The 72089-nt window shown below is 44.1% G+C and overlaps 1 protein-coding gene across 1 annotated transcript; it reads right to left on the bottom strand.

Annotated features, from left to right (window-relative positions):
- Positions 1 to 38373: 38373 nt before the first annotated feature.
- On the bottom strand, positions 38374 to 52281 carry LOC143768243 (uncharacterized). Its single transcript, XM_077256936.1, has 3 exons — positions 52264 to 52281; positions 49082 to 49172; positions 38374 to 40422 (listed from the first exon to the last, which is right to left on the bottom strand). The coding sequence occupies exons 1-3, from the start codon at positions 52279 to 52281 to the stop codon at positions 39104 to 39106; spliced, it is 1428 nt and encodes a 475-aa protein (XP_077113051.1). The 3' UTR covers positions 38374 to 39103.
- Positions 52282 to 72089: the final 19808 nt, after the last annotated feature.

The raw sequence follows: 72089 nt of genomic DNA, 5'->3' as shown, positions 1-72089 counted from the left end.
ACATCACTGGTCTATCCGGGGTGTCCGTCCCTTATGAGGTACGGTTCGAGCACTGGGCTTCCAACGGAACTACACCTCTATATGATTCCACCCAAAAATCATCCCACCTCCGGGGACAAACCTCAGATCCTCTTTGCAGCAACAAACACAGGAAAACCACACCAAACGGTCAGTCTGGACAGTATAACTGCCAACTTACCGTGGTTGTTGTGGGGGATGATCGGTCCCAATTTTCCAGTGCCTGTGTCCGGTCCGAGGATCCTTTGTCTTGTTGTCCTCCGGGGGGGGGCAGAGGCGTTCCTGCTTGGAGCCCCACGTTGGGCGCCAACTGTTGAGGGAGGATCTAAAGTGATCCTTCACGGTTAACTCAGTGATTTCCAAATTAATATACAAGGTGTTGCCGGCAACTGAAAATGACCAGACGGAGACGTGTGTCTCTGTATGGGGGATCGAGCTGATCTCTGGCCCCCGTTTATTTTGTATATGAGTTTTCATTGTCACAGAAATTATACTTCAACCAATCAGCATAAGAACACGCTCACAGTTCTTAACCTATAAGAATGCAGGAAAAACTTAACCCATAAGGATACAGGAAAAATGGAAACTACAGATATGGCTTTTTGGCATAGTATGTGTTTTTCTAACAGATGCCTCAGTCTTGTATAGTGATACACCCCCGAATCTCTTATCTGGCTCGAGACAGAAGACTCAAGGTCTTTATACCAATTATGAACAATAGCCTAGTTGCATACCAGGCTTGTGAACAACAAGATAAAGTTACTTCATGGCAGCTGTAACCTTTTACCTAATTAAATAACTGAATTTATCTTTAAGCAACAAGAAAATGGAGTCAAAAACACAAAATGGAGAATCTAGCACAAAATGGAGAACCTTTCATAATTTGTTCCTTCACAATGTATGCTTGACAAAGACCCTCTGAGGTTGAAACGTTGCACTTATGGCACAATAAAATGTTTATGGTCTTCACCTGGATTGGATGCTGTCCTTCACTTTGAACTTTGGTATGTACTCCTCCATTTGGATCCTGTGGAGTTAGGACGGGCAACCACTTTCTGCAGTAGTGCTGTCAGCCGCCATTCTGTCATTTATATTTTCTCCAGGTACAGGCAAGGGTCTATGACCAATCAGCAGTGGCGTAACTACAAAGTTATGGGCCCCGGTGCGAACTTCCAAATGGGGCCCCCTCCACCCACGCCCGCACAGTGGTAAATCCAGCACAGCCCGCACAGTGGTATATCCAGCACAGCCCGCACAGGGGTATATACAGCACAACCCGCACAGGGATATATACAGCACAGCCCGCACAGGGATATATACAGCACAGCCTGCACAGGGATATATACAGCTCAGCCCGCACAGTGGTATATCCAGCACAGCCCGCACAGTGGTATATACAGCACAGCCCGCACAGGGGTATATACAGCACAGCCCGCACAGGGGTATATACAGCACAGCCCGCACAGGGATATATACAGCAGTAGTAGAGCGTCGGGTGGTTTCATCACACTCAATTTGACAGGTGGACCCGCCCCCTATCAAAGTGTATCAAAGTGTGTAACCCCACCCCTCCCTGGCAGCCAGCTGTCCCTCCTTGTCTGGCTCTCCCCTTTTGATATAGTTTAATATTATTATCACAGTGAATATTATCCCAGTAATTGTTTTATATTAGATGTTTATATGCTGTATTAAGATTACTCTTATTTGATAATCCGATGATAGGGAGAATGACCCTGTGTTTCTGCAGTATTATTGGATAGTGGTATTCTCATTTATATGTGTTTTATAATGGGCACATTATGTATGTGGCCATATTACAACACCCGCAAGTATGAAGCGTTGTGTTTTATACGTTTATAAAAAGCAAAGACACGGTATTGTAAAAATGTAAAAGATTTTATTGTAAAATAAACACATCTCAAAGACATTTCTTCAATGCTGTAAAATTCTTGCAGAGTATAAAAGCAATCACATTAAATAGTACAGGGATCATACAGCAACACACTTCGTACAAAATAAATAGTATCACTTGAATATACATCATTACACTTCTTACAAAATAATATAGTGTTACAAGTCATGTACGTCATTTATCCACTATAAGATGTGTTTAATTATCATAATATAGTGTTACAAGTTATGTACATCATTTATCCACTATAAGATGTGTTTCATTATCAGTGAACACATTCTATAGTGAATATTGCAGAATGTTATGTGAACGACAGGCAGGAGCTGGTTCCTACATAATCACACAAACAGATGTGGTCGTGATGCTGGGATATGTCTGCAAAGCCTGTTCACACACACACAACATGCATTCACAAACATCATCATACACATGGCTCATCAATCAACGCAGCAAAACTGTCTGCATTTGCTTCCCATGGATATTTGGGGGATCCCAGCAGCTGTTTCTCCCTTCTGGTATCCCAGATAGCTGTGCAAACACAGAATGGTTTAAAATCTTTATTGTGAGAAGCAAACCACAACAGAGCTAATTGCTAGCAGCTGTCACCCTGAATATCTTCTAACTAGATATCTGTCCTGGATAGTTGTTTAGATCATCGAAAGCAAGTGCATTTTTTATTAAATTGATAACCGCGATTAGAACGAGTTAAATTTGAAAATGTTGATGCAATAAAATCTGTTACGGTTCTATCGTTTCTTTGTACATCAGAACTGAAACGCTGTAAAAGCGTCTTGAATGGTAATCCGAGCGCTAAATGATGCAAAACATATACGCAGTAATGTCCGCATGTATGGCTATACAGATCTTGGATTTGGGCGTCTTGATAACAATACGCGTCACAATTCTTGTTCAGGAATGTCACAAAATCGCGTGGGAAGATAATATATTCAGGGCTAAAGCCGTAACTATCAAAAAATCTGCACGTCTTATCATCGCAGAGTACGATTAATACCCAGTGGCGTCCAGCTTGATTCGCCGGGTCTGTATTCACGATATATGCCGCTGGTCTCTGAGTCACCCTTTCTTCCAGAAGCAAATCACACGGAAACACACCGGCGAATATGCGGGCTGTATAATTATCGGCCTTCAGTATCGTTGTAAGCTGCAGACTGTCCATCGTTACTTAATTAAAATCGTACAAGATCTATCTCCTATTATTAATTTCCAGAATGGTCTGATTGACTGCAAAAACAATCATATTTATCGTGTGGGGTGTCGCTAGCGCAAAGCGGACTTCAGCACGTAGGTTACCTGTTTTAATAAGCGAGAAATGTCCTCCAGGCTCTTGATCAGGCAATAAATCAAAAGCAAATAGAGTGAATCCATCCATAAATTCTTCACGATGTATCGCCATGGCACAATCAGCCTTTTGCTTGCCGGATGCATGGGCAAGCGCCATATACTCTCTGATGGCTAAACCATCATTAAAATTAGGATTATAAGGTCTCGCGGGTATCTGCTGACCGTCCAGATATAAAGCGGCGTGATTGATATGGTAGTGTCCGAATTGTAGGGGATTTTTTGCGTACGCCCCGCTGAACGACTCATTATCTACAAATCCCAATATAACAGTCTTTGGTATTTGGCCTAGGAAGAGGTTCTCGTGGTTCGTTATCCGTGTCCCTGCGGCGATGCTGTACACTTTCAGGCATGTTCGGTCAATAGTGTACTTGGCGGTTGCGGATAGGAGGGCCTGGCTGTGACCGATTCGGACAGCCGGAGACACCTGCACTCTTTTTACGTAGAGAGCCGCTTGCGAGATTTGCACCTTCAGCGGCTCGGCTTCTGCGGACATGAGGCAGAAAGCATCCTTATTTCTTGTTAACTTAACCTTAAGGTCAAGCCCCTTCAATATTAACTTTGGTTGATTAAATATATCCCCAAAGATGGGTCCCAAGAGGTCGATGGGCTTTGAGCGAGAAGCTGCATTGGCTCTTTTGATAAACCCCGCAGTTGCGCCATCCAAGCTCCGGTCATTATGATGGCCCACAGTGTCTTTATAGAACAAACCGGCTGTAAATTGTGATGCCAGCGTCTGCGAGCTGTAATTTAAAAGGGTCTCTATGTACGCTCTATAGCTGTAGAGACTGTCCGATTGTGAGATAAGTCGGTTAAAAAGGGTGGCTAGAGGATAATTTATGAGGGCCACCCGGGCACCATCGCCAATAGCCGTATTATCTTGCTTCACAATGCGACAGCTTACGTACAACAACGTATTGTTCAGATCATAATAATAATCGCCGCTCCCAGATATGAAAAATTCCAACGGGCCATTGTCTGACAGAGCCGCAACCGGTTGTACTTCTACAAATAGAGATTTCTCTATACTTGTTTGTGTCGGGGGTACGTCAAAAATATCCAGTTCAGATTTTGCGCACTCTACAGAAGCGTCAAGCAGGAAAGCCATGATAACTGATTAGAAGATGTCGTCCGCAGAGCGTCTTACTCGTTTCTGACGGTGACGTCTCTTGGCGGTAGTTTTATTCATGAGCATCGGCGGTAAAGGTGGGCAAGCGCACCTCTTTCTTTTTTGCGCTTTTTTAGCGACATAAATTATCCCAGATCCGTCTTGCTGCGGTTGTGTATTTATCCGTTTCATAAGGGCCGTTGAGGCGGTCGTGACGGCGTCCGTCGCGATGTTCCGGACCGCCGTCTTTATGTGGGGTTTTACTAATTCTAAGCCTTTTCTGAAAAGCGGCACGGCGCGCCGAAATAATCCTTTAAATATCCCGGCCAGGCCGAAGCTATACATGTACTCGCTCCCGCAGAATCCCTCTAGCTCATGCCCCGACTGGGCAGTACAGTAGCGGGCATAAACAGCGGGATCTCCATACACCCTTTGAGACACCATTTTATCGTGTCAATACTGTCGCGGTCTGAAATGTAATCACACTATACACTTTCCGTATCTGAATTTAACAGGCGTAGCCTGGTCCGACATGACTGTAATGTTTATGGAGTCAAAGTGTTGTTTGCACAGCGGTATGTAATCTGGACGCGTGTAGCTCACCGTGACAATATCATTATCATCGCCGCTAACTTCTACGGTCCGTAACAGTTGAACGTAACTGTCGCCTACAAGCTGATGCTGAATTATATCAGTGTATACAAAAAGCGAATAAAAACCAGCCTTTGAATCGGGGTAAAAGCGTCGATTCCACGGCATTAAAGCAACGGGGGAGTCATCGACAGTCTGTAGGCCGAAAATAAATTTTAGCTTAGTACCCAGAGAATAGCAAAATCTGTACTTGATGTGTGAATTCAACAGATATATCCACTAAATAGTAACAAGAAAAACAGCAGAAGTGGACTAAAACGTAACTTTTACTAATATTAAATAGATAAAAGTAAAAACAATGTCACCCAAAGTGTTATAAAATGGGGTAGGGTCTCACCGTGAGACCTAGCAAAAAAACCCAATTAGGATTCAAAACAACTCCGCCTACAGTAGTACTTGCGGAGTGGACGATGACCAAAGTATGGTTCAAGCCACAACTACCAGAATCATATTCACATGAGTGGCAGGGCCATACTCCATACACATGATTGCATGCAAGAAAATTATCACTATATTTGAAAAATAGAACCTACAGCAGAGGTATTACTAGTGATTAACACAATAGAACGGTAAAGGAACAATCTCACCGGTTTCAAGACGACTGGGCAGGAGCACCGGAAAACCTCTGATCAGGGAGTAATCCGGATCTTGATGAAAAGGGACGACAATACCCTGTCATTCCCTATGGGGCTGCCAGTAAACTATCCCCAGAGCTACCGCCCTTACAAGGGCAGTCCACAGCTACTCCTGCAATAACATGCCCTGCACTCTCCCTGTAGTCAGGGACTGACTACAGGGAGAGTGCAGGGCATGTTATTGCAGGGGTAGCTGTGGACTGCCCTTGTAAGGGCGGGAGCTCTGGGGATAGTTTACTGGCAGCCCCATAGGGAATGACAGGGTATTGTCGTCCCTTTTCATCAAGATCCGGATTACTCCCTGATCAGAGGTTTTCCGGTGCTCCTGCCCAGTCGTCTTGAAACCGGTGAGATTGTTCCTTTACCATTCTATTGTGTTAATCACTAGTAATACCTCTGCTGTAGGTTCTATTTTTCAAATATAGTAATAATTTTCTTGCATGCAATCATGTGTATGGAGTATGGCCCTGCCACTCATGTGAATATGATTCTGGTAGTTGTGGCTTGAACCATACTTTGGTCATCGTCCACTCCGCAAGTACTACTGTAGGCGGAGTTGTTTTGAATCCTAATTGGGGTTTTTTTGCTAGGTCTCACGGTGAGACCCTACCCCATTTTATAACACTTTGGGTGACATTGTTTTTACTTTTATCTATTTAATATTAGTAAAAGTTACGTTTTAGTCCACTTCTGCTGTTTTTCTTCTTAGTACCCAGAGCAAACTGTATAGGGGCCGGGTCGGGTAGGATCACCTCTCCTCGTACCTCATCGTACCGTATTCTGTAGGCTGGCATGGATAAATTCAATGCCTCTATTCGGGTATTGACCGCGGCAACCAGCTTATGAATGTTCGAGTAATACCCTGATTTTATGTGATAATGTTCTATCGCTTCGCCGTGTTTCGCGGCGTAGAAGTTCCCTTCAAAAACCTCAAATGTGTTCCACGTATGGGGGTACTGTATTTCCGTTAATGCCACTTCATAAGCGTCTGAAAGATGAACGGCCCTCGCTAACTTGGTATTGTAATTCGATATGGTGTTATCGGGGTAGATTTTAATTGAGGAATTACTGGGCAGTGTCACGAAAAACGAGCGCGCTTCCATAGCTACATATCTGTCAACTCCGAAGCCGGGATCCAACTATTGAATTTTTCGGGGTACCCCAGCCATTTGACGAGGCAGTGACTCACACCCCCGACACGTTTTTTTTCTCAAAATCTTTTCCACTCTGTAGACGCGATTCTCATCCGCAGGTATTTTTTGCAGTTCTTCCTTATAAAATGACCCCTCTACAGGGTCGCCGGCTAAATCACTAATTTTATAAAGAGGTTTATGAAATTTATTGGAGACGCCGTTAATTAAAAAAATCTCTTCGCTGTACAATTTCTCATACCCCTTACAGAAGGTACCTTTATAGGTCGATATTCTGACATGATCTCCGACCTTTAAAGTCGGTTTAATCGGTTTATTAGTAATAGTAGAACTGTAAATATTGCGCCAGATTTGCAGCACGTTTTCCGAACTCACTTCAGCCGGGCTACAACTTATGGTAGAATGATAAGTATGATTGTAGCTATGCACCAAATCCGGTAAAACATCAATATACCTAAAGGTATTATGCTTCGTAAGATAGCGCCACATACGGGTTTTTAATGTGCGATTAAAGCGCTCTACCATAGCTGCTTTCACATCGTTGTTGGTAAAAAAAGTGGTGAATATTATGCATATTACATAGCTGCTTGACTGACGAATTTATAAATTCTTTGCCGCGATCCGTCTGCAATTTCTTCGGTATGCGCTTATCATTTTGAAATATTAATTCGAACGATCTGGCCACACTAGCGCCAGTTTTGTTTGATAAAGCTACACACCACGCGTATCTCGATAGAGTATCAATCACCGTCAGGATGTATTTGACATTATCATTTTCCCTTGAATAGTCGATTAAACTTACGAGATCCGTCTGCCATTGCGCATCAATGTTCGAGACATACATTTTATCTGTCAAAAATCGTTTTCTAATAGGCTTATGCAGCGTGTATGCGTCTTGTCTATTCAGCCACTCAGTCACGTCAGATTTCTTTATTCCGCGGTCTCTCGTCACTCTAAATAATTTGTCAATTCCGCCGAATGATCCGGACTCCCTAGCTGTAAAATATTGTTTTTCTAATATGTGATCCCAGGTATTAGAACCCATGATTGAATAAAATGATTGTGTCTCGAAAATCAGCAGCCTCCTTTTTTCAGAAATTCAGTTGTATAAAATTCCCTGTTTTAATCCGACTATGTCATGCAATAATTGCTTGCATGTGTGTGCTCTGGGCGTTAACAGAAGGCTTGTGACGGGGCGTAACTGGGTGTGTTTCTGGGTGTTAACACTTGGCTTGCTTTCTGACACACAGAATAAATACAGCTGTCTGTAGTCCTGTACAGCCACCAGAAATCAGACGCAGTCTAATCTCTGAGCTATTCGGAAATGTAAGTATATAAGACAGTTGTCTTATTATTCGCAAATGCTTAATTATATTTAACTATGCATCTCTAAAACATAATTAAGGTTGTTATTTGTTTAATAATTTGTGTATTACAGTAGTTAATAGCTGTTAATACATCCTAACTAGCGTATTCAGCGCGTACTTATCACCTATGTTTGGATAGTATAGGCATATTTATTATTTAAGCATATATTTATTATGACATGATTTGTGTAATACAGTAGTTAATAGCTGTTAATACATCCTAACTAGCGTATTCAGCGCGTACTTATTACCTATGTTTGCTTAGTATAAACATATTTATGCCGCACACGCAAATTTAGTTGCGCTGTATAATATAGTTTAACTGTATAAACAGTATTTGTGGTGTGAAATTTAATATAGATAGCACAACAATTTACACAGATAATTTATTTTAGATGGATTCCCAAAATTTTTCGGCTTTTTCCGGTCTACTTGAGGATATGATATTAGGTATGTTTCAAGCTTTATATAAATGCATCTGTTAGTGTACCATTCTAAGTAAGTGTTGTTATGTATATTATATTTATTTATTTATTTTTATTCATTTTTTTTATTCTTGTTTAAGATGAACTTGTCAGGAACTTCCCGGATGATATTTTTAACATCTGCAGCGTGCCTGCTCTGGAGTGCGATACAACCGGAGCTGAGTATAGTATCGCTGATGAGGCTGATGCATGGGATTTTGCCCAGGACATCATAGGTGCATTGTGTGTCTGTGTACGTGTGTGTGTGTGTGTGTATATATCTTTTAAGTATTTAGACGTGTAATCATATATTAATTCTTTACAGATGGCGACATGAATCTCTTTTAAGTATTTAGACGTGTAATCATATATTCTTTACAGATGCCGACATGAATCTCTTTTAAGTATTTAGACGTGTAAATATATATTCATTCTTTACAGATGTCGACCAGATTCCAGAACCAGCTACCTCGGAACACAATCAGATGATCGTTGAAGACCTGTTGTACCAGACCCCCACACCAAGAAACAGCCCTGTTTCTAGAGCCCCTAATAAACCGCGAGGACCTGCGAGCAAGAAAGGAAAGAGTAGCAATCGTATGAAAACGTGTTTTTGCACAACCGCTCTGAGAAAATCCCCCTCATCACTACTAAGGCCTATATCTTTATTTATAGCTTGTAAACTGAAGCCTAGAAGGATTTTCACAAAAGAGAATATACACCTGCTAATGGAGAACCCCACAGAAGCTCCAGAAGCCGCCACGGCAGTCATCCGCCCCATATCGCTAGCCTGTAAGTGTATATTTTGATATACGTGCACACTCTCTGTACAGTCAATGATGCACGTGCTTCTCCAATGAGATCCTGATCCCACACATATCTGGCACATATCTGACGCATATCTGACACATGTATAATCTTCCCCAGCAGCTATGCGCAGCGACACGCGGCGGTCGCGCACATATCTGACACATGTATAATCTTTCCTGCAGCTAAAAGCAAAGTCATGAGAAAAACACCTCCAGCACCTCTACAGCTGCTACAGCTCTCCGAGAATGGTGCAGTACCACTGTGGCCGGCAATACAGTCGTCTAATGGACCTGTTAGAACAGCCCCGGTATCGTCGACCTGTGTGGTGCATGGCCGGGGAAACCCTGTGTCTGCGGTCCAGTGTGAAATACCCCATTCAAGTGCTGGACAGCCATCGATCAGCCGTGTGAATGACCCCTCGCTACTATATCCAGAAGTGTAAACATACTGACCATAGAGTCCTTAAACTCAGTCACGAAGTGTATTTAATCTTAAAAACCAATCTTTATTACGCATAGACAATACAAAGCATTAAAATAGTGCCTCAGAATCAGAATACATATACATTCAAGGTAAGCGACGGGAACTACAGATACATTTTATCAAATAAATATAGACGATACGCCTCTGTGCAACTCAATGTAAGCACACCGGCCGTGCAAGTGACCCCCTTATACTGTCAATATTAGAATCTACACCAATTGGGCAAACAGCCCGATACATATTACCTTAGTGGATTCACTGTTCCCCTGCCTCGTGGCACGCTATCCCTTGACAACCCCGACGCGCGTTTCACTTCCGATTCCTCCTGGGGGCCCCCAGGAGGAAGCGGAAGTGAAACGCGCGTCGGGGTTGTCAAGGGATAGCGTGCCACGAGGCAGGGGAACAGTGAATCCACTAAGGTAATATGTATCGGGCTGTTTGCCCAATTGGTGTAGATTCTAATATTGACAGTATAAGGGGGTCACTTGCACGGCCGGTGTGCTTACATTGAGTTGCACAGAGGCGTATCGTCTATATTTATTTGATAAAATGTATCTGTAGTTCCCGTCGCTTACCTTGAATGTATATGTATTCTGATTCTGAGGCACTATTTTAATGCTTTGTATTGTCTATGCGTAATAAAGATTGGTTTTTAAGATTAAATACACTTCGTGACTGAGTTTAAGGACTCTATGGTCAGTATGTTTATAGTTTATTTGGAGTGTGACCCATCCTTTATCTGAGGAAATGGGTTGGTGCTTTATGCTAATTGTATATCCAGAAGTGGTAGAGGCACCCCGAAAACATAAGCGAAAAACATAGCATATTACAGAGCCAGCAAGCACATCCGGCGTCGTGGGTGTCACAGCTCCACTGTCTGGTGAAGCGCTTGATTGCGCGATTGATCAACTCGCTGATGGTAAGCAATCAGCCGTAGAACCGATCATTATACGTATGTCACACACTATGCAGCCGCCAGCGGCATATCTAACTGTACCTGCTAACTCCTCTGGCGCTGCCCCCACAGGCGCCTCTAATTTGGCTGGCACATCTCATGCTTGTGTATCTAACTCTGTTAATGCTAAGAAACGGTTAAAGAGGGCCTTACCAGCGAGTGTTAAGTTGTGTAAAAAGCCGAGGATTCAAGCATCATCTACAAATCTGTCGCATGAAACCATCGGTTGGGGGGTTGCTGAAATGACTGTGATTCAGGAGCTGTTCACGCGCTACTTACGCTACAAACTCTGGGGCCCCAACATGTTTTTTTGTGATACTTTTGAAAAATTATTATCAACACAAACCCCAACACACGCTAATAAGGCCGAACTATATGCACTCCGGAATCTGCAGCTGGATGGCGAGACAACAGCTGCCGCTAGCCCATTATGACTGAATATGGTCAGCCACGGTATGCATAAACCACCTAAATCAACACCACCCAGCTATAATAGGACTAGAGTCATAAAGAGGGCTCTAAAATTGTTGGTCAGCGCCAGATGCTCGCTATGCGCTAGGAGGCATCGTGGCGGCATGTGTCCTGCAATACCGCTACAGACGCCACAGTTGCAGCCACATGCGTCAGACCCACATTCACATAGCCGAGACAACTCTGCAGATGCCCTGCATACATCCACACAAAATTCACAAGCCTCAGACGTTGACACAACCGCTGATGGTGCTGTGTTGTACAATGATCATACAGTATTTTTACAACGCATCTATCATCATCATAGGCCTCTCCGCAATTTCAACGGGCATATACATACAAATCATTTTAGATTTGTAAAACAAAAAAGGCGCTTGAAATCTATAGCGAGCAGTCAGATCATTAAACAAAAGAGACAATGGCTGTATGATTTTAACAATTACACGACAAATCTGTGTTTGGCTGCTAGTGTGTGCGCCCTGATGGACGACATGGGTCTCGCTGATGGCGATTTACTGAGCCGCTCTAAAAACATACACACAGCACTGGGCATCCCTGATGGTCAGTTAGTGAGCTTTAGCGACATTCCTGCATTTGAAAAATATTTGGGGGTCACCATTAAAGTACTGTACTATAGTCAGGGTGACTGGCGCTACTTTCAGAGCGACAATACAGCTAATGGTAAAACCGTATTCATATTGTTCCATGATCACCACTACTACGGTATCAAAAATATGAAGGGCTTTATCGGTGCTGATTACTTTTGCGAACGCTGCAATTCTGTGTTTCATCACAAGAGCAGTCATACCTGTCAGTATTTTTGTAATTCGTGTCAGAGAGATGCTTGTGTAGAAACCGCTGGCGAGCAACAGCCCAGGTGCCCTATTTGCAGGACTTATTGCCGATCGAGCGAGTGCTTAGATTATCACGCACAATTGGGTGTAGCCGACTTAACATTCTGCAGGCTTAAAACATTTTGTGATAAATGCAACCGTTTTGTTTTCAGAAATAGCGAGACTGAGCATAAATGTAAAGGTTTGCGCTGCCCTGTATGTCGCGGCTGTATAAATAAATTTGGTGCTCATCTTTGTTACATGCGGCGGTATGTAGCACAGGATGAGACGGATTGTTATATCTTTTATGATTTTGAATGTATGCAGGAGACAGGCTTACACATTCCGAATTACATTTATGCTACTACGCTGTATGGTCACCCCTCCTGGGAGTTTGAGGGTGATACCTGTACACATGACTTTGTACAGTTCTTTACAAGCGGTAAATTTTCAGATCACACATTTATTGCCCACAATGGTGGTAGATACGACTCATACTTTATTGTTAAGGAACTGATTTCTGAAAAACTACAGGTAAAGTTGATAACCCGAGGCGGCTGCCTCTTGTGTGTGACGCTACCCAATCTGTCTATAAGGTTCATAGACTCTCTAAATTTTATCCCCATGAAACTCAGTAAATTACCACAGGCCATGGGTTTTTCAGGAGGCAAAGGACATTTTCCACACTTTTTTAATACCAGAGAAAACCAAAACTATGTAGGCCCCATACCTGATGTAAAATATTATGGGGTGGAGTACATGTCACCTGATGAGAAGGTAGAGTTCCTGGAGTGGTATGCGACACAGGTAAATACAACTTTTGACTTCAAGGCTGAGCTAAAATTTTATTGCAAACAAGATGTTGAAATTCTGAGACACACCTGCGAGATCTATAGAGAGCGTATTATGCAGATGACACATAAAAATGTCAAAAAATACTGTAAGCGTCAAAGGCAAATGATTGTAGTGAGCAGATGTGTTGATCCTTTTCAGCTCATCACTCTGGCCTCAGTGTGTATGGCAATGTACAGGTTTAAATTTCTTCCAAAAAAGGCCATCGGCATTTTGCCTGGTGATAATTATCACAAGGCAAAAAAGCGCTACTCGTCACCGGCTATACAATGGCTCATGTATGTAGCCCACTCCGAGAACATCGACATCCGCCACGCATTGAGAGGTGGTGAAAAACGAGTTGGGAAATATTTTCTAGATGGTTATGCCTATGTTAGCGGCCAACACATAGCATTTGAATTTCAAGGGTGTTTTTTCCACAGGTGTCCCGTGTGCTATAATGAAAATGACAAGAATAAGGTCACAAACACGTCCTACGGTCAGTTATATTACACTTTTTTAGCTAAAAAGCGCTACTTACAGGCCTGCGGCTACACAATAAGAGTGATGTGGGAGCATGAGTGGAATGAAATGGTTGAAAATGATTCTAACCTTCAATCATTTCTCCACCAGATGGAATTCCCCGTTCCTTTAGACCCCCGTGATGCGCTTTATGGCGGGCGAACTAACGCCATTAAGCTCTATCACCAGCTGGCAGAAGGGGAGACTTTACATTACTACGATTTCACCAGTCTGTACCCCTTTGTAAACAAAACTAAAACATACCCTGTAGGTCATCCAGACATCATCTATGACAATTTTGGATTCATTAAAAAATACTTTGGCATTGCTAAAGTCAAGGTCTACCCACCGAGAGATTTATTTTTTCCAGTTCTGCCGGTAAAACTCAACAAAAAATTAATGTTTCCCCTATGCTACACATGCGCTGTAAATTCCCAGGCAGATATTTGTGCGCATAGTGATGAAGAGCGTGCATTGTCAGGCATCTGGTGCACTATAGAGCTCGAGATGGCGATAGAAAAAGGGTATCGGATCGCGCACATCTATGAAATATGGCATTTTCCTAAAACCACTGATGATCTGTTTGCACCCTACATTAAATTACATCTGAGGGAGAAGCAGGAAGCCTCTGGTTACCCTAGCTGGTGCACTGATGAGTTCAAGAAAAGGCAGTACATTGACTCCTTTCTTGAAAAAGAAGGTGTGCAATTACGACCTGAAAATATAGCTGTCAACCCTGCTAAGAGACAGATCTCCAAGCTTTTCTTAAATTCTTTATGGGGGAAGTTTGCTCAGAGATCTAATCTATCATGTACCAGCATTGTTAGGGATCCAGATGAGCTTTTTAAGTATTTGTTCCTGCCTTACTATGACATCTCGATGTTGCATTTCCTTGATGATGACACCGCAACAATTAACTGGAAATACGCAAAAGGTCACCACACTGTCAACAAAAACACAAACATTTTTATAGCGTGTTTTACAACAGCGTATGCCCGGCTAGGGCTCTATTCGCTGCTGGACCGGCTGCAGGAGAGGTGCCTTTATCACGACACAGATTATGTTATTTTTGTACAGAGAGATGGTGAGTGGCAACCGCCTTTAGGCGATTACCTGGGGGAGCTGACCAGTGAAATACCCGATGGTACACACATCACAGAATTTATATCCGCGGGCCCCAAAACTTACGGATACAAACTCAACACCGGTAAAACTGTCTTAAAAGTTAAGGGGATAACACTAAATGTTGGTAACTCTCAATCTATTAATTTCAACAGTCTAAAAGATCTAGTTCTGGACAACCCGAGCAATTCTGACACAGATACACAGAAACGTATTGTCGTACAACAGCCGTCCATTGTAAGAAATAAAAAGTACTGGGAGATTGAAACGAGGCCGTTACGCAAAACACAAAAGTGCGTTTATACTAAGCGGCAACTAATTGACGGTTTCACAACCCTGCCTTTTGGGTATTAGCAGAGTATTGTGCTGATGGATACACACTTGCAACACCCATTCTCATGCATTCTAGCAGGCCCGTCTAATTCTGGAAAGAGCTATTTTGTAAAACAACTGCTGTATAATATTGAAACTAATTTTTCTCAGAAACCTGATAATATTGTTTGGTTTTATTCGTGTTGGCAAAAACTATATGATGAAATCTCTCTCTCTTTTTCCCACGCCAGATTTGTGGAGGGTCTGCCGAATACATTCGTAGATGACGAATTATTCCCACCGGAGAAGGTGAATTTGGCTATTGTTGATGATCTCATGGAGAGTGCTAGTGAAAATTGTGAGATAGAAAAAACCTTTACCAAGTATGTGCACCACAGAAATCTCAGCATTTTCTACCTGGTACAAAACATATTTTGCCAGGGTAAGAAAAGCCGTACGATAAATTTAAACACAAAATACATGGTGCTTTTTAATGATCCCCGAGATAAATTACAAATTTTAACTCTAGCTCGCCAGATGTATCCCAGAAAAACACGTTTTTTCCTAGAAGCTTTTGAGGATGCCACGCGGGAACCTTATGGGTATTTGCTTGTAGATTTGAGAGCTAATACCCCTGAGGAACTTCGCTTAAGGACCGGCTTGTTTCCACCAGCGTTGCCTGCTGTTTATGTTCAAAAGAAAAACACTTCTAAAAAGTGAATTTTACCCAGGTATCAGACATTCTACGCTGTGTGCGTTGTGCTGTAAAGATGTCTGAGAGACTCCGGCGTAACTGGGCTCTCTTAAAAACTCTGGTGAAGGCAACCCCGGCTGTGTATTTTGCGCAATGCAAGCAATGATTTAATTACAGCCAGGGGTGGGATTCAAATTTTTAACAACAGGTCCTCTAAGTCGCGGCGGCCGGAATTTTGGCCACGCCCATTTTCAATAACCCCGCCCATACTAATAAGCCACGCCCAGTGGCACGATTCATATTTTTTTAAGCAGTTTGTCTCCCTTAATGACAAGAATACGTTGTGACATACGGTATTAAAGTCATTCAAAGAAACAAACGACTAAAGCAAATGTACTGCACAGGACAATTGTCCGTGTACAAGCTCTATAGAGCGCCTGTTCTCGAGATCATGGGGGTCCCAGCGGTCAGACTCCAGCGACTACAAAGCTCTCGGGAATGGGGATTACTTGGCATAATCCATTTAAATGGGTTTTCCAATATAAACCAATATTAACCCTCCCAAAGATCAATGTCGCCTCTCCAAGAACAGGACAGGAGGAGTGGTACTGTACAGTGTATATATACAGGACAGAAGTGGTACTGTGCAGTGTATATATACAGGACAGGAGGAGTGGTGCTGTGCAGTGTATATATACAGGACAGGAGGAATGGTACTGTGCAGGGTATATATACAGGAGGAGTGGTACTGTGCAGTGTACATATACAGGAGGAGTGGTACTGTGCAGTGTATATATACAGGACAGGAGAAGCAGTACTGTGCAGTGTATATATACAGGACAGGAGGAGTGGTACTGTGCAGTGTATATATACAGGAGGAGTGGTACTGTGCAGTGTACATATACAGGAGGAGTGGTACTGTGCAGTGTATATATACAGGACAGGAGAAGCAGTACTGTGCAGTGTATATATACAGGACAGGAGGAATGGTACTGTGCAGTGTATATATACAGGAGGAGTGGTACTGTGCAGTGTACATATACAGGAGGAGTGGTACTGTGCAGTGTATATATACACAGGAACGGAGGAGCGGTACTGTGTAGTGTATATACACAGGACAGGAGGAGTGGTACTGTGCAGTGTATATATACAGAACAGGAGGAGTGGTACTGTGCAGTGTATATATACAGGACAGGAGAAGCAGTACTGTGCAGTGTATATATACAGGACAGGAGGAGTGGTACTGTGCAGTGTATATATACAGGACAGGAGGAGCGGTACTGTGCAGTGTATATATACAGGACAGGAGGAGTGGTACTGTGCAGTGTATATATACAGGACAGGAGGAGTGGTACTGTGCAGTGTATATATACAGGACAGGAGGAGGAGTATTGTACAGTGTACATATACAGGAGGAGTGGTACTGTGCAGTGTATATATACAGGACAGGAGGAGTGGTACTGTGCAGTGTATATATACAGGACAGGAGAAGCAGTACTGTGCAGTGTATATATACAGGACAGGAGGAGTGGTACTGTGCAGTGTATATATACAGGACAGGAGGAGTGGTACTGTGCAGTGTATATATACAGGACAGGAGGAGGAGTATTGTACAGTGTACATATACAGGAGGAGTGGTACTGTGCAGTGTATATATACAGGACAGGAGGAGTGGTACTGTGTAGTGTATATATATACAGGACAGGAGGAGTGGTACTTTGCAGTGTATATATACAGATACTTAGATTTACAGATTTACACCACGCAGGCAATATATATATATATCATAACTGAGCAGCACCAAATCTTTAAGGGGTTGTCCGCTACTAGGACAACCCCTAAATGTTTGGCCCTGATAAAATTATAAAGCCTACACTTGCCTCCCGTGCCAGTGTCCAGGATCAAGCAGCTCATCCTGGACTTCCTCTTCATGTTCAGTTTGTCTGAAGGCAGAGACAGTGACACCAGCGCTGATTGGCGCCGGGCATCACGTGTCACAACACATCACAGCCACTGTGGGAACGGCGCTGGCAAAGGAGGTGAGTATAGGCTTTAGTTTAAGAAGAGGTTGTCCTAGTGGGAGACAATCCCTTAAAGCAGTGGACGCTTTATTGGCCCATGTGGCAACATTTCAGTTCCATATCAGAGAAATGCTCTGTTATTGATCCGAAACATTGCCATTTGGGCCAATAAAGAGTCCGCACTTTTTTCACGATTAATCAGAGTGGTGTGTGTCTGTGTATGTATGGGTATAATATACACACACACACATAGACACACACTCATACACTCACACACACATTACATAGGTGAAACTGCGACTATGGTATGTACGTTATATAGGTTATACCACTAATATACTGCGACCGCTGTGTATAGCCCATATAGGGCAGCTACAGAGAGTGTGTGTGTGTATATATATGCATACACACACACACACTGCGGCTGGCCTATATGGGCTATACACAGCGGTCGCAGTATATTACAGTGGTATAACCTATATAACGTACATACCGTAGTCGCAGTTTCACCTATATAATGTATATAGACTGCTGTACATACATTATATAGGTGATACTGCTACTGCGGTATATAATGGCAGTATCACTTATATACTGTATATACAACAGTCAATATACATTAGACAGGTCAAACTGCAAATGCTGCATATACAATATATAGGTGATACTATGATTGCAGTGTATAGTTCCAGTATATATATACAGCAGTATCACTTATATAACGTATATACACATCAGCTGCAGTATCACCTATATAATGGATCAGATGCCGGCCGGGGATTGGTGAGGAGAGCGCTGTTCTCTTACACTGGTTCTGGCCAGGGTCAGACACAGTGAGGCTCGGGCGTCTGTGCATGCAGTGGCGGCCTTTTCAATCTTCTGCACAGGTCCAGGTGCGTGTGCTTTCCTGTTTTCCCTCACTGACAAAGGCCGCAACTACATACGCAAGCATGAATGAGGGCTGCCATGGCCTTGGTCAGCGTGGGCACCGAGAGTGCGCACAAAGGCCTGTGCAGAGGATTTGAGGGGCGGGCGACCCATTTTGTAGCTCAGAGTGCTCCAGGCCCTTGATAGTTGTATACTATGGGCACAGATACACAACATTATATACACTGGATGGATCCATCCTGCACCTGGCCCTGGACATACATGCACTGTGTATATACAGGGCCATGTATACAGCATGTGATGTCCAGTCACCAGGTTCAGGCGTGATCACTCCAGTGCTGGATTCTGCAGACAGTCTCTGCTCACTATCAGTATAGGGAGATTTATTGCAGGAGACTGAACTTTCCTGGAGCCGATGACCTGGCATTGACAGGGTGACCCTGAAAGTTCAGACTCCTGCAATAAATCTGTGAGCATCAGCAGAGCGCCCGCTAATACTATAGAGGGACCGGCCCTGGACTTATCGGGAGGTGAGCAGCAGCGTCCATCTCCTCACCGCACACAGAGCTGAAGCTCCCCCTGATGTCTGAGTCATCCACTAGATCCTCTCCTGCAGGGAGATGCAGCCATGTTCCCTCTTCAGGAGGCCGCACACAGGGAGCAGGAGGGGGCGTGTCAGCTCCACTGTGAGTGTGATGATGCAGCTGGCCGGACATAGAGAACAGCGCCGGCCAGCAGCAGCCCGAATCGCTGCTAAGTGACCGGCCCGGGGGGCACATGCCCCTTTGCCACCCCGCGCCTGGCGCCGCGCTACCCCGCATTATTAAAAAAAAAAAAAAAAAACACACCTTGCTCAGGCGCCGCCCACCCGCATCCTCCCGCGGCCATGATTACCGGAACGCTGGCAGATAGAAATTTTAGTAAACGGCTGCCCCGTACCGGGTCGTACCGGCAGAATCCCACCCCTGATTACAGCCATTGGCGAGATTGCTTTAAACATTTTAAAAGGCAGGATTCTGCTGAAAGAGCGTCAAAAAGGCATATTAAAGAAGTGGCGTAAAGCTATAAGAACCCTGAGCGCCAGATCTCAGCCCATAAAGAAAAAGAAGCGGCTACTAAAGCAGGCCGGCAGGTTTATCGGCCCTCTTTTAGCTTTTGCAATCCCTATAATAACAAGCCTGCTCACAGGAAGATAATGGAGCATACAGAGAAAATGTATCTAGTCCCCAAACAGGAGCTAGACAAACTAAGACCCGGCGCTACAGCTAACATACGCGACAGTGTTATTCGCCGCCTTGATGGTGAAATTAGCGACATTTTACAACGTCGTGACATTCCCGATGATGTGAAAATTAAAATGTATAGCACCGTGCTACAGCGCTACTTGGTGCATACGCGGCACAGCTCAAAAGAAGTAACGGCTTTAAATCTCGTTAGCACTCCTGATCCTGGTCAGCAACAATTGTCAAATATCGACTCTGATAAAAATCAAGAGATCGCTGAAATTGTCAGCCATATAAACCAAAGATCTAAAAAGAATGCTGAATTTTTACTAAACAGGTTACTACAGAATAAAAATGTTACAGCCTGGAATAATAAAGCTGAATTTATTTTCAAAGGATCCGTAATACCGGGGTCTATCTAACGGTACCGTCACACAGTGGCATTTTTATCGCTACGACGGCACGATTCGTGACGTTCTAGCGATATCGTTACGATCTCGCAGTGTCTGACACGCTACTGCGATCAGACACCCTGCTGAGAATCGTACGTCGTAGCACATCGTTTGAAACTTTCTTTCGTCGCTGGATCTCCCGCTGTCATCGCTGGATCGTTGTGTGTGACAGCGATCCAGCGATGCGTTCGCTGGTAACCAGGGTAAACATCGGGTTACTAAGCGCAGGGCCGCGCTTAGTAACCCGATGTTTACCCTGGTTACCAGCGTAAAAGTAAAAAAAAACAAACCGTACATACTCACCATCTGATGTCCGTCAGGTCCCTTGCCGTCTGCTTCCCGCTCTGACTGTCTGCCGGCCGGAAAGTGAGAGCAGATCACAGCAGTGACATCACTGCTGCGCTCTGCTCTCACTGTACGGCTGCACTCAGAGCAGGAAGCAGACGGCAAGGGACATGACGGACATCAGATGGTCAGTATGTACTGTTTTTTTTTTTTTACCTTTACGCTGGTAACCACGGTAAACATCGGGTTACTAAGCGCGGCCCTGCGCTTAGTAACCCGATGTTTACCCTGGTTACCAGCGAACCTCGGCATCGTTGGTCGCTGGAGAGCGGTCTGTGTGACAGCTCCCCAGCGACCACACAACGACTTACCAACGATCACGGCCAGGTCGTATCGCAGGTCGTGATCGTTGGTAAATCGTATAGTGAGACGGTACCTTACTGGATTTGGTACGTAGTACTACGCAGAGTCATGCTCTGCCCGGCAGAAATTTACCGCCGGGTTGGGATTCATTTATGCAGGCTATGGCCGAGCTAAATATACCGTCTACAGTTGTTGGTAACCCCACTACTAGGAAGCTTTTAGATGAATTAAACATTTTCAGCAGCGAGACACACGCTGTATCTACGCCGCAGAAGCTAGCTCCGACGCCGCGTACAATCCAATCTTTACATTCCCCGTCATTAGGTACCACATGTGGAACTCTGCTACCTAAAAAATGGTCTCTACTGATGCTACAAACCATGTGGCTCACGATGTAAAGAATGTACTGGATAAATGACGTACATGACTTGTAACACTATATTATTTTGTAAGAAGTGTAATGATGTATATTCATGTGATACTATTTATTTTGTACGAAGTGTGTTGCTGTATGATCCCTGTACTATTTAATGTGATTGCTTTTATACTCTGCAAGAATTTTACAGCATTGAAGAAATGTCTTTGAGATGTGTTTATTTTACAATAAAATCTTTTACATTTTTACAATACCGTGTCTTTGCTTTTTATAAACGTATAAAACACCACGCTTCATACTTGCGGGTGTTGTAATATGGCCACATACATAATGTGCCCATTATAAAACACATATAAATGAGAATACCACTATCCAATAATACTGCAGAAACACAGGGTCATTCTCCCTATCATCGGATTATCAAATAAGAGTAATCTTAATACAGCATATAAACATCTAATATAAAACAATTACTGGAATAATATTCACTGTGATAATAATATTAAACTAAGATCAAAAGGGGAGAGCCAGACAAGGAGGGACAGCTGGCTGCCAGGGAGGGGTGGGGTTACACACTTTGATACACTTTGATAGGGGCGGGTCCACCTGTCAAATTGAGTTTGACGAAACCACCCGACGCTCTACTACTTACAGCACAGCCCGCACAGGGATATATACAGCACAGCCCGCACAGGGATATATATATACAGCACAGCCCGCACAGGGATATATAGAGCACAGCCCACACAGGGATATATAGAGCACAGCCCGCACAGGGGTATATACAGCACAGCCCGCACAGTGGTATATCCAGCACAGCCCACATCTCATCTCCCCCCCGATAATGGCCCCACAGTCCAGTTAAAAAGAAAAAAAAACTCTCCTCACCTTTCCTTTTGCCCGCGCTGCTTCCGGCGGCTGCAGTCTGCCCAGGACACAGCAGGTGCGCGATGATATGACGTCATCGCGCACCGGCAGTGTACTGTCAGAGGCAGAGCCGGGAATGATGGGAGAGGGAGCGTCAGGTGACGCTCTCTCCTCCATCATTGGATTGAACTGTACCGGTGTCATAGACGCCGGTATAGTTAAATGCGGCGGCGGCAGGGGGGGGAACAGTGCAGCGGCCCACTACTGGCACCGGCTCTTCTGGCATTTGCTAGAAGTGCCCGATGGCCAGTCCAGCCCTGCTCTGACCTGCCGTCCCCGGGCCCCTGACCTGCGGGGCCCGGTCACAATGGCGACCGCGGTAGTTACGCCCCTGCCAATCAGCGAGACTGAGGCAGTTCCAGCCCGGGAACCCTATGCTAGTGCTTTCACATGTAAAGTGCCATGGAATAAATGGCGCTATAAAAATGTATAATAATAAAATAATAATAGTCTTATCTGCATGGTGGAGAGCAAGATCCTAGCTAAGTGGAAAAGCCCATATGAGGTGGTGGAAAAACTGGGTGAAGTTAATTACAAGGTACACAACTGGGCCGAAGGAAGCCGCACCAAGTCGTCTTATGTGAACTTGCTAAAACTTTGGCGAGACCGAGAATTGCTGGACGCCCCTTGCCTGGGAGCCAGTCCCTAAGCCACAGTGGACAATGTCACTGTTGCGGAGACTCTTACTCCTGCCCAGAGGCAACGGTGTCGGGAGCTGTTGCAGCAGAACCATGTCCTGTTCTCGGAGCTGTCAAGGCATACTCAGGTGGTAGAGCATGACATGTTAACAGAACCGCAAGTCAGGGTGAACCTCAAGCCCTATAGAATTCCGGAAGCACGTCAGGAGGTGATTTCAAATGAGGTGAAGAGGATGCTAGATCTCGGGGAGATAGAGGTCTCGAACAGTGGATGATCGAGTCCAGTCTTCCTCGTGCCAAAGCCTGATGGTGAGTGGCGGTTCTGCAACGACTACAGCAAGCTGAATGAAGTCTAAAGATTTGATGCATACCCGATGTCTTATGTGGACGAGCTCATTGAGAGACTTGGTCCCACAAGGTACATTACAACCCTAGACCTGACGAAGGGCTATTGGTAAATCCCCATGTCCCATAGTGTCAAGGAGAAGATGGCCTTCTCGATGCCTGATGGGGGTTTTCAATACACCAAAATGTCCTTCAGACTTCAGTGGGCCACGGTAACCTTCCAGAGGGCGATGGATCGGATACTGACTCTGCATAAGAAGTATGCCGCAGCGTACCTTGATGACATTGTGGTCTTTAGGCCTGACTGGGCTAGTCATCTGCCAAAGGTACAGACAGTTATGGATGCTTTAAGAAATGCGGGGTTCACCATAATTCCGAAAAAATATGCCAAGTACCTAGGCTATGTCATTAGGAGGGGTGAAATTAAGCTACAAATAAACAAGATCGAGGCGATTCAAGAGTGGCTGCAACCACTTTCCGAGAAGCAAGTGAGGGCGTTTCTTGGAATTGTGGAGTACTATCGGCTATTCATTCTGAGTTTCGCTATAATAGCCGCGTCATTGATAGATATTCTTAAAGGCACCTGTTATTTTTTCTAACACTTTCTTACTTTTTAAAGGATAGAAATGAAAACAATATTGAATTGTGTGGATAAAACAAATCTTGTTTAAAGTTCATTAAAAAAATTGATTAGAAAAATGAAAAGTAAGTTCATAGCACACAAAAATATGTATTAGATTATAGAAGAGAAAACAAGCATTCATTGGTTCTTACATATGGTCTTAGGTATGATGTGGTCCAGGTTAGAGATTCTCAAGGTATGAGACCTCTGTCTGAACAGTAGACAGGTCGTCTTCTGTACTATTTTGACCCATAGACTTACATTGATGGCTCTTTTTCCTGTCTCATAACCACATATGGCGATTTGCCGCTATATTCGTATTCTCTACCATATTAGAACAACACTAGTAACTTATGGAATATGATTTTTAGTTATTTGCACATTACCTCATTTTGAACTACTTAAGCCTACAGTATAGCCTATGACCTTTTGAGAACCATTTACTATCTCCAAATAGCTACATATTGACAGTTCTGACTAAAGCCCTATAGTCCTGACAAACAGAGAACAGCTGTATCTACCAAAGTCCTCAGAATAACTCAGTCACCCACTAACCAGAGTTAGACTTAACTGCATGTGTTAAGTAATCTATATTTTTCATTCGTAAGAAGATGGCAGGCCCCGGACCGGACCGCGACGCCCATCGGACCGGACCACAGCGGGACCGCCCCTGGGAGAGTATAATCTAACCTCTTTTTCTTATTTTTCAGATTAAATTGGGGGCTTATCTACAGCATTACAGAATGCATTACAGAATGCTGATTATATGTTGATGTAATATTTATACTTCCTTCCTTTTTTGAGAGTTTTCACATTTTCCCCAATACAATATAAACCTATTGTCAGACTTTCAGCATGTACACAAGATGAAAAGAATGCAGAAACAACTTTTTCTGACATAACTTGGAAACAAATCTTGTCAGCGCTTACTGGTGTCACCAAGTCATGGATCGTGTGTACATTCTCCACTCTGGCATGTGATGAGGTATGATTATGGAAACATGAATAATTAATTACTTTATCCTGTCCAGGTAGACACATTACCTTAGAAACAACATTTAAGCCTGAGGAAATATCTAATTGTTCAGTGTTTGTGCCATCAAATGCAAAATCTGTGTCCTGTAATTGATAATATAGCAATTGTGTATGACTAACAGGAATTCCCAGATCAGTTATAGGAACCAGGGTTTCTTCTCTTCCCGACAACCATTGGTCTATTCCCATTTCCATGTTAATGAGATGTGATTGACACTGGGGATATCTAGAAGATATTTTCCAGTTAGACATGTTAAAAGTCCATATCATAGTCATAAACACTCCATCTTGTAATAAAGGTTTAGATTGGAACTGATTGATTTGGAAAGGAGTAGATGGTTGAAACCTTGTCTACTGCTGACCATCCATTTCACATTCACATCTTTACATTGTTTGTAGTTATTTTTACTTAAAACGCAACATTGGTAAAGTCCAGAATCCTAAGGAGGTGGATTATCTACAGAGAAAATAAAATTCTTATTCAACCAACTCACATTACCGGATTCACCTCTGTGTATAACATTGGACCATTTGAAAAACTTCCCAAAAATAATCTATCTTTGGTCCATGTTAGTGGAGATTCTCAAGGTAACTCTAACCTTGTGTTGCATTTTAATAATAAAGGAGACATATTTTCTTGACTATGTACTGCTTATGGTGTAACCCTTACTTCTGGAGCTATAGTATTTGTTACTGTAAAAACTACAGATACCTGTACTTGTACTGGTTCTCTGTAAGTTCCATGTTTTTACCCAATCTTCATCTCCTTCTGTAACAGAAAGTAATTAAGGATCCAACATTTTCCCAAAAAGTTGTGTCGTTAACCAAATATCTGTTTTGGATCTTCCATCTTTCCGTTTTGTGATCACATCATTTGTAATATCACCTGAGCACACAGCTTTTTCTTCACCTCTTACCTCTATATTCCAGTATAACACATCTGTAGGATTACATTCCCATGTGCCTGTCTTATTATTGTGTACATAATCTCCTTGTGTATAAACCCAGTCTTAGGTCCTGTGGTAGCATGTAATATTATGTCAGCGTCATGTATGAAGTGCAGCTCAATACAGCATTTTACACCAAAGCCCATGCAAATGTTTCCGGTAATATCTACTGAATCGCCCAGTATTTCTCTATCTATTAGGTTTTGTAGACTAGATCCTCTTGGTTTCTGTGAATGTAGAGTTCTTTTGAAAGGTTCATTCATTTCACTAGTATTCGTTCCATGATGTAAAATATCTTCTGCATAGATCACAGTTGAAATAGTACAAAGTAGCAGAAATTTAATTCCCATCAGATAGTAGCTTTTCCTGGGAAATGTCTTCTTCTCCTGAAGGATTGATGTTGAATCCCTTCCATCAAGGACATGGGGTTTCATATTCCAGTTCTTATTGGAATCCATTTCTTCCTAAAAGAAAAGTAGTATCATTATTTTGCAATATACAATTTGCATTGATCGACGTGTACCCACACTCTTTGTTGTCTGCGGGTATTTTTAACCACATTAGATGCTTGTTGTACAAGAATCATACCTTGTCCCATGGTTTCGATTATCTGAAAGGGACCTTCCCAGTTACTTACCCAAGGTCCACTCTTCCTGAAAGTTTTGTGGGTAAATATATTTTTATTAAAGAGAAGAGAATTTTACAAGAAAAACAGTAGTTGAAAACTACGACAATGATCAAAGTACTTTTTCTTATAATATACAATTCGAGAAGAGTAACACAAAAAACACTCGTTCACAAACCTTGCATAAATCTTACATAAAAGAAAGAAAAAAAAGGGTAACTTTAACATATAAGCAATAACTCCTTGCCCCCGCAACAGGCGAGGACTTTCATTACCATGAATAAAAGAAAGCATACCTAAAATCAGTTCGCCCATGTCCCCTAGAGCGAGACATGCACGCAAATAGTAACATTATAAAAGTAACTGGTAAATCATGGTACAGACCTATCACACCGAGCTGGTGGAAGGTGAACAGCTCACCCAGGGGGGAGATAGAAAGAGGAGGAAATAGAGGGTTGAGCCCACGTAGGTGGGGCTCAAGAAAAGAAATATAAAATGAGAACACGAAAAGAAAAGAAGAGTAGCTTAGTAATCGACTGTAGAATAGACAGGTGTATTCAGGTAAACAGGTCAAGGAAACGAGCAGAATCTTTAAATAGAATCCATTCAGTCCAGATACCTAAAAAGGAGACCCTTGTCTGGGAAAGGTCTGCATCAATTTCGTCCATCCTAAAGATGGTTTCAAATTCTGAAAACCACTCCACAACATCGGGGGGAACCGGGTCTCGTCATCGGTGGGGGATCACCGTCCTAGCAGCCGCTAGGCAAAATTTAAGGATGTCCTTTTTTTGGGATCCCACCGAACCGGGAATCATGGAGAGCAATGCCATCTCCGGAGTACCGGTGATGTGCTTGCCTTTGATCAAACCATAATTTCGGAACACTTGGTCCCAGAATGTTCTAATCAAGGGGCAGCCCCACCAGATATGCAAAAGGGAGCCAATGCCATTTCCACACCTCCAGCAGCAGTTTGAAATTGAGGGAGAAAATTTGTGTAACCTGTCAGGTGTGAGGTACCACCTATATTGCAGTTTATACCCCTTCTCCGAGGCCTCACTGGAACTCGGGAGTTTATGGTTCATCAGGAAGCAACGCTCCCATTCCTCATCCGACAAAGTCCGCCCTAAATCCTTCTCCCAAGCAGACTGGAAATAGAGCCTTGCGTCAGAGTCAGGTGTTGAAAAAATTGAGTAGAGGGAAGAGATTCCCCTGCTCGGGGCGTCTCCACCGGCAAACAACAGTTCCAAGGGAGAGAGTCTACAGTTCGAACCCCTTGGCAAATTCAAAGAGGCCAGGAAGGACCGGACCTGCAAGTACTCCCACCAAAGAAGTTTAGTGGAGGGAGATTGGGTTTGGAGGGAACAGAGGGTGGGAATCTCGCCACGCTGTAAGATATCACCAACCCGTATGTCATCCTCGTATTTCCATCCCATGAAGGCTTTCCTGTGAATGCCCGGAGGAAATGCCGGGTTGCAAAAAATAGGTGTAAGAAGGCTGGCCCCAAGAGGAGCGGACCCCTTCACACCACTGCAGTGCCATGCCCTCATAGCCTCTGAGGTTAGGAAGGAAAATCTCCCCCGTTGAAGAGCATATTGCTTTGGGATCCACTGAAGATAATGAAGAGGCAAATCGGACCATTCTTGTTCCAACTCTACCCATTTTTTAAATTTAATTTTATATTTCCAGTCCAAGAGGCGAACTAATATGGCCGCCCTGCAATAGCTTCGGAGGTTGGGTAGACCCACCCCACCAAACTGGCGTGGCCTAGATAAAACCTTGTAACTCACCCTCGGTGTTTTCCCCTTCCAGATAAAACGGGAAATCATAATAAATTTAATAAAAAACGATTTATGTGGCCAAATGGGAATCGCCTGAAAGATATAAAGAAATCTCGGCAGGATATCCATCTTAACCACCTGAATCCTACCGAGCCACGACAGCCTCAATAGGCCGTAAGACTCCAGAAGGGATCCCACCCTGTTCAAAATGACCTGATGGTTCAAAGAAAATAATTGAAGAGGATCCGAGGTGAGGTTCACCCCGAGATATGAAATCTGATCCTGTTGCCATCTAAAGGGGAAGGCCCGCTTCAAGGAAGCCACCACGGAAGAAGATAGAGAAATGTTTAGGACCTCAGTTTTGGAGTAATTAATCTTGAAGTTACTTAAATCCCCGAAGGATTCGAACTCCTTCATAAGCACTGGAAAAGAGACGACTGGGTTAGAGACGAAGAGGAGGATGTCTTCAGCAAATAGGGCCGCTTTATGGTTAGAGTTTCCAACCTGAATCCCTGAGATACTGTCATTTACTCGGATAGCCTTAGCCAAATGCTCAATAACTAAAACATATAATAGGGGCGACAACGGGCAGCCTTGTCTAGTACCGTTCTGAATATAAAAACGATCAGACAAAGATCCATTGACTCTAACACGAGCTGAGGGTTTTGAATATAATGACAATTTTCCCCAGGAAATTGGATTGTAAGCCAATATGGGTCAGGGTCTCCCGTAGAAAGTCCCAATGGACTCTATCAAAGGCCTTTTCCGCGTCAATCGACAGAAGACAAAGAGGGGACTTTTGCATCTTGGTCCTCTCAATAAGGAGAAGAGATTTGATAATGCTGTCCCGCGCCTCTCGGCCCTTGACAAAGCCCACCTGATCAAGGTCGATAATAGATGGGAGAAGTCCCGACAATCTGTCAGCCAATACCTTGGCAAATAATTTTACATCGACGTTGATCAGGGAGATTGGCCTATAACTCCCGGCCAGCAGGGGATCTTTATTAGGCTTTGGCAGAACAGAAATATGAGCCTCTAGGGACTGGGGGGTAAAGCTATTCTCCTCAGAAATCGCATTAAAGGTGAGGACCATTTGGGGAAGCAAGTCAGATAGAAGGGATTTATAGAATAAGGGAGTGAACCCATCCGGCCCAGGACATTTAGAGGTGGACGTGGATTTAACAGCTTCTGACAGCTCCTCAGGGGTTACGTCCTTTTCCAGGACCGCCAAATCCGCCTCAGGGAGGGACGGGACCTTGATCCTATTCATATAAGATTTAATTTTATTTTTCAACGTGGTGGGATCCAAGTCAGCGTACCTGCCCCTAATGTTGTACAGGGATTTATAGAACTTTCGAAAGACCTCTAGGATCTCCTCATTACTATGGACCAGTTGGCCCTTATCATTTTTGAGTGATGAGATAAGGGTGGGACCCGATCTGGGATGAAGCAGTCGTGCTAGAGGGCGCCCACAAACATTAGCGCTTTTGTAGAAAAACCCTTTAGTTCTTTCCTTGTCACCCATAAACCGTCTATCCAGCAGGCCTTTAAGTTCAAGCCTTTTTGTAGTGAGCTCGACCAAAGTCTCAGAGGACCTCGAATTCTTATGCCTGCTTTCCAGGGTCTGAATTTGTGACAGCAAAGCGTCTATTTCCTCAGTTTGAAGTTTTTTTTATTCTAGCCCCATGTTTGATTAAGGTGCCTCTCATGATGCATTTCAGTGCTTCCCATTTAATTGCCTGAGGTGTGGGATCTGACGCATAAGTATGAGCGAACGCTGCAATGTCAGATTTCAAATCACTCAAACAGGTGGTGTCTCGTAAAAGGTTGCCATTCAATTTCCATGAGAATTTTTTCATAGCCAGCCCGGGTATCTCCAAGGATAGAAAAATAGGGCAATGATCCGATTGAACCATATTACCAATCTTGGCATCAGGCCTCCAAGATAAGACCCCCCTGCTGACCAGAAAAAGGTCAATTCTGCTGTAGGAGTTATGTGGAGTAGAATAGAAAGTATAATCCTTACCTCTAGGATTGAGGATTGTCCAAACATCTATCAGATGTAGTTTAAGTAAGAATTTTTGTAGGGCTCTCACCTTTCTCGATGGGACCGCCCCCCGACCAGAGGAGGTATCTAGTTTGGGATCAAAGACAAAGTTAAAATCACCACCTTTCACAACCTGGCCCTCCGCAAATGAAGACAGTTTCAACAATAGAGACTTGCAGACCTTAGGCTGTTCCCGGTTCGGGAGATACCAGTTAACTAGGGTCGGGATCCGTTCAGCAACTTTAACTTTCATAAAAATATAGCGTCCCCCTTCATCTATGACCTTGTCTATCAATATGATATTTAAATTCTTACAAAAGGCTATTGAGACACCTTTTGTCCTCGATTCGGGGTTGGAACTATGGGACCATCTATCATAAAGTTTACCCCCGACAACTGGTATCCGGTCAGCTCTAAAATGAGTTTCTTGAAGAAAAAGTATCTGAACCCCTAGCTTGTGCATATCTGAAAGTACGTGGCTTCGTTTTTGGGGAGTATTGAATCCCCGTACATTTAGGGAACCAAATTTTAAGGAACCCATTTTTCAATAGAACGTCGAGTACCCAACCGTTAGGCCCCAAAAAGGGGTTATCCTGCCACCTGAGAGATGAGAGCAGAAAACAAGACGCAGCAAATTAGAAGAAAAAGAAGAGAAAAAGAGTAGGCAAATATAGAAGAAAAAAGGAATGTAGCAGTAAATTGTACCCCTGAGGGAGCTGAAAATTAAATACTCTTACTTAAGATATGGGGTATAGTCGTTTCACGAATATCACGGTTTGGACCAACCGTATAACCCCTTAATGGGTCGTGTCCTTTCCACTGAAGAAAGGAAGAAAGTCAAAACAATATATAACAAAATAAATCATATACCGACGGATTCGATAAACAATCTAACTGTATAACACACCATGTTCCCCGGCGAACTTCCCTGAGACAAAAAAAATACACAAAATTACCCAGTACAACCGAACCACCAGAGGGGGAGGGAAAGGGAGAAGAAAAGGGGGGGGGGGGGGAAGGGGTAATCAAAGGAGAGGAGAGGGAGGGGGAAGAATAAGAAGGGGGAAGGAAGAGAATGGAATAGTGGAGAGGGAAGGGAAAATGACCAAGGGAAAAGAGCAAAGCATATATCAACAACACGGCCATTACTGCCTAAAGCTAGACCAAAGACCTAAGGGTCTGCAACCGACTGAACCAAAAATACTGGACGCTTGCATATCAGCCGTCTTCAGATACATCATTACAGTTCTGTCCTCTACCACGAGATCTAGTGCGGCCTCTTCCACGGTTGCAATGCGCCCTCTTTCGGCGCTGTGGCATAGGGCCCATATTCTGACCAACGGGATAAGGCCAGTCAGGGAATTGTAGGCCCGGATCCTCGAGGTTCAGAAGGGAGAGAAATGAACGATGCTCCCTGGGGTGAGATAAGGACACCATCTGGGTTCCCTGCCGAACCTGAAGGCGGAACGGATATCCCCAAGAATAGGGGATCTGGCTCTGGCGAAGGAGGCTAAGTAGAGGTCGCAGAGCTCTCCTCTTTTGGAGGGTTCTCCGTGACAGATCCGAGAGGAACTGTAATTGGCAATCTTGGAAACGGATCTCCTGGGTCTTTCTGGAACAGTTGAGGATTTCTTCCTTCACTTGGTACCTATGAAAATGACAAATCACGTCTCTAGGCAGACCTCCATCCTCAGGGGGAGGACCCAGCGACCTATGAGCTCTGTCAAATTCAATACCCAACTCTGGGGCAGTGTTCCTAACGGAGTTGAACAAAGCTTGAAGAGTCGCAGTTAGGTCACTGGCTTGGACTGATTCCGGTAGACCCCTCACTCTCAGATTTTGCCTTCTCTCCCGATTCTCCAAGTCCTCCATATGGTCTAGAAAGCTTTCAAAGGTGGACGTCTGGGCTGACAGTTTATCCTCAAGGGCTAGGATCTTGCTGGAGAGATTTTCCACAGTAGTGTCAGTAAGTGTGACTCTGCCCGCTAGAGCTGAGACGTCCCCTCTCAGGGCCATTGTTTCAGCTTTAAAGGAGTTCTCCACCCTGGAGATAAAGCCCTCAAGTTCCTCTTTAGTTGGAGCGTTGCTAATACGGGCCTTAAAAGCTTCCCACATGTCTGTGTCAGGGCTATCTTGTGGCCGCATATTTGGTAAAATAGGGGAACCACTGGGGCCTCCACTGATGGTCGGCTCCACTCGTCGCTCACCCCCTGTGGCTTCTGTGGGGTGATTTAGTAGAGGGGGGAGATAACCTGCTCCACAGCCCGGTTTCTGAATAGAGAGTTGTTGAAGCACCCCCTCTGCAGGTGTAAGTGGCCGAGGTGACAGGCTAGGAGGCAGCCGAGTCTCCTGCAGCACAGGCCACTCAGTTTGGGAGGGGTAGAGATCAGCTCTCTGTGTCCAGGACCTCACCGCTTCTCCCTCTGTTTGTACAGTCTCATGATCCGAGCCCCCACCATCCTCCCTCTCCCCTGCGGTACCTTCATCTGAGACCCCCTGCAGGGCGGCCTCCAGGGGCCTCTCCTGAGTAAACAGTCTGGTGACAGACGCTCTGGAAACCTCAGTGCAGGCCTGCAGTGTCTCCTTCTCTCTCTGTTTGTTTTTTGCCTCATGTGTAGTGCTGCAGGGCTTGGGGGAGGGATCAGCCATCTTAGGATCAGTGCAGCTCCAAGGCCCCTTCCCAGAGCTTCTTAAAAAGCGAGATATACTTGCAGAGAACTCCACAGGGGGTCCAGAAGGGGTGTTTGGGCGTGCAGGCTTCCGTTTAGCAGGCATAGACTCCGGTAAAGTCAGTTTCTGGGCTGTTGCAGGGCTTTATTCGGCTGGGGAAGCAGGAGCTCAGGGATTAGCAGCCTTCCTCCATTATGGCCAAGACACGCCCCTCCTTCCTGAAAGTTTTAATCATCATCTTGAATTTGGATTCATATGGTAGTTCCATTCTCTGCATTCTTGATCCAACATGTGGAAGAATAGTTTTCCGGCAACAATTGCAACCATTTGGACCTTGCAACAGCATCTTTTTGAGGTGTGAACAAAAATGGTTCATGTGGAAAAATCTATGGCATTTTTGTTCCTGTCATTAGTTCAAAAGGAGTAAATTGAGTTGTGGAGGAAGTTGTTCCTCTCACACTCAACAGTACAAAAGGTACGGCATCGACCAAGTATTGCCTTTGTACAATAACATCTTGGCAATTCTGGATTTTATTGTTCTATTCATCCTTTCCACAGTACCAGCAGACTGTGGATGATAAGGTACATGGAATTGTTGTTGTACCCCTAGAATAGTACAAAATGCTTGCATGATTTTTCCTGTAAAGTGACTTCCTCGATCAGAGGAGATCATTCTTGGGATCCCCAAGTACAAAAGACATGATAAACTAATGCTCTAACTGTAGACAAAGCATCATCTTTCCTGACAGGTAATATTTCAACCCATTTAGAAATTTTTTTTTACTACAACCAATGCATCTGAGACCATTTTTACGTGATGGTAACGGACCAATGTAGTCGATTTGTAATGTGGACCATGGACCATCTGCAGGTGCGGTTCGGAGTAGTGGCGGTTTCTGTCCTTTTGGTCTTGGATAAATTTGGGCACAAATGAGACATGATTGAACAATACTTTATACAGTCTCTTCCATCTTTTCCCAGTAAAATATCTCTCTGAGAATGCCTAACAATTTCTGTTGACCCATGATTATATTTTGTGAACTCAACCTGTAGATGTTTTGGTACAACAGTACGCAACTCCCCATTTAAGTCATGGCACAAAACCCCGTTTTCACAAACAAAGGGAGGTTTTTAATCAACCCGGGAAGCAACAAGAGATATGTCTTTTTCTTGTTCTTCCACAAAAGAAGGGATATGCATGTCTGTTCTTTAAACTGCTAAAATCTCAAAAGTTTCAGGGTGAAACACTTCTTCTCCTATCAGGGTTGCCTCTTTGGCTAACACATCTGTGGTTGCATTTCCAACAGATAATTCATCATCAGATTTTTTATGGGCAGGGACTTTGACAATAGCAAAACCATTAGGGTTTTTGATGCTATTTCAAAAATTGTTTTCAGTTTGTCACTATGTACAAGAGTCTTATTAGAAGAATCTACATAACCTCTTTTCCCCAAACTGGCAAATAATCTGTCAGTGATCTAACAACATAGGAGCTATCACTGTAGATTACAATGGGACACTGATCATCAGCTTCGTTCAGCTGTAGTACCATTTTTATCACTTCTAGCTCTGCCCTTTGAGCTGAAAAATGACTCGGTAATTTGTGTTTTACAACCTGTCCTCTTTTGGGATAAAAAATGGCATATCCTGAATAGTAGTGCCCTTCTGAATAAAATCTGGAACCATCTACAAAAATTGGTTCATCTGTTGCCTCTGTCTTCTGTCTGAAAAGCGATGGACTAGGATCCTGAAAAGACTGTAAACAATCATGAGTTTGCCCTTCGTATTGCATCAACTGAGGAAGAACATATTTGGCTTTATAATCTACCTCAATTTGTTTGGGAGACAATGACAATAACCAATGAGCAAATCTCTGTGATATACCTGGGATATTATTCTCAAAGAGAAGTTTTAGTGTAGAATGAGGAGTTTGCAAAGTGATTTTGTTGAACCCAACAATGTGTTCAGTTACTTTAACTGCAAAGTATAAGACTACCAAGTGTCTTGCACAGGTCTCAAAACCTCTTTCAACAGGTGAGAAAAGCTTAGAAAAATAGCCCAAAATTCTCCACTCTTCTCCCTACAACTGTAGCAGCACAGCAGACACAGATGTCTCTGATGTGTGTACTTGCAAAGCAAATGGAGCCGAAGGATCTACTGTGGACAAAGCAGGTGCATTTTGTAAATTCATTTTCAATTGTTCAAATGAAGTTTGTTGTTCATCACCCCAAGGACCAAAGTAATCACTATTTTCACTTTTTAAAATATCATACAAGGGTCTGGCCTTGTCTGCAAAATTGTCAATGAAGTCCCTTGAATAGTTCCAACCCTAAGACCCACGAAATGTCACAATGCCTTGTGTGATGTTGGAATTGGTAGAGAAGCAATTACCTCTATTCTTTCCTGCAGTAGCTGTCTTTTTCCTGGACTCAACAACACTCCTAAAAACCTGACCTCGGTTTGCATCAATTTGACCTTTTTGGTGTTCAATTTCAACCCTGCATCATGCAGCAGCTCAAACAATTCTGTCAGAAGAGAAACATGTGATTCTTTATCCTCAGTAGACAACAAAATATCATCAACATATTGCAAAATACAATCTGGCCTAGAAAATCTAGATAATACCTTTTGCAACGCCTGATGGAAAACACTAGGTGACAAATGTGCTCCTTGAAGTAACCTACAAAACAGATATTGTTCATCCAAGAAAGTAAATGCAAACTTGTACTGACAACTCTTTTCAAGAGGTCAGTGCTCAATCAGAAGGCTAATGAATACAGATTTAAAAAAACAGACCGTCACATCCAAACATAGACTAAGTGTGAACAGGTGCTGAACCTAGAGTCACCAACTCATATACAGTCAAATAAATAAGGCAGCACACTGCAGTGCTAAAACATGCAAACATGAAAATCGAACTGCATTACTGCACTAGAAATATGAAAAAATGAGAGCGTTTAGCGCATAAATTGGCCAATTCATGTGTACCTGGTAGCCACATTAGGGCATCTATCGTATACCAGGTCCTAAACTTTTTTGAAAACTGAGCACTCCGCCTCTTAGCCACAGGTGTTTTAATCGCAGCAGGTCCATTACCCCTCCACAGAGAGAGAGAAATTTAGTCTAAGAAGAGGTTTCACAGGTACCCATTCAGATGAAGACGTTTATTCTCAGCGAGGAAAGTTTAGGACCTGGTATACGAGAGATGCCCTAATGTGGCTACCAGGTACACATGAATTGGCCAATTTATGCGCTAAACACTCTCATTTTTTCATATTTCTAGTGCAGTAATGCAGTTCACTTTTCATGTTTCATGTTTGCATGTTTTAGCGTTGCAGTGTGCTGCTGCCTTAGTTATTTGATAGAATCAATTGATTCTGGAGGCAATTTATACTGACGTTGTGGTGGAAGATCTCGCCCTTCCACATTTACAACAACATCCTTCATTGTACCAACCTCATTCCTGAACAGAGCCCAAAGAAAAGGAAAAAGCTGTACAATTTGTCAGTACCTCATCACCACCAGTTTCAGGCCACAAATGATCTGTTGACACAACATCATTTAAGCAAATACTTCCAACATGGCTATAATCACTAGGGTCAATGACTTCAGGTTTACAACCATTAGAATCTTTCTAGATCACTTGATTTCCTAGATCGACTACCCATCCGAATTTCTGCACAAAATCTGTGCCAAGTATATTTTCAGAATCACGACAATACCAAATGTCAATTCCTGTTTTGAAAGAACTAGGTATTTTCAACGTCACATTGATAACCAAGGTTGCTGTAGTTCCACCTTTCCACTAAAACCAACAATAGTACAAACTGGTGAATCTGGTTGTAGCTTCAAATCAAGATTTGTAACACTTAATTGAGCTCCTGTATCAATAAGAAATACAACATTCTGTCCTGCTAAATTTCCATTGATAAATGGTCTTCCACAGTCATCCAATGTAACAATAACAATAAACAATATTGATTGTCTAAGTCTGTCTTCTTTTGTGCTATGTGTCAATTCATTATCATTTAATCTGGGTGTGGTCTGTAACCTTTTTCCCATATGTGAGGGTAACCATACTTTGAATATCTGTTTTTTTGTTCATCATTAAGATTGAATTGATCTGTGTTTGATTCAAAAATGTCCACATTATAAAAGGCATCCATCTTGTCATTGAAGTTTGGAATGTCTTTTACCATTTTCATTAACTGATCGTGCATTTTCAGATTAATTTGTGCTGCTCTGTCATGGAATTTTTTTCTGTTGTAGTTCATCTGCTTGTAAATCTTCTACTGAAACATCTGGATTTTGTGTGTCTGGTACAAATGATGTGGTGGCATTGTCTTCATGTTGATTTGATCGTGTAACAACAGAAGCCTTTTTTATATCTTGGTGCAATTTAGACAATAATTCTGTTCAAGCATCAATTTGATCTTCCAATTGTTCATTATGTTCTGACAATATCAATTTGGACAATCGAAGTAATCCCCGTCAGACTCTTGTGTGTCACCTTGTGTGTCAGTATGACCAATGTCTTGTGTGATAGTACATGCTTTATGTATTTGTGTTTCAGTTTTCTCAAAGACTAAATTATTGTACACTCGGACCATGTACATGACATTTTGAAGCTTTCTCTGTAACTTGTTTTACTGAGAAAAACCTCTTATCAATTTTAAGATTCTCTGCTTCACATTGGCTATACAAACTAGACCATAATTGTAAATCTGTATGGCTATGAACAAACTTAAACTCTATATTACTTTTCTTAGAATAATCATGAATAAAATCCATTTTCTCACCTATGGAATGACTTTTCCTCTAGTGGATTGATCCAACCGTCAATGGATGGTCCTCCGTACCTTTACTGACTCCTCAGACCTCCGCCTGGATGGAACACATGCAGCTCTTTATGGTTGGAGACACAAATGTTCACTCCTCTGTAGGCTCTGTCTGATCCTTGTGAAGTGAAATAGTGGAATTCCTGCACCTTGAACAACAGGTGTTTAGCAGAGCTCTCCTCCCCCTGTGTGCAATCAAAAGGAATCCACCCAAAAGAGCAAAAAAATCAGATTTTTTACTGGGCTGCCCAAAATGTTATTTTTTCTAACACTTTCTTACTTTTTTTTTTTTTTAAAATAAGAGCACGGTGAGGATAGAAAGGAACGCAATATTGAATTGTGTGGATAAAACAAATCTTGTTTAATGTTTATTCAAAAAGTGATTACAAAAATGAAGAAAAGTAAGTTCATAGCACCCAAAAATAAGTATTAGATTAAAGAGAAAACAAGCATTCAGTGGTTCTTACATATGGTCTTGAAGTTGATGTGGTCCGGGTTGGAGATTCTTAAAGTATGAGAGATCTCCTGAACAAGAGTTAGGTCGGCTTATATACTATTTTGACCCATAGACTTACATTGGTTTCTATTTTTCCTGTGTCATAACAACATATGCCGCTATGTTCATAGCCTCTACCATGTTAACAGAACACTAGTAACTTGCGGAATATGCATATTAGTTATTTGTACATTACCTCATTTTCAAATGCTTAAGAATATAGCCTGTGACCTTTAAGAACCATTTACTATCTCCAAATAGCCACATATTGACAGTTCTGACAAAAGCCCTATAGTTCTGACAAACAGAGAACAGACGTATCGGCCAAAATCCTCAAAATAACTCAGTCCCTCAATATACAGAGTATGTATTTGCTAGTTAGAACCTGCATATGTTAAGTAATCTATATTTTTTTATTATTGAAATACTAATATTTTACAGTGGCTTAACCTCCTTCTGGAGTGTGTCAATGACTGCCTTCTAGACATCTGTCCAGTCAGCAGTCTTCCTCATGATTGTGGAGCCTACTGAAACAGACTAAGGGACCTTTTTTGAACATTTAGGAAGCCACTGCAGGTGTTTTTATTCTAATTTACTGACATAATGACTTTTGGGTTTTCATTGGCTGTAGGATATAGTCATCAACAGAAATAAACGCTTGAGATAGATCACTCTGTAATGACTCTAATATAAGAGTTTCATTTTTTGCATTGAAGAACTGAAATAAATTAACTTTTTGATAATATTCTAATTTAGTTAGAAGCACTTGTATGTGACTATGTAAAAACAATTAAGAACTTAAATAAAGCTTCTCCCCTGTGTGAATTCTTTAATGGCTAGAAAGAGATGGTTTCTTCACAAAACATTTCCCACATTCTGAAAATGAAAAAGGCTTCTCACCTGTGTGGGTTTTCTGGTGGCTATCAAGATTCGCTTTCCTGTTAAAACATTTCCCACATTCTGAACATGAAAAAGGCTTCTCCCCTGTGTGGGTTTTCTGGTGGCTAACAAGATTCGCTTTCTGGTTAAAACATTTCCCACATTCTGAACAGGAAAAAGGCTTCTCCCCTGTGTGGGTTTTCTGGTGGCTATCAAGATTCGCTTTCTGGTTAAAACATTTCCCACATTCTGAACAGGAAAAAGGCTTCTCCCCTGTGTGGGTTTTCTGGTGGCTAACAAGAATCGCTTTCCTGTTAAAACATTTCCCACATTCTGAACATGAAAAAGGCTTCTCCCCGGTGTGGCTTTTCTGATGGCTAACAAGATTCGGTATGTGGTTAAAACATTTCCCACATTCTGAACAGGAAAAAGGCTTCTCCCCTGTGTGGGTTTTATGGTGGCTAACAAGATTCGCTTTCCTGGTAAAACATTTTCCACATTCTGAACAGGAAAAAGGCTTCTCCCCTGTGTGAGATCTATGATGTCTGACAAGAAGTGATTTATCTGTAAAACATTTCCCACATTCTGAACAGGAAAAAGGCTTCTCCCCTGTGTGGGTTTTCTGGTGGCTAACAAGATTTGGTTTGTGGTTAAAACATTTCCCACATTCTGAACAGGAAAAAGGCTTCTCCCCTGTGTGGGTTTTCTGGTGGCTAACAAGATTTGGTTTGTGGTTAAAACATTTCCCACATTCTGAACAGGAAAAAGGCTTCTCTCCTGTGTGAGTTCTTTGGTGGGTAGCAAGATCTGCTTTTCGAATAAAACATTTCCCACATTCTGAACATGAAAATGGCTTCTTCCCTGTGTGAATTCTCTGGTGACTGACAAAATCTGATTTCTGGTTAAAACATCTCCCACACTTGGAACAAGAAAATCTATTGTCTGCTTTGTGGAGTTTTTGTTGCTTGGGAAATGACTTTTCTAGGGGAAAACTATTTCCATATTCTGAAAATGAAAATGTCTTCATTGCTTTAGGAGCAGTTCGATTTTTAATGCTTATTTTGTGACTTTGATTTTCATTAGTACTAGGTAATGAATCAGAAGACAGGGCCTGTTCCAAATGATCAGATGACAGATCTTTGCTGTGAAGGGATGATGGTATATTTGGAGTAATGGCATTCACTTCAATTGTATCCTGTGGGATCTCAAGATTATCTGATTTAAACATTGAAGATGTCAGCTGTCCTGCTGATCTCCTGGTACGGTCATCTGCCAAGAATAAAACCAATTATTATTTTAGAATAAAATATCCTTGAATTCTATATTTTTGAACATTTCTACTTAAACGGTCTGTAAAAATGGCAAGTTATGCAAAATTATTGAATTATTCACCAAGACAATGACAGTTTATAGTTTACTAGACTGTGCTCAAAACCACATTAAGCATCCATGCTTTTGGCATTACTATAGTGAGAAGAAACCACTAATTTTACGGCAAGTGTATCTCCTGGAGCACAATCTGGGCACTATGTGTTGGGTAATAACTTGGGATATTTGCAATTTTCACTTTCCAACATCCACTGCGCGTGCTAACATCTGGAAACTGCAGTGCAGTCAAAATAGTCACTATTTCTATAGATTAATATATTGAGGGTTATAATTTACAAAATGGAGTCACTTTATAGGGATTTCATCTGATCTGGTTTTCTGCAATTTTGTCATATTAGGGATTCTGCAAATGGTGCGCCCCATCTCCTCTGCGATCTGCTCCTGCAATGTCTGCTTCGGACACCAGACGCGGCTTACTAATTCTGCAGGCGATGCTGGTAACAGAGGTGGGGTTGGAACCAGAAGCTCTTGGCGGTGCAGGCTCTTCCCAGCCACTAAGATTAGGGTGCTGGTATCTGTATAACCATCCAGTCTGGCAGTATGGGTGTGTGTGTGTATTCAGCTGCAGTAATCTGCTCCCTGTTTTAGCCAATTGGAAAGCACCACACCTTTTTAATCAGATAAATTTGTATTAACCATAACAAGATTTACAACAGATCACATGTTCATTCATACTCATTTTATGTTTTACAGTAAATTAAACCCCCCCCCCCCCCCGATGGAGACCATATCAGGAGCAAACAATAATTCGTCCATAGTTGACAATATCAAACAGAGTTCCAGTTTACCATAAGTTGTACTCTATAATACTATATACTGGTATAACATAAATCAATCCTATCCAACCACGGCTGCCATGATTTATGGAAGAAATCCAGCTCATCTCTCCTGGTGTAAATACTTTTCTCAAGTTGAATTATGTGGTTCGTTTGAGCAATAAATTCGCATCTGGACGGAGGCTCCTCCCTAACCCAATATTTTGCAAACAGTTTCCTTGCAGCAAACAATAATCTTGCAATTACAATTTTAGTCGTATTGTCAGTTAATATTTCCTCCACATACCCTAATATACATATCAACGGATCCCAAGGGATAATGCACCCATACACCACTCCAATGCAGTTCACCACTACAATCCCATAGGGTTTCAACCCCTAATTTTGCCACAAAAAACTGGGAAAACTTAATGACTCGAGTATAAGCCTAGGGTGGAAAATGCAGCAGCTACCGGTAAATGTCAAAAATAAAAATAGATAACAATAAAAGTACAATTAATTGAGACATCAGTAGGTTAAGTGTTTTTGAATATCCATATTGAATCAGGAGCCCCATATAATGCTCCATACAGTTCATGATGGGCCCCATAAGCTGCTCCATATTAAAATATGCCCCATATAATGCTGCACAAATGCTGATTATGGCCTCATAAGATGCTCCATACAGTCATTTGCCCCATATAATGTTCCATACATGCTGATTATGGCCCCATAAGATGCTCCATACAGTCATTTGCCTCATGTAATGCTCCATAAATGCTGATTATGGCCCCATAAGATGCTCCATAAAGTCATTTGCCCCATATGCTGTTACTGCGATAAAAAAAAAAAAAATCACATACTCACCTCGTCGCTCAGGCCCCCGGCACTTACTATATTCACCTGCTCCGCGTTCCACCGTTGCCAGCCGCCGCTACGTTCCACGTCCACTGAACTGACTGCTCAGGCAGAGGGCGGCGCGCACTAATAGCGTCACCACGCCCTCTGACCTGAGCATCAGTGCAGTGGACGGGGAACGTAGCGGCGGCTGGAGACGGTGGAACGGGGAGCAGGTGAATATCGCGCACTGCTTATACTCACCTGCTCCTGGCGCGGACCCTGCACGTGTTTCCCGGGGCCGGCAGCTTCTTCCTGTAGTGAGCGGTCACATGGTACTGCCACTCCACCTCCCCTGCCGACCCCTGGGTATGACTCGAGTATAAGCTGAGAGGGGAATTTCAGCCTAAAAAAAATGGGCTGAAATTCTCGGCTTATACTTGAGTATATACGGTATTTAGGTTTGAAAACATAATGGAATTTATGACGTGGAGTGAATCCATGAAACCAGGGCTCTAGCCATGCCAACACATCTCCTGCAGGCGTGAATAAATGTACAGTGGGTACAGAAAGTATTCAGACCCCTTTAAATTTTTCACTCTTTGTTTCATTGCAGCTATTTGGTAAATTCAAAAAAGTTAATTCATCAATTCTGCATCCCATCTTGACTGAAAACAAAACAGAAATGTAGAAATTTTTGCAAATTTATTAAAAAAGAAAAACTGAAATATCACATGGTCATAAGTATTCAGACCCTTTGCCCAGACACTCATATATAAGTCACATGCTGTCCATTTCCTTGTGATCCTCCTTGAGATGGTTCTACGCCTTCAATGGAGGCCAGCTGTGTTTAATTAACCCCCGAAGCCTTTTTCAGTTTTGCGTTTTCGTTTTTTCACTCCCCTTCTTCTCAGAGGCATATTTTTTTTATTTTTCCATCAATATGGCCATGTGAGGACTTGTTTTTGCGGGACGAGTTGTACTTTTGAATGACACCATTGATTTCACCATGTTGTGTACTAGAAAACGGAAAAAAATTCCAAGTGCGGTGAAATTTAAAAAATAAAAGTGCAATCTCACACTTGTTTTTTGTTTGGCTTTTTTGCTACGTTCACTAAACTGACCTGCCATTATGATTCTCCAGGTCATTACGAGTTCATACACAACAAAGATGTCTAGGTAGTTTTTTATCTATGTGGTGGGAAAAAAAAACCAAACAAAAAAACTTTGTTAAAAAATAAAATTTGCGCCATTTTCCGATACCCGTAGTGTCTCATTTTTCGTGATCTCGGGTTGGGTGAGGGCTTATTTTTTGCGCGCCGAGCTGACGTTTTTAATGATACCATGTTGGTGCAGATACGATCTTTTGATCCCCCATTATTGCATTTTAATGCAATGTCGCGGCAACCAAAAAAACATAATTCTGGCGTTTTTACTTTTTTCTCGCTATGTCGTTTAGCAATCAGATTAATCCTTTTTTTTATAGATCAGGCGATTTTGAACGCAGCGGCGCCAAATATGTGTATGTTTGATTTTATTTTTGTTTTATTTTGAATGGGGGAAAGGGGGCTGATTTGAATTTTTAGATTTTTTATATTTTCAAAAACTTTTTTGTTTTACTTTTGGCACGCTTCAATAGTCTCCATAGGAGACTAGAAGCTGCCACAACCTGATCGGCTCTGCTACATAGAGGCGATGTTCAGATCATCACTATGTAGCTGATTTACTCACTTGCTATGAGCGCCGACCACTGGGTGGCGCTCAAAGGAAGCCGTCACTGATAACCATAGAGGTTTCCAGGAGACCTCAGATTGTCATGCCAACACAACGGTGACCCGCGATCACCTGACGAGATGTCACCGGTGTGCTTATTTCCTTCGTGATTGCCAGAAGCAAAATTTAAATGCCGCTTCAGAGTTTGACAGCGGCATTTAACTGGTTAGTAGTCGTGGGTGGATGTCGATTCCACCCGTGGCTACAGCGGGCACATGTCAGCTGCTCAAAACAGATGACATGTCCCCACAAAGATATGGGCTCACCGCCAGAGCCCACATCAAATCAAAGGGAGGAATTCTGACATCGGCGTACTATTACGCCCGATGTCAGTAAGGGGTTAAACTGATAGGAATTGATTTGGAAAGGCACACACCTGTCTATATAAGACCTCATAGCTCACAGTGCATGTCAGACCAAATGAGAATCATGAGGTCAAAGGAACTGGCCAAGGAGCTCAGAGACAGAATTGTGGCAAGGCACAGATCTGGCCAAGGTTACAAAAGAATTTCTGCAGTACTCAAGGTTCCTAAGAGCCTCCATATTCTTTAAATGGAAGAAGTTTGGGACCATCACAAGTTAAAAAGAAAGCATTTAGAGAATTAAACGAAGTAGGTAGTGAAGAGCCATTAAATAAATACAAAAAATTAAATAAATTCTGTAAAAAGCAAATCAAGGCAGCAAAGATTGAGACAGAGAGACTCATTGCCAGAGAGAGCAAAAATAACCCCAAAATATTCTTTAACTACATAAATAGTAAGAAACTAAAAAATGATCGTGTTGGCCCCCTTAAAAATAGTCTGGGTGAAATGGTGGATGAGGACGAGGAAAAAGCCAATATGCTAAATGACTTTTTTCATCAGTATTTACACAAGAAATTCCCATGGCAGACAATATGATCAGTGATAACAAAATTTCCCCATTAAATGTCACCTGCTTAACCCAGCAGGAAGTACGGCGGCGTTTAAAAATCACTAAAATTGACAAATCTCCGGGCCCGGATGGGATACACCCCCGAGTACTGCAGGAACTAAGTACAGTCATTGATAGACCATTATTTTTAATCTTTAAAGACTCCATATTAACAGGGTCTGTACCACAGGACTGGCGTATAGCAAATGTGGTGCCAATATTCAAAAAGAGAACAAAAACTGAACTAGGAAATTATAGGCCAGTAAGTTTAACCTCTACTGTGGGTAAAATCCTGGAGGGCATTCTAAGGGATGCTATACTGGAGTATCTGAAGAGGAATAACCTCATGACCCAGTATCAGCACGGGTTTACTAGGGACCGTTCATGTCAGACTAATCTGATCAGCTTCTATGAAGAGTTACGTTCCGGACTGAACCAAGGGAGCCCAGTGGATGTAGTGTATATGGACTTTTCAAAAGCTTTTGATACGGTGCCACACAAAAGGTTGTTACATAAAATGAGAATAATGGGGATAGGGGAAAATATGTGTAAGTGGGTTGAGAGCTGGCTCAGGGATAGGAAACAAAGGGTGGTTATTAATGGAGCACACTCGGACTGGGTCGCGGTTAGCAGTGGGGTACCACAGGGGTCAGTATTGGACCCTCTTCTTTTTAACATATTTATTAATGACCTTGTAGGGGGCATTCAGAGTAGAATTTCAATATTTGCAGATGACACTAAACTCTGCAGGGTAATCAATACAGGGGAGGACAATTTTATATTACAGGATGATTTATATAAACTAGAAGCTTGGGCTGATAAATGGCAAATGAGCTTTAATGGGGATAAATGTAAGGTCATGCACTAGGGTAGAGCAAATCAGATATATAATTATGCGCTTTATTGTAAAACACTGGGCTAAACCGTCAATGAAAAGGACCTGGGTGTATGGGTGGATGACAAACTCATATTCAGTGTCCAGTGTCAGGCAGCTGCTACAAAGGCAAATAAAATAATGGGATGCATTAAAAGAGGCATAGATGCTCATGAGGAGAACATAATTTTACCTCTATACAAGTCACTAGTTCGGCCACACTTAGAATACCGTGTACAGTTCTGGTCTCCGGTGTATAAGAAAGACATAGCTGAACTAGAGCGGGTGCAGAGAAGAGCGACCAAGGTTATTAGAGGACTGGGGGGTCTGCAATACCAAGATAGGTTATTAGACTTGGGGATATTTAGTGTGGAAAAACGAAGGTTAAGGGGTGATCTTATGTTAATGTATAAATATATGAGGGGACAGTACAAAGACCTTTCTGATGATCTTTTAAATCATAGACCGGTGACAGGGACAAGGGGGCATCCTCTACGTCTGGAGGAAAGAAGGTTTAAGCATAATAACAGACGCGGATTCTTTACTACAAGAGCAGTGAGACTATGGAACTCTCTGCCGTATGATGTTGTAATGAGTGATTCATTACTTAAATTTAAGAGGGGACTGGATGCCTTTCTGGAAAAGTATAATGTTACAGGGTATATACACTAGATTCCTTGATAGGGCGTTGATCCAGGGAACTAGTCTGATTGCCGTATGTGGAGTCGGGAAGGAATTTTTTTCCCCAAGGTGGAGCTAACTCTTTGCCACATGGGTTTTTTTTGCCTTCCTCTGGATCAACATGTTAGGGCATGTTAGGTTAGGCTATGGGTTGAACTAGATGGACTTAAAGTCTTCCTTCAACCTTAATAACTATGTAACTATGTAAGTCTTCCTAGACCTGGCCGTCTGCCAAATTGTGCAATCGTGGGAGAAGAATCTTGGTGAGAGAGGTAAAGAAGAACCCCAAGATCAGTGTGGCTGAGCTCCACAGATGCAGTAGGGAGATGGGAGAAAGTTCCACAAAGTCAACTATCACTGCAGCCCTCCACCAGTCGGGCCTTTATGGCAGAGTGGCCCTGAAGCAACACATGAAGGACTCCCAGAAAAAAACACATGAAGGACTCCCAGACTATGACAAATAAGATTCTCTGGTCTGATGAGACAAAGATGGACCTTTTAAGTGATAATTCTAAGCGGTATGTGTGGAGAAAACCAGGCACTGCTCATCACCTGCCCAACACAATCCCAACAGTGAAACATGATGGTGGCAGCATCATGTTATGGGTGTGTTTTTCAGCTGCAGAGACAGGACAACTGGTTGTCATTGAAGGAAACATGAATGCGGCCAAGTACAGAGATATCCTGGATGAAAACCACTTTCAGAGTGCTCTGGACCTCAGACTTGGCCGAAGGTTCACCTTCCAACAAGACAATGACCCTAAGCATACAGCTAAAATAACAGAGGAGTGGCTTCAGAACACCTCTGTGACCATTCTTGACTGGCCCAGCCAGAGCCCTGACCTAGACCCAATTGAGCATCTCTGGAAAGACCTGAAAATGGCTGTCCACCAACGTTCACTATCCAACCTGACGGAACTGGAGAGGATCTGCAAGGAAGAATGGCCGAGGATCCCCAAATCCAGGTGTGAAAAACTTGTTGCATCATTCCCAAGAAGACTCATGGCTGTACTAGCTCTAAAGGTGCTTCTACTCAATACTGAGCAAAGGGTCTGAATACTTATGACCATGTGATATTTCAGTTTTTCTTTTTTTAATAAATTTGCAAAAATTACTACATTCCTGTTTTTTTCAGTCAAGATGGGGTGCAGAGTGTACATTAATGAGAAAAAAATCAACTTTTTTGAATTTACCAAATAGCTGCAATGAAACAGAGTGAAAACTTTAAAGGGGTCTGAATACTTTCTGTACCCACTGTACATTTATTCACGCCTGCAGGAGATGTGTTGGCATGGCTCTAGCCCTGGTTTCATGGATTCACTCCATGTCATAAATTACATTATGTTTTCCATCCTAAGGAATTCAGATTGTGCAGTAATCTCTCCTGAAATGGGGGCGCTAATGCTTTCTCTACGCTACTTTCCGTACCCACTGTACATTACAGCCATCAGCCACGCACAACTTAGAGATACATCATGGCGCAGGTGTACTAATTATTATGTAGTTTATCACAATCCTGTCTGAAGTTAGTCGATTTTATAAGAAATTGTAAAATCAGGATAAAGGGAAACTGCTGTTATTGTACAGAAATTCACACTTGGCCTCACTGCACATTTACTGTTGTCGATCATAAAAGCGAAGTTTGTCCAGAAAGACTGGACCTGGTCTTGTAGGGACCATATGATCACATTCAGCAGCACAGAAGGGGAAGAAGGTAGATTCATCCAATATCAGGGATCTAAAAATGACCCAAGTGATCCATAATAGGATGACCAGCCAGAGACATAATATTAGGAAAGGTGTAATCTGTCTGTTTAGGCATTTCATTTTAGAATATGAACGAGATCCCACCAGATTAAGACTCATTATATTAGAACAAATATCAGAACATGTGTCTAATAGGTCCCAGAGACTTGTGACTAGAGAATCCTATTGGATTTTTAAACTGTCCACACTTAAACCGGAGGATTTTCCATGTACATATATTGTTCTTTATATGGATTTTATTATGCATCTAATATGCATTTTACATCTATTTGTATTGTTTTGTATATGAAGAAAGGTTTCTATACAAAAAACTGCACCACAGCGCGGTTTAATTAATGAATTAAGCAATTGGATCAGTGATGCCGTTCTGGAGGATATAAAACCTCCACAATGTATTATTTGTATATGCCTGAGGAAGGAGCTGGTTCACATCGGAAATGGGTAGAATATTAAAATGAAAAGTTTGTTGTTTTTTTGTAACGTTCATTTGTTTTGATGCCCAACTTTATGGCTCAGCACTTGGCAGCACTTTTCAAAGTCCTGATTTTTTCCTTCTTCCCACATCAGGGATTTTGGAAGCCAACAGCATCATTACTCTCCGTTTTCTTTAAAAGGCTCATCATAATATTTTTCTAACTTGTCAGCACATTCTACGTACGCTGCCATTTGGCTTTGTAGTTTACAGATCTGGGCAGGTAACGGTCAGAGTCTTCTAATCTCAGGGGGTAGTTGGATCCTCCAGGTTGTAAGTTCTATAGAAAAGGGCTTTCAATGCCCAAAGTCACTTGGACAGTTTTGGGTGGAGGAGAATGTTGTGGTCTAGAGGCAAAATGGTGATCACACGATTGTGATACGACCGGACTACACCACCGATAAAGCAGCCACAGCCGGAGACTGAGAAGAATCTGTGACTTCTCTGTAGTTAGTGGTCACTACTCACCTGGGTAGTCGTATGTAGGAATCTCCTCTTTACACCGCTCATCGCCCCTCACATATGTCTCTGTAGTATTAATATGGGTCAGATCTTCTCCCTGTAACAAATATTGTAAAAGTCACAGAAAGATGGAGAAGTCACATCTATGATCAGCTCTAATCCTGCCATCTCCACCGTTCTCATTACACAAGTATAAAACATATAATACTGGTGGATAAAGCAACACTGAGCACAAGACCTCCTCAGCCATCTACACATTGTGACAGTCACTAGTAAGGTGATAGGGGGGAGATATGTGTCACTGCGCTTAACGGCGTCAGTGATGTGAAACCAGAGCATTGTTCTCCAGCACACTACGTGTTGTGAGGGTTAAGTTGCATAAACAGGGCTGTTTTTATGTGGACCTTCACAGAGCAGGTGGGAGAAGGTCCACTTTATCTCCCCTGGCAGACCTGCCAGGACCTGCATGAGGTCATGATCATGTGATCAATCACATGATGGGGAAGTTACAGGCTTGGGTTGAAATTACCGAGCTCTACAGGCAGTCTGGGTTCAGCTAGCCTGGAGAGAGGACTCCAGAGGCTTTGTGACTCGTCGACTACAGACTGAACCTGTCCTGCTCCAGAGCGGGGGCCACACGCAACATACGGACTGTGCTGCAGCATTTTATTTTCTTTTATCGTTTCGTTCTTGTTTTAGCCAAGAAGGTGGAGTTTGTTTTTCCCACAAGTTGGTTTATGCTGCCTTACAATACATCAACGATGATTTAAATAGACGGTGTTCCCATTTTTCCTACCTCAGTGTGCCACCACGTGAGTGAACTACCACAACATCATAAAACCTCTTTCACGCGTTCATGTCTCCGGTACGTGAGGTGACAGTTTTCACACATACCGGAGACACGTACACATGTACACCCATTCAAATGAATGGGTCTGTGCACGTCAGTTTGTTTCCATGGACCGTGTGTCCCGCACGTAGTCATGTCCGTTTTTTACCGTCAGCACGGACGGCAAAACGTACTGCACACGAGCACATGGAGAACACACATTGATGTCCTCCGTGTGACACGCACCGGAGAAGTAGAGCTACAGTAAGCGCTGTTTCCCGGCGGCGGGAGCTGAAGACGGCTCTCATCATTCTCCCCTGCTCTGCCAGCGGTCAGCGCTGCTAATAACAGTGACAGCAGGAGCGGAGGATCAGGGTATTCATCACCTGCCGCCTGCAATATATCGAAATAAATGAATGAAAACCCCGGTGTGGGTTCCACCCTATTTTCTTGAACCAACCAGGAAAACCTCACAGCTGGGGGCTGCAACCCTCAGCTGTCAGCTTCAGCAAGGTTGGTTATCAAGAATAGAGGGGTACCTGTTATGATCCTTAGTGGTTGAGGATCACAAATACTCCAGCTAAGTAACAAACATAGGACAAGCTCTAGGGAGGTGGCAAACTGGACTGACCGCAAATCTGAACCTATCCAAACACAATAGAAGTAGCCGTGAACGTGCCTAAAAATCCTAGACGTCTCGAGCCAGCCTGAGGAACTAACTACCCCTAGAGAGAAAGAAAGACCTCTCTTGCCTCCAGAGAAATAATCCCCAAAGATATAGAAGCCCCCAACAGATAATAACGCTGAGGTAAGAGGAAGGCACATACACAGGGGTGAAAGCAGATTCAGCAAATGAGGCCCACTAATACTAGATAGCAGAAAATAGAAAAGGGAATCTATGCGGTCAGTAAAAAATCCTTACAAAATATCCACACTGAGATTTCAAGAACCCCCACACCAACTCACGGTGTGGGGGGAGAAACTCAGTCCCCTAGAGCAACCAGCAAGCGAGGAAATCACATTTTAGCGAGCTGGACTAAAAACATAATGAACACTGATAATCAAAAAATGATCAAACAAAAACTTAGCTTGTCTTGGAGAGACTGGGAGCAAGGTAGACACAAGGAATCTGAAGAGCACTAAATACATTGATAGCAGGCAAGGAACTGAGTCTCCAGGTGAGCTAAATAGGAAACCAATCAAGGATAACGAACCAGCTGATGCAGCCAACCTGCAGAAAGACAACACTACACAGTACCGCTTGTGACCACTAGAGGGAGCCCAAAAATAGAATTCACAACAGGTACCCATGCCATTTTTTTATATATAATTTAAAAAAATGGTGTGGGGTCCCCCCCATTTTTGACAAACAGCCTTGCTAAAGCTCACAGCTTGGGGCTGGTTTTCTCAGGCTAGTAAGGGGTCATGGATATTGACCTCCCAGCCTAAAAACAGCAGCCTGCAGCTGCCCAGAAAAGGTGCATCTATTAGATGTGCCAATTTTGGCGCTTTGACCGACTCTTCCCACTTGCCCTGTAGCGGTGGCAAGTGGGGTTAATATTTGTGGGGTTGATTTCATCTTTGTATTGTCAGGTGACATCAAGCCCACAGCATTGTAATTGAGAAGTGTCTAAGACATCTCTCCATTACTAATCCTATAGTTATATGGCAAATAAAGACACAGCCAGAATAAATCCCTTTAATTAAAAAAATGACAGACTCCTTTAATATTCTCAATACCATACTTACGACCTCGCCTAATTCCACCGAAGCCCTCGATCTCCTGTAATAAAAATAACAAAACAACAATATACCATACCTGTCTGTAATTCTGTTCCACGCCGTAATCCGTGTCTGTGGGATAATTAGTTTTCAACCTGGACGGTGCCAAGATGCGACCGTCCAGGCTGAGAACCACTGGTGAATGAGCTGATGAGAGCGCAGCATCATTTGCCAGCGGTGACATCGAGACTGGGCTGAACTGCGGTGACCTCAGTACCGTGGGAAAATGCTAGTGATGATTTCACCGCTTGTCATTGAGGCTGTGCTCGCAGTAGCTCATTCACCAGTTTTCAGCCTGGACGGTCGCATCTTGGCACCGTCCAGCTTACAAACTATTTAGCCCCCAGACATGGATTACAGCGTGGCACAGAATGAGGGACAGGTAAGGTATATTGTTGTTTTTTTATTTTACTTTTATTATAGATCGAGGGCTTCGGTGGAATTAGACGATGCAGTAACTATGGTTTAATTGAGATTAATAAAGGAGGGGGCGTGTTCTAGCTGGCCATGTGAGCGGACGCATCGAAGAGCGCTCCCGCTGCTAAAGGGCTAATTATTTTGTGCAGATGCTGCTGACCGGACTTTTCTGCCACATAGCGGCTGGCTGAGGGTCAGGGAAGCAAAGCGGTGCTGAGCGGTGGACCCGGCATTGGAGGCAATGACCAGGTGGCGGCAGAAGGACGCGGGTGCTGGCGATGCAGGAGCCAGCCAAGATGGCGCCGATGCCAGAGAAGACGCTGACAAGGAGAACGCCGCGTGTCAGAGGTGTGTGGAGGTGGCGGCGAAGCTTCAGCAGTATGCCAGAGTGGATGCTGCCGAGGAGGCAGAACAAGGAACCGGAGCGGGTATGGAGGAGGATCTTGGCTGCAAAGCATGAGGTACAGAAGGGGAGGGAGAAAAGCAGCATGGCAGGGGCAAAAGGGGGATCTGAAGATTTGATACAGGAAGATGAACCGACCCTCAGGGATGTTTTTGCGTTGGTCTCCTCATGCAAGCAGTCCCTAAATACTCTGACCCTTCAGATGCAGGAGGTAAAAGGGGAAACAGCACAGATAAATGCAGCCCTGCAAAAGATGGACAGACGTATGGGAGTGGTGGAAGAGAGGGTGAGCACAGCAGAAGACCATATAGTAAAACTGCAAAAAGCGGAGAAAAAGTTCGCCCAAGGAATGTCAGAGCTCCAGAAGGAATAAAATACATATAGTAGGTCTGCCTGAAAAAAATGAGGGGAGAAACCCCACGGAGTTTATTGAAAGCTGGCTGATGGAGAACAGTGCTGACAAAAGTTTTTGCTGTTGAGAGAGCTCATAGGGTCCCGCCGCAGCCCCCTGCCCCAGGAGCGAATCCCCGTACCATGCTTGCCAAAATACTGAATTACAGGGACAGAGACATTATCCTCAGGAAGGCTAGAGAAATGGAGGTCAAAAGATTGCTATTTACCCGGATTATTCTGCTGGGGTTCAGAAACAGAGAATGAAGTTCACTGGAGTCAAGAGATGACTGAGGGAGCTTGGAGTGCAATACTCTATGCTGTTTCCTGCAAAGTTGAGAGTGGTGGCTTTTGATAAAACCCATTTTTAGCTGAACCCAGATGACGCTACCCAGTGGATTGATACTAATGCTAAAAAACTTAAGGAAAAAGGCGATTGACATGTCGGGGAGATCTGGATGGGAGTTATTTCTCTGTCGCTGGAGGAGGGATCTGCGTTTAATAGCATAATTGCTAAAGGGATGAGCAACTGTTGAGGGCTGAGCTGGGCCATATTGAGTGATTGGCCGGAGGGGGCAGTAACGGTTAATAAGTATAGGGGAGGAGGGTTACGCGGGGTACTGCAAGTTTGTTTTGTAGTTTCTCTACGTGTTTATATAAGTTGGAATGTCTGTTGTGTTTAAAAAAAAATAAAAAATCGTGTGGGAAATTCTGATCGTCACGGCAGCGGGAGGCAAGTGGAGAGGGCAAAGCAAGGGAGAGTGTTCGCAATGGGCGGTGGAGCCCCACTCTTGATAAGAGGTAGAATGTGTAGTATTGGGTGGGTCAGGGGGGCAAGTTGGGGGTTGGCAGGGGGGGTGGGACGGATTAGACAGCTCATACTTGGGAATGAGGATACTATGAAGGATGATGAGTCACATGATTGGGGGCCGCATTAATATATTGAGTTGGAACGTGAGAGGCCTTGCGGATAAGTCTTGGCGGGCGGCGAGTCTGCAGTATGTTCGAGAACAGAAAGTCTCAATGATATGTCTGCTGGAGACGCACTTAGTGTGGGAGAAGGTGGATGTATTAAATAGGCGCTGGATCCTAAAGGCATACCATTCTACCTTCTGTAGGTACTCTAGGGGTGTGTCAGTGTTGGTACCCGTGGGAGTGCAGTATGAAGAAGTGATGGTACAGGTGGATGAGGATGGTCAGTATGTGGTGGTGCAATGTAAAATACACAGAGTGTTGGTGTGCATAGCGGCAATGTATATTCCGCCCCATACTCAAGTAAGAAAATTAGAGAGGTGTTGGAACGGGTGGAACGCTGGGGCCCGATACCATTTCTAATTATTGGTGATCTTAATAATATATGTGATGACTTTTGGGATAAAAATAAAAACTCCCAGAATAGGACAGTGGGACACATTCCTACGTTTGGGACTTATATTCACGAAGTTGGTATGACTGACCTATGGAGAGTTAGACATGTTTTGGAAAGGGCGTATTCATGTTATTCATCAGCTCATAGTACTCTATCCAGAATTGATCTGGCACTAGGCAATCGTCTGTTGGACACGATGGTGGGGGATGTGCGATATTTACCTAGGGCCCTCTCGGACCATAGTCCAATTGAGGTGGAGTTCCGACTGATGGGGACACAGGCTGCGAACAGGAGAGAGTGGAAAATTCACCCTAACTGGCTGCACAGTATAGATTTAGATAAGATAAAACAGGAGTTGGCGGAATTTTTTGTGCTGAATGATGGGAGTGTAGATGCTCTTACTGTATGGGAAGCCATAAAGGCGTACTTAAGAGGGCTGTTGTTTAGAGATATTAGTAGATGTAAGCGGAAGACGAGAGAGGCAGAGAAGGCAGCGATTGATGGGCTAAGAGTAGCGGAGGATGAGATGGTAATAATGGGTACTCCTGAAGCTGGGAACAGATTAAAGGCAGCTCAAAGTCACCTGGAGAAAATTTTGTTGGGGAAGGCTGAAAGGAAGCGGGAATTTCTGAAGCTGGCTTACTATCAGGAGGGTGAGACGGTCGGTCACCTGCTGTCGCTGGTAGCTTCTGCCCAGAGGAGTACTTCGTTTGTCCATTCTCTGGTTTCCGGGAGTGGTACAAGTGTCTCCGAAAATTCAGAGATTATGGAGGTCTTTGCGGACTTTAACGTGGACCTATATTCCTCTCGGGTAGACGAGTCGGCGGGAGACACAGTGGCGTTCCTTGAGGGACTGGAGCTCCCGAGGTTGAGTGACGCTGATAAGAGAGGACTTGGAGGCTCCCGTCACGGAGGAGGAACTGGGTCGGGCATTACAGTCCATGGCTAATGGGAAGGCGCCTGGAGTGGATGGGTTTCCCGCTGAGATCTATAAAAATATGGGGGAGGTGCTAATTCCCAGATTAAAGGCGGTCCTAGATGAGGCTAAGAGTAGAGGGTATCTGCCAGCATCCATGAGAGAAGCCATAATAGCGGTGATTCCTAAGGAAAGGAAAGACTTGGGGCAACCTGAGTCGTACCGGCCAATCTCCTTGCTCACTATGGATGTCAAGCTTCTGGCCAAGGTGTTGGTGACGCGGTTGACGAGTGTCCTCTCCAACCTGGTGCACCCAGACCAATCTGGCTTTATGCCTGATAGATCCACGGCGGTCAACCTAAGGAGGCTGTTTATGAATCTGCAGCTTAGGTCCGACAACTGTGGCCAGAGAGTTATTGTATCCTTAGATGCCCATAAGGCATTCAACAGTGTGGAATGGGGATATCTCTGGCAGGTGTTGCAGTGTATGGGGTTTGGCTCGCGGTTTGTGTCCTGGATTCAGCTGCTGTATTCGCAGCCGATGGCTAGAGTCAGGGTGAATGGGGAGTTATCACGGATTATACAATTAGCTAGAGGGACGAGACAGGGGTGTCCGCTCTCTCCTCTTTTGTTTGCTCTGGCTGTGGAACCATTGGCTGCTAAACTTTGACAGTCTGACTAGGTGTCTGGGTTTAAATATGGGATAATTGAAGAGAAGGTGGCGCTGTACGCGGACGATATTCTACTGTTTCTGGCTGACCCGGTCGCTTCCTTCGGGGGCCCATTGGGCTTATTGAAAGATTTGGCTCATTGTCGGGGCTGACAATAAATTGGAGTAAGTCGATTCTGTTTAGAGATGATGACGTGGGGGAGGATGGGAGTGAGCTTCCAGAGAATGGGCGACTTAAGGTGGTAAGTCAATTTAAATACTTGGGGATATGGATCTCTATGCCTGTTACGGACTACATACATAGGAATCTGACTCCGATCTTAGGCGTTCTTAAGGCAAAAGTGGATGCCAGGATTAAGTTGCATTTATCTGTGGTGGGCAGGGTGAATCTCATCAAAATGATTTTGATGCCGAAAATTCTATATGTTCTTCATAACGCGCCAGTTTGGATACCGCGAGGGAAATTTAGGCAGATTAACTCCCTGTTCAGGAATTTGTTATGGGAGAGACATCATCCACGTATCAGACTGGAGAAGCTTCAGCGACCCAAGGAAGATGGGGGCTTGGCACTGCCAACCCTGAAGTATATTTTCTTGCAGCCCAAAGTCAGCATTTAAAGGGCTGGGCGCATGAGGGGTCATCCAGTGCAGTACAGCAATTGATGGAAAAGGTGACAAAAAGAAGGCCAGTAATACAGTGTCTGGAGGATGGATCTCTGGGGGCTTTGGGGAAATTGTATCCAACTATATTATTGATATGTAAGCTGTGGGGTAGACTGAAACATATACATGGGATTACGGGGCTGACCAGATTCTACCCGTTATGGCATAATAATAATTTACCGGAGTTTGTGGCACTGGGGGTGTTATCAGAATGGCAGGCCAAGGGAATTCACTACGTGTATCAGATAATTGAGAAGAGGGAGTTGAAATCCTTTTCCCAATTGCAGGTGGAGTTCGGCCTCGGGCCTGTGGGGGAATATCAGTATTTGCGGATGAGACACGCATTTGGAGCTCAGAATAGGGACGGAGGCATCAGAATTCAAAGGGATATACACTATGTTCCAAATTATTATGCAACTGACATTTTTATCGGATTTTCCTAAATGGTTGGTGCAAATGACAGTCAGTCTAATAAAAGTAATCACCCGTTAGAATATACATCGAATTTTATTGAAGAAACCTTCCAATGATAACAGTATAATCTCCAAAATGAATAAAAACTTAAAATGCACTGTTCCAAATTATTAGGCACAGCAGAATTTCTAAACATTTGATATGTTTTAAAGAACTGAAAATGCTCATTTGTGGAATTAGCAGCATTAAGAGGTCACATTAACTGAATAAAAAATCTATTTAACTCCAAAACATCCTAACGGGCCAAGTTACATGTTAACATAGGACCCCTTCATTGATGTCACCTTCACAATTCTTGCATCCATTGAACTTGTGAGTTTTTGGAGAGTTTCTGCTTGTATTTCTTCCCTCCCTGAGCTGCTGGTTTGATGTGAACTGCCTCCCACACTCCTAGATCTTTTGCTTGATGATACTCCAAAGGTTCTCTATAGGGTTGAGGTCTGGGAAAGATGGTGGCCACACCATGAGTTTATCTCCTTTTATGCCCATAGCAGCCAATGACTCAGAGGTTTTCTTTGCAGCATGATATGGTGCATTGTCAGCATGAAGATGATTTTGCTCCTGGAGGCACATTTCTGCTTTTTATACCATGGAGGAAAGTTGTCAGTCAGAAACTCTATACAGTATACTTTGCAGAGGTCATTTTCACACCTTCAGGAACCTTAAAGGACCCTACCAGCTGTTTCTCCATGATTCCAGCCCAAAACATGACACCTCCACCTCCTTGCTGACGTTGCAGCCTTGATGGGACATGGTGCCATCCACCAACCATCCACTACTTCATCCATCTGGACCATCCAGGGTTGCTCAACGCTTATCAGTAAACAAGACTGTTTGGAAATTAGTATTCATGTATGTGTGGGCCCAATGCAACTATTTCTGCTTGTGAACACTGTTTAAGGGTGGCCAAATAGTAGGTTTATGCACCACAGCAAGCCTTTGAAGGAGCCTACACCTTGAGGTTCGAGGGACTCCAGAGGCACCAGCAGCTTCAAATATCTGTTTGCTGCTTTGTAATGGCTATTTAGCAGCTGCTCTCTTAATCCGATGAACTTGCCTGGCAGAAATCTTCCTCATTATGCCTTTATCAGCATAAACACATCTGTGCTCAGATACAGCCACAAATCTCTTAACACTATGATGATCACGCTTAACTTTTCGGGACATTTCTAATGTTTTCATCCCTTCACCAAGGCATTGCACTATTTGATGCTTTTCGGCAGCAGAGAGATCCTTTTTCTTTCCCATGTTACTTGAAAACTGTGACCTGCTTAATAATGTGGAACATCATTTTTAAGTAGTTTTCCTTTAATTAGAATCATCTGGAAAACCATTTATCACATGTGTTTAAGATTGATTTCAGTGATACATTGAGCCCTGAAACACAATACCATCCACGAGTTTATTTGAAAAACAAAACAATTAAATCTTTATCACACTTAAATCCAATTTGCATAATAATTTGGAACACAGTGTAGTGTTGGAGTATGTGTGTGGTGAAGGGACTACTAGGGGAGTTATTTCCACTCTTTATAAAGACTTGCTGCATACTTACCTTTTGGGGTTTCCGATAACGGCGAGAGCTAAGTGGGAGAGGGATTTGGGCCCAATGGAGAATGAAACTTGGGAGTCGGTGCTGGAGTGGGTCCCACGGCTGTCGCTGAGCGAACCGTATAGGCTGCCACAGCTTTATGTAATACACAGAGTTTACAAGTCTCCGGAGGTGTTATATAAGGCAGGTTTGGGTGCTGATTCTGAGTGCCCGAGGTGTAAGTCTACAGATGCTGGTATATTTCATATGATGTGGACGTGTCCGAGACTGGCTGTTTTTTGGTTGGTGGTTTTGAGTCGTGTGGAAGGAGCGTACAGATGCACGGTGCCAAGGGACCCAATGGTGTGCTTGCTGGGATACGTGGATGAGATTGGAGTGGATAACAACCTGAAGACAGCTATTGCCAGATTGCTGTATATGGCCCGAAAGGTAATAGCGCGAAATTGGATTAAGGATGAACCGCCTCCAAGAAGAGAATTCCTCCAATATGTGAAACAGGGCCTGATATTGGAAAAGGGGTTTTATAAGAAAAGAGGGAAAATAGAAACGTTTGATAAATTGTGGTCTTCGTGGCTTGCCATGGGATAGGTTCGCTATAGAGGACGGGTGAGTCACGGTCCTGAATTGGTGAAAACACAACATGAGGCCTGCAGTCCTAAATGAGATGATAGTCATTCTATAGTTTTGATGGTCGAGCTATTAAAAGAGGTGGGCTGTCTTATAGGGAGGGGGCGGGATAAGTTGGGAATGGGGGGGGGGGTTTGTTTTGGGGGAAAACTTTGTATTGAAAACAAGAATGTAACATGTAAATTGCAATGTTATTCTTAATAAAAATGTGAGTTAAAAAAAAGAGAGATTAATAAAGGAATCTGTGTCATTTTTTTCAATTAAAGGATTTTATTCTGGCTGTGTCTTTATTTACATACTGTACTGTGTAGGATTAGTAATGGATAGGTGTCTTATAGACACTTCTCCATTACTAAGCCATGGGCTTGATGTCACCTGACAATATAAAAGTGACATCAACCCCACAAATATTAACCCCAATTGCCACCGCTACAGGGCAAGTGGGAAGACCCGGGCAAAGCACCAGAATTGGCGCATCTAATAGATGCGCCTTTTCTGGGCAGCTGTGGCCTGCTGTTTTTAGGCTGGAGGGGGGCCAAAAGCAATGACCCCTTACCAGTATGAGAATACCAGCCCCCAGCTGTGAGCTTTAGTGAGGTAGGTTGCCAAAAATGTGGGGGACCCCATGCCGTTTTTTTACAATTATTTATTAAAGTATTTAAAAACAAACATAGCATGGGGACCCCAGTGTGAGGATATGGCCGCTTACTAAAGACTATAGGACAAATGGACGTGGAGCGGAGTCCACAGCTCTAAAGGTACCGTCACACTAAGCGACGCTGCAGCGATATAGGCAACGATGCCGATCGCTGCAGCGTCGCTGTTTCTTCGTTGTGTGGTCGCTGGAGAGCTGTCACACAGACAGCTCTCCAGCAACCAACGATGCCGAAGTCCCCGGGTAACCAGGGTAAACATCGGGTTACTAAGCACAGGGCTGCGCTTAGTAACCCGATGTTTACCCTGGTTACCAGTGTAAATGTAAAAAAAACAAAAAACACTACATACTTACATTCCGGTGTCTGTCGCGTCCGCTTCCCTGCACTGTGTAAGCGCCGGCCCTAAAGCAGAGCGGTGACGTCACCGCTGTGCTCTGCTTTACGGCCGGCGCTGACACAGTGCAGGGAAGCGGACGCCGGGGGACTCGACAGACACCGGAATGTAAGTATGTACTGTTTTTTTTTTTTTACATTTACACTGGTTACCAGGGTAAACATCGGGTTACTAAGCGCGGCCCTGCACTTAGTAACCCGATGTTTACCCTGGTTACCAGTGAAGACATCGCTGAATCCGCGTCACACACACCGATTTAGCAATGTCAGCGGGTGATCCAGCGACAAAATAAAGTTCTGGACTTCTAGCTCCGACCAACGATGTCACAGCAGGATCCTGATCGCTGCTGCGTGTCAAACACAACGATATCGCTATCCAGGATGCTGCATCACTATCGTTATCGTTGTTAAGTTGTTCAGTGTGAAGGTACCTTTAGACATAAAGACTTTTTCCAGCACGGAGCCCCGGTGACATCAATATCATTGTACTTTAATAGTTAATTTGCTTGATGTGTTTTATTAGTGATTTTCTTGCTCTGTTTTATTAGTGATTTTCTTGCTGTTTTATTAGTGATTTTCTTGCTCAGCAGTTCATGCTCAGGAATCAATGTTTCTATTCAGTGGCAGTCAGCAGAGGAAGACGAGCAGGCTAGAGTTTATGTGAACCTAAGGGTACCGTCACACATTGAAATTTTCATCGCTGCGACGGCACGATCCGTGACGTCGCAGCGATCGTATGAATATCGCTCCAGCGTCGTAGACTGCGGTCACACGTTGCAATCACGGCGCTGGAGCGATGCCGAAGTCCCCGGGTAACCAGGGTAAACATCGGGTAACTAAGCGCAGGGCCGCGCTTAGTAACCCGATGTTTACCCTGGTTACCAGCGTAAACGTAAAAAAACAAACCGTACATACTCACCCGTCGGTGTCCTTCAGGTCCCTTGCCGTCTGCTTCCTGCTCTGAGTGCAGCCGTACAGTGAGAGCAGATCGCAGCACCGCTGTGATCTGCTCTCACTTTCCGGCCGGCACTCAGAGCAGGAAGCAGACGGCAAGGGACCTGAAGGACACCGACGGGTGAGTATGTACGGTTTGTTTTTTTACGTTTACGCTTGTAACCAGGGTAAACATCGGGTTACTAAGCGCGGCCCTGCGCTTAGTTACCCGATGTTTACCCTGGTTACAAGCGAAGACATCGCTGGATCGCTGTCACACACAACGATCCAGCGATGTCAGCGGGTGATCAAGCGACGAAAGAAAGTTCCATACGATCTGCTACGACGTACGATTCTCAGCAGGATCCCTGATCGCTGCTGCGTGTCAGACACTGCGATATCGTAACGATATCGCTAGAACGTCACGAATCGTAACGTCGTAGCGATGGAAATTTCAATGTGTGACGGTACCCTAAGGACAGACTCTATCAATCTCATTTGTATCAAGGTCTCACTCCCATTGTACTCCCAAACCTAGGCCCATTGTGTGGTTGGGGATAGTAGACTCAGGGGAGCCATCACCACGGGAGGTCCCACATACAGTCCCAGCTGATGGAATATGCCTTGTTCTGTGAGATAAAGGAAAATGTTTATGGGGGCGGGAGAAAAAGACATAGGGTTGAATCAGGCAGTTGTTGGAGGGATTTCGATGGAAGAGGATCCAAGCTGGAATGGATGGATGATCTATGGAGCTTTGGAGATTGTTGGCTGGAGGGGTATCCATGAGCTACGGTCAGGATAGCCATCGTCTGGAGGAACATAGGCTGTGACTGCACACTATAGCAGCTGGAGATACAAAATCTGTGGGCCAACCAACAGTTGGGAGACAGTGGGCATCTCCTGGTATGGAGCCTGTGGAACTACCGATCTCAGATTGGGAACTTGTGGACTGAGGACATTGTATGTTGGTCATCCACCTGGATTTGTTGTACAACCATGGATGTATGGAATAAAAAAATTAGTTGCATCGTTAACCTGCCTAGGTGATTTTTTATAACCCACAACCTCAGATCTTCACACCCTCTATTCTTGATAACCAGCCTTGCTGAAGCTGACAGCTGAGAGTTGCAGCCCCCAGCTGTGAGTTTTGCCTGGTTGGTTCAAGAAAATAGGGGGGGAACCCACACCGGGTTATAAATTAATTTATTTAATTATATCGCAAGTGGCGGCTGAGGAATACCCCGATCATCCGCTCCTGCTGTCACTGTTATTAGCGGCAGCAAGTGTCGGATGATGGGAGTAAGAGTCCCAAAAGCCCCCACCTGCTGTCATCGTTCAGACTTTAATATAACTCATCATTCTCTTCTGCTCCTGACGATCGCCGGCAGAGCAGGGGAGAACGATGAGAGCCGTCTTCAGCACCCGACACCGGGGAACAGCGCTTACAGTAGGGCTTCTTCCCCAGGGGCCGTCTGTGTGGTACTGAGGAAGTACACAGTTGCCACACGTGTGCCGCAAGTATTAAAGACACGGACACTGATATCTCCGGTATTGGTTTTTCCGGGATCGGAAATAAACAGAAGTGTGAAATCAGCCTAAGGGAGATCTCATGACACCATCTCTCTCCATCTACCTGATGATCCTGAGGAACAATGGAATCTTCCTGTTTACAGTCCTGTGGAAGAAGAGGACGGGGACATCTCTCTGGTGTTGTCCTCTTACTGGATAGATCTGGAGGAAACACATACAGGGACTGAATTCATTCTTTACATACAGATAATTATAGGCCGTGTGTATTTAGTCCTGTCTATTACCTGGTGATGTGAGGGGCTGGGGAATCTCCATTATGACGTCCTTGTACAGATCTCTATGTCCTTCTAAATACTCCCACTCCTCCATGGAGAAATAGACGGCGACATCCTGACACCTTATAGGAACCTGACACATACAATGATACCGTCATCCCCCGATCCCTTCATAGCGTTACTGTATAATGTCCCAGCATTCCCAGCAGTGTCACCTCTCCTGTCAGCAGCTCAATCATCTTGTAGGCGAGTTCTAGGATCTTCTGGTCATTGATGTTCTCATGTATCAGGGGGTGAGGTGGAGGTCCCGTGATTGGGCTCAGGGGTCTTCCCCATCCCTCAGACACAGGGTCCTGACAGCGCTCACTAGAGGTCTTCTTCACTACTGTGTAATCCTGGTTATGGAGAGACACATTAATAAATCTCACTACAGACATTTCCAGAGTCCTCACCTCTCCAGTTCTGTCCATCTGTTATTCCCATAGATAAGAATGATGTAATGTGACGTCATCAGAATCTCTCACCTCTCCAGTAAGCCGGAAGAGGATCTCCAGGGTGAGGTGTAATATCCTCTCCGCCATCTTGTCTCTGTCCATATCCATCCTTGATGGGTAAATCAGGAATATTCTCTAATATAGAAGATCTTCACTGAGAGGATCCGATATTGTAGAGACCTGAATGAGAAGAAGATGAGCCGATGTAACATCATAAGAATCCTGTGTAATAATACAATTACTGGGGATAATAAGGGAAACATATGAGGAGATTTATTATTTTACAGTATTTAGTTTCCTTCTTTCCATCTCCTAATAAAACCTATATATTTCGGCCACAGACAACAAGCAGTTTCTCCCTCGGAGTCGGCAGCTGAATACGTTCCTCATAGACTCATCTTCCATAACGCTAATTCTCGCCTCATTTCCCGACCCTGGAATCGGCATTAGTAATACTGCAGGAGATATTCATTACACGGGACAGGAGAAATAACGACTCCATGATGAGGACGACATCTTCATCTCCTACTGCGGCTCTAGGAACAGATCTGTCCAGAGTCGGTCACTGACTCCATCCCCACCGGCCTCTATATGGAGGTTTCCCGTCTTCCCCGCACTGGAATCTTCTATCACGTTAGATCTCAGCTCTGAGTCACACACAGAAGTTTGAGGCTTTTACAGGAGATTGTCGGTAAGAACAAGACCGGAGATATCTGAGGCCGATGTCTCCATGTACGGGGTTTATTTCTCCGGATATGATGGTTTTCTTTGGTACTTTCCCCCATTAGAAGGGACACCGGTGGATATTGGGGTCTTTACCTGCTACAGTCCTGGGGGGATTTACTCGGTACAGTGGCCTCTGGACAAATCTCACCATCAATTACCCTCAGACTGAAGGAACATCGCTCCTCTACTCGGCTCTATGGATCCAGGATGAAATCCACTGCGGCCCCTGCAAGAAAAGAAGGAGGAAGAGCAGAAGTTGGGGGAGACCACCGTGGCCTGAGATTTCTACGGCTGCTCTGTGCGCACAGGACCTGTGATGAGGTCACAGGAGGGGAGGAGTCAGGGGTCACATGATCAGGGGCCTCAGTGTATGCAGGACTCTGCTGTGCTGGTTGTCATGGTGCTGGATGAGGGGAAGTTTATGTGTGGGGTCAGGAGGGGTTTACAGTGTGGATGTAGCAGAGCCGCGTGTTTACGAGGTGTACGGAGCAGAGCCGTGTGTGTACGAGGTGTACGGAGCGGAGCTGTGTGTGTACGAGGTGTACGGAGCAGAGCCGTGTGTGTACGAGGTGTACGGAGCGGAACCGTGTATGTACGAGGTGTACGGAGTGGAGCTGTGTGTGTGCGAGGTGTACAGAGCGGAGCCGTGTGTGTACGAGGTGTACGGAGCGGAGCCGTGTGTGTACGAGGTGTACGGAGCGGAGCCGTGTGTGTACGAGGTTTATGGAGTGGAGCCGTTTGTGTATTAGGTGGATGGAGCGGAGCCATGTGTGTACAGAGCAGATCCAGGCGGGAACTGAGCGGAGCCCTATTTGGGGTCCTGTGTACTGACCAACTGTATACCCCCAGCTTCAGTCACAAACCCCTCTGTGTACACTGTATACACCCGTATACCTCCAGCTTCGGTCACAGACCCCTCTGTGTACACTGTATACACCTGTATACCCCCAGCTTCGGTCGCAGACCCCTCTGTGTACACTGTATACACCCGTATACCCCCAGCTTCGGTCACAGACCCCTCTGTGTACACTGTATACACCCGTATACCCCCAGCTTCGGTCGCAGACCCCTCTGTGTACACTGTATACACCCGTATACTCGTATACTCCCAGCTTCGCTCACAGACCCCTCTGTGTACACTGTATATACCTGTATACCCCCAGGCTCTCTATTCTCCCGTATAACTGACCCCGGATACACACGGTAACACTGCGGCCGTCGGCCTCTCGTCTCTCGCATATCTACTGATAACATGCAATGAACAGAATCCAGCCCTACTCACTGAATTCTGCCCGTCAGCGCAGCTCGACACCCTATGAATTCGACATTGGCGCCCCCACTGCTCGGCCGCTGTCCCTCTAATATCCTATAAATATAATAAAGCCCAACATTTTGCCGGCTCAAAAGGTTTAAAATTATAATAAACCCCATTTGTTTGGAGGCTCAGTTATTAAATGGATCCTTAGTATCTGTTCTGCCTTCCTCCACGTAGGATGCTGTGTGGATTCCAACATACGGCTAAACCTTCATCCACATCCCAGTAAACAGACTGTGTTGATGCTTAAGTCTTATTTATTAGGGTGATGATAACAAACTATAACGTTGAACAACAATGGTGGATAGTATTCATAGTAGATGATCGAATAGTGAATGATGTTGATGTACAAAGTGGATGTTCAGTGAATAATCAAAGTGGATGACTGGTGAAAAACTGTAAAGAATAACAGCATATCAGTATATGCACATACAAGGTGCAATCACATAAATAACTGGGACATTACAGCAAGAATTATACAGAGTGCATTACACAGTAATTCCAACAGCACTGCCCTATTCTATACAAAGATGCATCTATCTACATGCAGAGTAACATTAACCTAACTGCAAGCAACAGAGAACTATCTGCCTAACTATATCAGACTATAGGAGCTGCATAAGGCTGAATACTAACACAAACATAAGATGCATTTAACCCTTTGTAAACGTACCGAGATCCGTTAGGACAGGGGTAGGAAAGTAAGTGAGACAGGAGCACGTGTGCCTCCCTTCAGACCTGAGGAGAAATGGCTACTGAAGCTTGTCTTCCACAAGAAGAATGAGGGCGGGACTTACCCAGAAGACATTGCTCTTCTGAGGGAAGAATTGGTAAACAACATGAAAAGTAGGCAACTGATGACCTCCAGTGGCCACAACTTGAATAACATGATAATTAACTTTCTGCACATTAAGATGGGCAGAACACTCCCCGCTTGGCATCAACAGATGCCACAATTAGGTTCTTTTGGGGAAAATAATAATACAAGCTTGGTAATGGGCCTGAGGAACAGTTTGTTCTCCCCAAGCTTGCACACTCTGACCTCTACTTTCCGCACTTTCCCATCTTTGCTGGGAAGGGTCTTGACGACTAGGCCGAGTGGCCACTCGTTCCGATGCGACTGACTGTCTTTGACGAGTACAACATCGCCAGATTGAATATTTGGGCGGTCTTTCTGCCACTTTGTCCTGGTTTGCAGAGTGGAGAGATACTGTTTCCTCCATCTATCCCAGAAGAAGTTGGACACGCTTTGTACTTGCCTCCATTGTCGTCTGTAGAGGTCTTTGTCATTGAATTCTCCGAGTGGAGCTTTTGGGACACAGGTTTTCTGTGTGAGTAACATCGCAGGAGTAAGGATGGATGGATCTCCGGAATCACTAGAAAGTGCTGTCAGTGGCCTGGCATTCATGATGGCTGAGACCTCTGCCAAGAACGTGGTTAAACTCTCTTGTGTAAGTCTGGTGTTAGCTTGCAAGAAGATAGAGTCTAGTATTTTGCGTGCTATCCCTATCATCCTTTCTCACGCACCTCCCATGTGCGAAGAGTGTGGCAGATTGAAAGTCCAGGTACATCCTTGCTCGCCTAGATACCTTTCCACATTAGCGATGTCCAGATTGGAAGGGATTTGGAGCTCTCTTGCCGCTCCGATGAAATTCGTACCTCGGTCAGAACGAATATGCTTCACAGGGCCTCTGATTGCAATGAAGCGTCGAAGTGCGTTTATAAAACTTGATGTGTCCATCGATTCGATTACTTCGATATGAACGACTCTGATGGACAGACACGTGAATAGAACTGCCCAACACTTTGCTTCTGTAAGTATTTTTCTAGTCCGTCGTGTAGCCACAGACCAAGGACCGAATACATCTAGTCCAACGTTGGTGAAGGGGGGTTCAGTACTAAGTCTGTCGGGTGGAAGATTGGCCATCTTCGGATTTTGGAATGTGCCCCGGAGTTTGCGACACGTAACACAGTCGTAGATGAGTTTGCTCACTCTTCTCTTTTCTCCAACTATCCATAGTCCAGCCGCCCGTAGGTTTCCTTCAGTAAACAAACGGCCTTGGTGTCTCACTAAGACATGATGATGTTGAATTAGCAGGGTTGTTACGTGATGACGTCCAGGAATTATTACCGGGTGCTTCTCTGAAACTTCTACCTCAGCTTCTTGAAGACGGCCACCGACTCTCAGCAGCCCATCCTGATCGACAATCGGATCGAGCTTCCTCAGCCCACTGACTTCAGGAATGGGTTGTCCCTTGTTGAGGTTGTCTATTTCTCTGCCATAGGTTTCTCTTTGTACGACATGAAGTATTATAACCTTGGCTCTTTCCAGGTCGGGAGCAGTAAACGCAAGCCTGCAGTGATGCCAATCTTTACAAGGTCTTGGGCTATCAGGTAGTGTTGACTTGTAGGACTGGGTTACATGAAATAGACAAGCTATAGCTCGAACAAGTGACTTCCAGGTGGAGAACCTGCTGAACCGGTGAGATTCGAGGTGACAGCTTGAAGTCTCTGTATGTAGAGCAGACACTTGAGGTCGGATCTCTTCATCTATGTCTGGACCCACTAGTTTGAAAGTATCAGGCCTGCTTATGTGGGGCATCGAACGGTACAAAGAGGGAGGACCTGTGAACCATGTAGTGTCCTTCAGATAACTGGGTGCAACGGATCTAGTCGCGTGGTCCGCAGGATTGTGGTGAGTAGGTACGTAGTGCCACTGATTAGGGCCGGTGGATCTTCTTATCCGAAGTACCCGGTTGCTGACGTAGACGTAGAAGCGTCGTGTCTCGTTACAGATGTACCCCAGTACCACCTTGCTATCGGTGTAGAACTCTGCATCCTTGATCTTCAGACTCATCGCATCCGAGATCAGTTCTGCCAACTCAACTGCAAGGACAGCAGCACAGAGTTCCAGTCTGGGTATCGTGTGTTCACGAAGTGGCGCCAATTTTGTCCGGCTCATAACGAACCCGATATGGCACTGTCCGCTTACGTCTATGGTTTTGAGGTACGCTACTGCTGCAATCGCTTTGGCTGATGCTGGCTTCTTAGGATGGTACACTCCGAAGATGGGCAGGTACCAACACTCCTCTGAGTGTCGAAGTGCAGGTGCAATCTCTGCGTGGTTGTTCTGGAATATCTTTCCCATGAAGGTAAAGAAATGTTCCCTCGTCTCAGGTGACTTCTGAAGCTTGTGTCTTAGGGAGATGAATCTGCTGTAGACCAATTCCCTGTTGTTGGGTAGGCGTCTCCTCTGAGGTCGAAATGGTAGAGGTGCGACCCAACTGTTCGACGTATCCTTGACTATTTGTTTATCCATGATGTCCAAGAACATCCTGTCTTCTATAGACATCGCTACCTTGCTGTCTTCCTTCGTCCTGTGGAAGACTGTACATCCTATATGGTCTTGTTCACCTTCACAGGCGTGGTCTTCGTTGATAGGAACTGAGAAAGGGCAAGGTAGGGGAATGCTGCTCGGTAGTTCCTTTACCAGCAGACTATTGTGACACGGCTGGAAGAGAGATGGACGTCCATTTTCTAGTGTGCTGGTAAGCATACTGTTGACTGAGACTGGCTTGTGTGCTCCTCCCAGGCAGACATCTCCTACAATGACCCATCCAAGGTCTTGCCTCTGGGCGTATGGAGCATTCCGGGAGCCGTTGATGTATCCTCTAGTCTTGTAGACTCGTAGTATATCTCTTCCCAGAAGTAAAGCTATTGGGGCTTCTGGTTCCAACTCAGGTATCAGGTGGGCTATACGCTTCAGGTGGGGGTGATACGTTGCCACCTCTGGTGAAGGTATCTCAGACCTGTTGTCAGGAATCTGGTTGCACTCCAGGATGGTCGGTAGTGACAGGAAGATCTGGCCATCTATGGACTCCACTTTGTATCCGGTTGCTTTCCTCCCCGCCGTCTCGACGGTACCTGAACATGTCCTAAGGGAGTAGGGAGAACCGGGGCCTACAATGTTGAAGTTGTCAAAGAAGATGGACCTGGCTAAAGACCTACTTTGGTCATCCAGGATTGCATATATCTTGAGCGCTTTGTCTCTGTGGTCCGCTGGATAGACTCGGACAAGGCAGATTTTTGTACAGGATCTTCCTCCTGTGAGTCCCTTACAGATCTCCGTACATTGAGAGATGACCGCAGGGGTGTCTTCGTCGGTGTTCTTCTGCTTCTCATCGTGCTCCTCTGCCTGTGACAACGCTCCTGGAGGTGGTCCAGGGTGCAAGGCTGTATTGTGATCCGTGCTGCTGCATTCTGCACATTTCACACTAGCTTCACAGTTCTTGGCGAAGTGAGAGGTTGTAGCACAGCATTTGAAGCAGATGTTGTTTTCCTTGAGGAAACCTTTACGATCCTCTAAAGTCTTCTCCCTGAAGGCTCTGCACTTTAGTAGAGGATGTGGTTTCCTGTGTAGAGGACACTGCTTACTGACATTCTGAGGTTTGCTCTCTTCTGTAGGGGGCTTAGTTGTCTTATGAGGAGGACCTGTGGAATCAATATTAGTTTTATGGACTGCCACGGGTGTCTTACTGGGTTTGACACCAGGGGTAGTGGAACATGACAGAGTGAAATCAAAACTAGGGTCATTTCTGATCTTGGCTTGCTGGGTGACAAACTCAACAAATACAGTAAAAGAAGGGAATGGTACATTATGAATTTGTTTATACCGTGAACCATGTATAATCCACCTTTCTTGAAGATTGTAAGGAAGTTTTTGTACTATTGGATTGACACCCCTAGCAGTGTCTAAGAATGCCAATCCAGGCAAGTGACCTTCCTTCTGGGCGACCTGTAACTCTATCAATAAATCACTCAATTCTCTAAGCCTTTGATAACCTTTGGGCCCTATCTTAGGGAAATCCTCAATTCTTTTGAATAAAGCATTCTCTATTACTTCGTTGCTGCGTCCCTCATAATCAGGATCCTTCATGGCTTCCAAGTACTCTGCCTTAGCTATTGCAGCCGCTGCCTCTTTGTCTGCCATAAGTCTTTCTAGAGACACTTGCAGGCGCGCACTTTCTTCCTCTTGCTCTGCCCGCAAACGTGTGGTTTCGGCTTGCAGGCGTGCACTTTCTGCCTCATGCTCTGCTTGTCTCAGCTTTAGATGCATTTCTTTCTCGGCGAAGGAGGACCTCGCTTTGGCTGCTTCAGCTTCAGCACGAGCGACAGCTCTGCTAATGATGACCTGCTAGAGCTTGCTCGTGATCTCGTCTTGAGTGAGGATGTGCTGTTTCGAGACATTGTGCGCTTAGCTGCGTACTGCTGAGTGTTTTGGCGGAAACTGAGTCTATGTGCGGTGAGCTTCCGCGTGGCGGGAATGATGTAGCTCTTCTTGGAGGGCTGCAGTATAGTTCTGCGGCTGTATGGCAGCTGCTGTGGTACCCGAATGCGGAGCAGTGTGGGTGTTAGCGGTTCCGTACAGCCTGATCAAATACAGTCTGCGACCGGCTATCAGTTTCACTGAAGGCAGCTAATCTGTTCTTGCTTTACAATCACCGCCTGCGACCGGCGGTCTCGTTTTTCACTGTTCTGCCTTCCTCCACGTAGGATGCTGTGTGGATTCCAACATACGGCTAAACCTTCATCCACATCCCAGTAAACAGACTGTGTTGATGCTTAAGTCTTATTTATTAGGGTGATGATAACATAAACTATAACGTTGAACAACAATGGTGGATAGTATTCATAGTAGATGATCGAATAGTGAATGATGTTGATGTACAAAGTGGATGTTCAGTGAATAATCAAAGTGGATGACTGGTGAAAAACTGTAAAGAATAACAGCATATCAGTATATGCACATGCAAGGTGCAATCACATAAATAACTGGGACATTACAGCAAGAATTATACAGAGTGCATTACACAGTAATTCCAACAGCACTGCCCTATTCTATACAAAGATGCATCTATCTACATGCAGAGTAAAATTAACCTAACTGCAAGCAACAGAGAACTATCTGCCTAACTATATCAGAATATAGCAGCTGCATAAGGCTGAATACGAACAAAAACATAAGATGCATTTAACCCTTTATAAACGTACCGAGATCCGTTAGGACAGGGGTAGGAAAGTAAGTGAGACAGGAGCACGTGTGCCTCCCTTCAGACCTGAGGAGAAATGGCTACTGAAGCTTGTCTTCCACAAGAAGAATGAGGGCGGGACTTACCCAGAAGACATTGCTCTTCTGAGGGAAGAATTGGTAAACAACATGAAAAGTAGGCAACTGATGACCTCCAGTGGCCACAACTTGAATAACATGATAATTAACTTTCTGCACATTAAGATGGGCAGAACAGTATCCACAACTAGCACCACCCCATTATGACACACCGATAACGTATTAAATATGGAGCAATCTGAGCAGGGTAACAACAAGATTAGCACTCATCCATAAAAGTGTGCCTCAACGTGTTTCGCCCTGCCGCCTCATCAGGAGGCCCAATATAATGATCTCATTCTCATCTCATCTGATGGGCTGCACGGTGGCTCAGTGGTTAGCACTGCAGCGCTGGAGTCCTGGATTCAAATCCCACCAAGGACAACATCTGCAAGAAGTTTGTATGTTCTCTCCCTGTTTACGTGGGTTTCCTCC

The sequence above is a fragment of the Ranitomeya variabilis genome, chromosome 4 (genome assembly GCF_051348905.1).
Source record: "Ranitomeya variabilis isolate aRanVar5 chromosome 4, aRanVar5.hap1, whole genome shotgun sequence".
Lineage (NCBI taxonomy): Eukaryota > Metazoa > Chordata > Amphibia > Anura > Dendrobatidae > Ranitomeya > Ranitomeya variabilis.
Note: the sequence above shows the minus strand (reverse complement) of the source record. Positions and strands in the feature narration are given on the sequence as shown.

Excerpts from the sequence above, each read along its gene's own strand:
- LOC143768243 (XM_077256936.1), bottom strand. Across the intron at positions 40,423-49,081 it reads TCCTACATACGACTACCCAG|ATGACCGTACCAGGAGATCA; the intron begins GTGAGTAGTGAC and ends TATTCTTGGCAG.